This window comes from Teleopsis dalmanni, chromosome 2 (genome assembly GCF_002237135.1).
Source record: "Teleopsis dalmanni isolate 2A chromosome 2, ASM223713v2, whole genome shotgun sequence".
NCBI lineage: Eukaryota > Metazoa > Arthropoda > Insecta > Diptera > Diopsidae > Teleopsis > Teleopsis dalmanni.
In genome coordinates, this window is record NC_051847.1 from 31,234,235 (window position 1) to 31,306,323 (window position 72,089).

Consider the following 72,089-nt stretch of genomic DNA (forward strand, 5'->3'; position numbering starts at 1 on the left):
CGCGCTCTGAAATTGTTTTATTCTATGCTACCTCCTAGGCTCTCCACCATTATACACTATGCGTTTGGTAATGTTTGGTGGAATTGGCAGATAATCATTTATGAACTGCTCCGCCACGCAAAACTCTTAACTCGGAACTGTACTGTCAGCAAATGGACCGTCTCAAGAGAGAAATCGTTCCGAGACTGCCAACAACGCCAGGCCATACACATCGATAATCACTTGCCAAAAGATCCGGGACCTTGGTATATTTAGTATATGAGTTTGGAATATTATCTTAAAAGAATTATTCAGTTTGATTGTTTATCGTAAGTTTCAGTTGAATTTAAGTAAAATAATCTTTCTTAATATCGTAAAAATAAAATTTACTTCAATTTTCCAAAATATTTTTTAAAAATAAAAATCCATTTTTTCGTCTCTTAATATTAAATTATTTAAAAGTATTTTAATTAAAAAATTTTTTGCCTACATAACTGCATTTTTCTGGTATTCCAGCCTCTTCTTTGTTATTTTCTTCTTGAGAATGTTGTATGTAAAGCAGTAAACCAAAAAATTGTCTACAATTTTCTAAAAGACCTATTTTTTCGTTTCTATTTTTGCTTTTTTTGACCATGCAATATAGGAAATTAAACCAAAACTCTAATTTTAAAAATTTAAGTACCGAATACATTTGGACTGAACTTTTCTGTGGTGCTGTTGCTTCTCAGTGGAAAAGGCAACAAATAGGAATGCAATTGGACAACTGCCAAGCACATAAATCAGGAAAACTCTTTGTACTGATTTAAGTTGTTCCACAACGACAAGTAATCAGTGGAACATAAGTCTGGGACAAAAAAATATTTACTATGTGCCAGGACATATATATAAATATATATACAAGTACATAATATATTTACGTACATACATACGTACAGTCTCATGAATACATAATATGAGGAAAAACATGCAGTAAACTAATATGCAAAGATGTTTTGAAAGTAAATCGTGACTATAAAGTGATGTAAGTATGACCTATAAATCTTGTAAACCGTAAATTTATGTATGGAACTATACTCATATATCAACAATTGATTGATTTGGAAAATGGGAGTACAAATGATTATGGGAGTACAATATGTTATTTTTGATTTAACTGACTGACAAATATATTTTCGAATGTTACTTGCAGTAACATTAACATAATCATTCTTAGAATATTGTGTATTCAATCCAGTATATATACGATATTATATCTTCACAATTCCGTTTCGCTTTTTAAAGAAACACGCCCTAGTTTTTTATTCTTTTGTGAAGTGGACGAGTTTTGCAAAGTTCATTAGGCGTATTTAATATTATTTTCATTTTATAATTCTTCTTTGCTTTAAACACAGCTTTAGTGGATGTATGGTATATTACTGACCAAATTGTAAATGTGTTAGAATTTTGGTGATTCAACTGGAATATTTTCTAGTTAGATATGAATCAGATTTATCTCCAGCAATATAATAGTTCTGCTATATAACGAAAAGATTGCAGAATAAAAATGTTGAAGAATTTAGTTCATAGCTGAATGCTTGGGATATGTATAATAACAGTTATAAATATCATTACCTCAGCAAGTAACTTTTTAATCGTTTGTAAAACCATATAAATTTGAATCAACCTCAGCAACTACCTCAAGGATTAAACTGCCTGAACTTTTGTAGTCGGTAATCTCAAATAAAGTATGAGAGCGTCATATAGAATGAAGTGATTGGTTTTAATTTGCGCGATGGGTTAATGAGTCGATTAGTTAGGAACTTGTCACCACGTCACTGCATCCTTTGAGGATTATTGTGACATACCCACTTTAGTTCCATAGACGAGTAGCAGTTAAGAACGCGATTGTGTCCTTTGGAGAGATGTTGCCTAATTCCGTTATAAGTGGATAGACAGAGGATAAGTACCAAAGTGTGAGTCTAGCAAGACTATCATAGTGACACAAAATGTGTTCTGCTGTTTCCTCTTCTTCGCAACAAAGTATGCAGCTATCATCTTTAATAATATCTAGGTTTGATAGATGATTTTTAACTCAGCAGTGCCTAGTGAGAAACCCTGTGACAAATCGGATGCCTAATATCGATATCAGCTATGACTTATACCGATATAAGTGTGCAGTTTTCTTCTATGATTAGAGCAGGAAACCTCCTTTATATATATACAATATGAGTCAAATGTCCCTTGTGAACTATGAATTCCATGGAAAATGTTTTTTCATCCCATTGTGGCCATTTAATTAAACCTTTAAATGTTAATATTGCTATGAATTATCTTAATACCTTCATATACGTATTATTAAGTTTTAATTTCTACTTTAAATCGAATTTCTTCTTCTAAACTTCACTCTTCCTTTCTATCTCATTTACATAAAGTTAAAAAAAATATGTTTTTCTTAAATAAAAAAAAAAACAATAAATATTAATCGCTTTAACTACGCGAAAAAATTTGCAATACTCATTAAGCTAATAAAAGCTTAGTATGCGAAACGGGCAAAGAACGGAAAAACGGGAAAAATGAGAGAAAAAAGTACAACATTAAATATACCAGCAACATTAAGAGGAAACGGAAGTTAACGTTGATTAATATTGCGTAGCGACAAATACCAAAAAATGCCGGAAGTCAGAACAAAATAGTAAAAGTTAAAAATATATGTAAAGGAAATTAAAATGCAGAACAGAACAACAAAAAAAAAACCAATTACAGTAACGAAAAGGGAATAAAAAAGAAGTGAAAAAAAGACAAAACAAAATAGATATAAAAAGTGTAAGAAATTTAAATAAACAAACGAGGGAAAAACGGTGAAAAAGTAATGCGAAATTAATGTAAAAATTATGCGCGCTGTTATGGTTCACTTTTATGCTCTACTGTTTCACCTTTTAAATATTTAATTGTTAATTTTTTTTTCAAGATTATTTTTTTTTTCTTCATCTACAAATTCATTGCGTAAATAATGCAACATAGCTTTCGCAATAACCACTTGGGCAGCGCCCGTGTTGGCTCCATGGAGTGGCTTCGATGTTGTGACACCACCTTCCCATTTTACACAATTTTTTTTCTTCATTTTTGTGCAATTTATTTTATTTCTTTTTTTTTTAATTTGGAATGAAAAAAAAACAATTATTGAGCTGCAAACAAAATGGTAATTTTGTTAACCAGCAAGAACAGCAACATTTATGGGCGCATAACACACGACAATACTCGATGTAGTCAATATTTAAACAAATATAAGCAGTGTGTTGCATACCACCACATCAATAACAACAACAATAACAACAACATCAACAAAAAAATATATAACAACAACAATATATACAACAGAATTACCTACAAAACCAGTGGTGGGACTCCCTAATGTGCAATTGCAAAATATACTCGTACGTATGAAGGCTGTGTGTGCAAATGTTTAAGAAGCGTAGCTTCAGTTACTGCCCCCGTACCCAGTTGCACATTTGCAGAGTAATTAAGTGCGCCGGCTATAAGTAATGTAATTGCATTTTTTTCGTTGCATTTGCTTAACGCGTGAAAAGTCATTTTAAAACCAAATTTTATTAATTCATGCAAATGAGCAGAGTTGAGTAACAAAATAAACTGGATAGAGCCAGTTTGTGAATTTTAAGTGATTCCAGTCAATCCAGGAAATGAGCTACAATTTGGTATAACATTTCCAAACTTCATGAATAGACATGAGTTGCATTTTTCCATAGCTGTAGTAAAAATATTTACAAAAACTAGATGATTTAATTTTTTAACAACAGAAGAATATTAGTCCTAGAACTCTAAACATATCTGATTTATCTAATATTAAACAGTTCTCAATGAAAAATATTATGGCTTTCATTCCTAGGGATTTGATCTTTATCCCTTTGTTTTTGACCTTCATTCCTAGGGATTTCATCTTATTTCTAATTGCTTCTCTTATAAGGAAAGGAATGTAGGTGCAAAAGAAAGTGAAGTACTTTATGTCGATTTAATATTAATTTTTAAAATGAATCGACAACATCGATTCGAGTACTCGATATGTAATTATTCGAACATGCAAAAAAAAAAAACGAACTCGAAAAAGTTGGATTAACGGTGTCAGTACATTCACCAGAAAAGTTCCAAATTGAGTAGATATACTCCAAAAAAATTTTTTTTTTGACATTTCACTAAATTAAATAAAATAAAAATCTCCACTTTAATAATATAAAATAAATATCTATACGCACATATCAAAATATACCACACCCTTCAACTACTCTCCCTCTGGAAATGCTTGGAAATATACATGTCAAGGTATATCCATCCAGGATACGCTACCGAACTGAATTAGAAATGACTTGCGTACCAATATTTGGAATATGGTCGTAAGAAATAGAGAAAAATTAAGGAGGATTGTTTAGCAGATCTGCTTATTTACCAGATTGTCAAATTTTTTTATTTCTTATCAATTCAATTATTTGAAATCTAAAAATATATTAATCATTCTCTTTATGTTCCTCTCTAGCATAAATAATACCTTTAAGACATATGGATTTTTAAAACTGATGTACGGTAAAATATAAATATATTTTATATATAATATAATTTAATAAGGTTCTATAAAATGATTGACATAATTTGATCATTTATTACACATCGGTAAGTAAACTAACAATGTTTTTATTTTTAAATTAATTATGAGACTGAAATATTAATTAATTAACCAAGCCTTGGAGCTCCGCTTTTTTCACACGTAAACTACATGTCAAAATTAATTTCAGTTTGTGAATAACTTAAACGCCTACTGTAGTGAACTTCATTAAAATGGAAAATAATTAAAATAACAAATATTAAAAAAAAAAACTGCCTTAAATCTCTACAAAATTGTGAGTGGGCAATAATTTTTCCCAAGCAAACAACTGATTACAGTTTGGCAAACAGTTGTAAGCATTTGCATCGCGTCACTTGTGGTGCAGCAAATGTGCGAGGCGAATAAGCCGCCAAGCGAAGCAACCAGTCCGCAACTAGTCGTCGCTTGCATTTTAATGCACGAGCATTAGGCGGTGATTTATGGACTTGAATAATAGCGCACACATATTTCAAATGCACTGAAGAATTGGCGTCGGCGGAAGCATTATAGTTTCTAATTTGCGTGCAGCCCTCGGGAAGGGTGAATAAAGTTAAATTCACCAAGGTTTTTCGTACATTGAATGCAGTAAAAAACATTAAGCGGACAACTAATACTGAAGTGGAACTTAATAAATTGTAATTTTCAGAACAGGCGGTATTAGATAAAGAAAAGACAATAGACTTAAACTAAAAGTGCTAAGTAAATATCCATAAAATTTATAAATACATAATATGTAACTATGTTATTATATACAGACAAAATAAAATTGACGTCGCTTTAGTAAAATTGAAGTACCCTTTCAATAGAGTTAATCAGATGATTCTAATAAAAGACGGTCAGATGAAACATATGTATAATGGAGGAGATATATTAAAATAAAATTTGGTCTGTATATAAGGACTGATAACCAAATATTAGAAGGTAGGTCCTTTCAAAGTCCTTTTTGTCACAGAAACATAGGAAACTATATTTTTATAGTATATATATATATATATATATACATAGTATATTATGTTAATTGGTTGTTTAGTCGTAGTGGCAGAGCAGTAGATATGTTTTTCTATATATGTATTTCTACATGCTTTAACCAGCTTTGATTTTGTGATGAAGAGTTGAAGAACTTTAATTGTCACTTGGCTGTCAGCAAAAACGGCAGCACTATATTCGTCCTTAATGTGATTTTTAATTAGCCTACAGGCCTGAAAACTCATGTCCTTTATATTTAGCCTAAGAGAGTGCTTTATTTCTGAAATAACGCGAAAATTCTTGCTCCTACCCCGTAGTCTATAATTGACTTTAAAGTAAAATTATAAATGTTATTCTTTAATCAATTTAATTTTCTAGCTGACGGCTTTCGTGAATGAGACTTCTTAAAAATTTATATCTTAAACAATTTTTGTTTGCAGAGATCCTACCATAAGTGCAATTAAACGACTGCAGGATGCAGATCTACTGGATACAACTGCAAAGAAATGATAGCAGCAAAAGAATACGCTTATAATTACTTATTTATTAATTATAGATAGTACTAGATAATAATATATAGATTAAAATATAGATAATAATAATAATTGGAATACTATTTTCCCCAATATTGTATGAGTTCCAAACACTTCTCTGGCTCTTTGAATAAAAACTTTATCTCTAAGCTTGTTCAAGGAAGTTTGGCATTATTAAGTGACTATAATGTCTGAATATAAAAACACTGCAGAAGTATTATTATTCACAATATATAAAAATTTCTAAATATCTCAGTTTTTGTAAGAACTATATATAAATTTAATTTATCACCCAGTGATTTGGTACGTTTAGTCCTAGCTCTTAAAGTTTGCTTACAATTTTTAATTCTTAACCATGCTTAATAAAGATATCAATCAAACTATCTTAAATTGAAAATATAAAAAATTAATTACATTTTCATTAAATTATTTACTAAGCATAAATCGGATAATTAATTGATGCAAGTCTAAAGCCATTAAAATTTAATACGATCAACTAAAAAATTTAATTACTCACCGAAACGAAGCGAAATAATTGCAAAGTAAAAAAAATCGCAATTTTTCAAAGTTAATTAATTTTTGCTGATTATGTTTTATAATAAATGAAATCGAATTTTTTAACAAATTATCTTTAAATCAAATTAAGTTAAATAAAATAAATAATTAAATTGAAACAGAAAAATACCACAAAAACAAAACAACCAACTTTCAAATTTGCGACCTTCAATTGCCATAAAAAATTAAAGGCAATTGTGGCAACAACCAGAAATATTGCAGCAACGGCAAAATTGCAGCAATTCGCAAAACAATTCAGCAACAGTAAACAAAATAAAGTTGCCAAAATCAACTGAAGTAACAAAATTTGCAATAACAGCAAAAAGTTAGCTAAAAATGTAATATGAGATAAAAAGATACAAGTCTTAGCAATAGCAACAACACCGCCAAGCATCAAAAAATAGACAATAACAAATAAATAACAACAAAATATGGCAACACTAACAAAATGGCAAGAAGAACAAAACTGACAGCAACAACAATAACAACAACAACAATAGCAATAAAGACAAAATTTGTAATCTAAAGCCAAAATGCAATGAGGTCTAAGTCAGCAACAGCGAGAGATTTCCGAGATTTCAAAGTTGCCCATTTGCAGCATTTAGCGAGTTCCAAATAAATATTGCCAACATAAAACAAAAACAAAGTAAAAAAATAAATAACTAAAAATCGAGAATTCCAACAACAATGACAACTACAAACTACAACAATGTTGCCAGTTGATAGCATCAGAAAAAAATAACTGCAGCTGTGCAACATCACAGTCATTATGTTGCCAGAAGAATTAAACACTTTTCAATTGCTTATTATACCCTACATAATGAGCAATATCAAAAAATTGGTACTTTAAGTTTGTGAGATACGTTTTTTAATATGTTATTAGTAACCCCGAACTGATTCTTTTTTGAGTACGGAATGTCCTAAATCAATAGAATTAATTAATTAAAATAAAAATGAGAAAGAATGGAATGATAACGAAAAATTATCATTTATTAAGATTAGATTATGTTGGAGTAACAGACTTGTGCCCAAAGCCTACTTGAGCTCAAAAAAAGCCCGTCGTAGTACCACAGGATTAGTGTTTGTTCATATAAAGACGTGTTGCTCAGCGTACGAGCAACATCAAAGGCATGGTTGTTGCGTAGAAAACACGGTTGCTTTCCTACGCAAAAATGAGACCCCGAAGATTTTATATTATTTTCAAGGTAATGACACTAAGACATGGTTTACAGATTCCTCCTCATCCGCAGAGCCAGAACAACGACAAAAGTCATTATAGGATAAATGAAACCCAGTTTCATAGCATGTCCTCCTATTAAGCCGTGACCCGTCAAGACTGATACCGTAGGTATGAGCAGGATATGCCTTAGTTTAAGTAGCTGATTGGTACGTTTTTTATACAGTTTAAAGTTGAGACAGACTCGTCTGCCCAGTTTTGCTTGGCTATGCTCAGATAGTTTAGTTAGGGATGACAGTTACAAATGGGATGCCAATATCTGAGAAGTAAATGTCAGGGAGTGCCTGTCTTAGCACGCTTGTTCACACTACAATTAACCTACGGACAATTATCACTGGATCCACGAACCCTTTTGAGTTGGACACGCCTCAATATAGGAAGCTTGCCATCATCATTAATTAAAGTGTGATTATCTTTTTTTATAAAAATAATAAACTCCATAGAATATAAACTGGGTTATATTGTTGACCCAGTAGTCAGTAAACAGTGGCTATCACACAGTTTCAACGGGTGGTGTACCATAATTTTTAGGAAAGAGAAAGATAGCAATGTGGTCCAAAGCTAAGTCCCTAAAACAACAACACCTATTGCTACTCAAATCCAATGTCTCCGAATTTCTATTAATGATAAAAAACTAATGATATATTCATCTCGAATAATTCAAATTTGCATAGAGTGATGTCAAGGCATAAAAAATATCAGTAGTAGAGGCATATCAAGTCGAACAGGCTGCACATTTTCAACGATTACCTCATTATTGATTAATGTAAAACAAAGTAGATCAGTACAGATAAATAAAAGATTTTTAATATTAAAACGACTGCTTCTCGAGAAGACAAAATTAGGGATAAATTGTTATAAAATTAGTTGGAATGCGATAATAATAATATAATAATAATAATATAATAATAATAATACAATAATAATAATATAATAATAATATAACAATAATAATAATATAAAAATAAAAATATAATAATACCATTATAAGTAAAACAAAGATATTAAAGTATTCAGGAGAGTAAAGGAGTTAGAGGGTAGATCCCTTTCCTAACAATATACTCTACAGATAATACATAGAAAAATACACTGAAAAATTTTTTTTCAAGTACATATATCCAAACCTACTGTCACAATCCTGGCTAAGTTACTACTGAATAGTAAGTTTATTGTTACAATCTTAAATTATAAATTGATATTTTAAGGACTGTTAAATCCTTAATTTCTATTGATACTGGTAAGCACAGATACACGTCGACTCTCAATAACTGTATATTTAAAGTTATTTCATTGCATTTACACCTTAAGCTTGCAGTTTTCTGCTAACTGCGATTACAAGTGACGCCCTAGCAGGCACACTATCACTGGATAGCAATGTTTGCAAGTGGCTACATCGCGAATGACTTAATAGCACCGCTTGCAAAAGTCCATACCGCGGATAACTTGATAGCAAAAATTTGAAGTTGCCACCGAGCTGAGATGCTACCAGTTCATAGTACCGCTTGTAAGTGGCTACATAATTTGAATATTCACTACCAACCACACCATAGAAGACACACATCAGCAATGCACGGTATATTATATTAAATCCCTCAGTAGATTAACGTCGCCTAGTCGGTAACATTGACCTAGATTACTTAGTATACCAGCACGACCTAGTGAGTAACGTTGACATAGATTCTTTAATACACCAACGTGACCTAATAAGTAACGTTGATATAGATATTGCTTAGTATACCAACGTCGCCTAGTGGGTAACGTTGACATAGATTCTTAGTATACCAATGTGGCCTTGTCGGTAAAGTTAACATCAAATTCTGATAATTTTTCTTCTGATTTCAGGAAAACCAAATATAATAAAAGTTGGTTATAATAAATTGCTTTAACCATTAAGTGATCTACAACCTTTATTTCACATCCGATATATTTTAAAATAAATCGCTTTGAAACTGTTAGGTGAGTGTACGCTATAAGTATCGGAATAAAATGTAAGATAAATAAAATGCTAGCCAACAGCACTAAAAAGCCGCACTAAAAATTATTTTACAATAAAAATGTATGTAGGAAATCTGTTAGAGAAATCTAAATACACATAATTTAAAAGACTCGTTTATTTATTTATTAAGTAAATAAATACTAATTTTTAATAAATTAACATTAATTTATTTTAAGTGCCCTCAACACCTTACGTGTCCACGTTAAGTTGACATCTTATAAAATCATTATGTATAATGATTGCCAGTCATGCTGTTACACTTAGAGAAATATGGTCTAACCAGGTACTTTATCTGTTAATTTAGAAAAATGTTAGGTGATGTCGTGAAGAAGATATGAAAACCAACATGTGTTATCGTTGAACCCATATGAAGCGCGAGTAAGAATATTTTGCTCTGAGATCTAATTAAAATCTGGTTAAATCGAACAAATTATTTTTCTGAGTGTATATATGTTCTATCAATTTAAAAGTTTTTTCTTTAATAAAAAAAATAATTGTTAAATTTAAAATCCTACATAATTTAAGTGATTGTTATGTTAGCTCATGTGTCACAAAGTCAAGATTTATATTTTTTAATTTGTCAAATTTAGCATAAATCCTTAGAACATATTTTGCCCCTTAGACTCTATATACGAATTTCTTGGTTGTATTTCTAGTTAAGTGGTTTTTGGGCTATAAGAAAATACCATAACAGAAGTCGAAGTGCGTTCCGAAAAACCGAAATTGAATACAATTTTCAACATTAACAATTCCAGTCTTTGTGAATTCAATATTTCAAGTTAAAATTTCCGCCCTGTTGACAGCTGAAGTGCTAAAACGATTTCAATTTCGCAAACCCTTTCCAAGTATCGAATCGGCGACAGCCAGCCACTATGTCATACCGGCAGAGATATTGTCATAATGCCAAAAGTGGCGAAAACCAACACAGATTGCTGACTGCACGTACTACCCTCGTTCAAAGCACCAGAGCTGAACTGACTGAACTGAACTGAGCTGAGCTGAGGGGGCACTTGTAAATATTTTATGGTTTATGATTTATAATGTCGCAAAGTCAGCATTTATGCGTTATGTGAAAAAATGCAAATAAATATCAGAAACGAAAATAAAATTCCAAATTCAGAAAAATAAAATACGAAAGCACTGAGAGAAAATGGGAAAAAATTAATTTTTTATAATCGTACCAACTGGCATCGATTGGGGGTTTCGGTTGCATAAAAATGCAGGATATTTTAGTACTTTTTTTCCTTTTTATTTCTCGCACTGTTGTATTCGCATTGTAGTTGGAATTTTTCTTTCGCTTTTATGACTTCAATTGCAACAAAATTGAAAAATATCAAAATTAAACATATTTTTATTACACAGATTATTGCTACTATTATGATTTTGCTTATTGCTATTGTTGTTGGTTTTTTTGTTGCTGATGACATTGTTTTTATTGTTGTTGTTTTTGTATTTATTGTCGTCAACATGAGCCGAATATTGTTTCACAGCAGCGCTTATGATATTGTTGACATTTTTAAAGCCATTGAGACTTTATGCTGGAATAAGTGCTATATTTGTTGCCTATTGTCGGTTAGTGAAGCATCCAGAGAAGGAAACCTTTAAGAGTCGCATAAATACGCCACTTGAATTTCACAATTTGCAATTTCATTCAAAACAGTAAATGATTTGCTGAATTATTAAATTAAGCTCATTCGAGTGTGTGAGAATTCTCCCCTTTTTGAGTAACTTCAACTCTAAATTCAATTCAAATTTACATGATTTTCCATTCAATCCAGTCGTGGAATTGCACCCGCATGCACTAATATTCATTCAATTAATTATTCAATATGAACTCGAGATTTATTGGGACGTAAGCATTTGATAAGGGTAAATTTTATATATCTTTCCATGTCTGATTTACTGTTAAACAATAATTTAAGTTTTTAATTTCATCGCTTTTATTCTATTTGAATCCTTACAGTCTCATTTATCTCAGTATTTATATTTGCGGCTTTAGTCAGGAGTTTTGATAGCAACTTACTCCTCTTTTATGGTATACATTAAGACTGAAAAGTTTTCGGAAATTCTCATTTAAAATTCGCGCGCTGTATATTTTTCGATATTTTAAGTTTATGTAGTTTGGCAGCACTGTCCTTAATTACTATGCCAAAAATGAGCTCGATCTGTCAGACAGTTCGTTTACGGCAGCTGTTGAAACCAGTTCACCTCAGTAGTGCGTTGCGAAATGTCTTCGACGGTCGTACGACCGTCCTGGAAGGCTTTGTACCACTCATAAACTTGAGTTTTCGATAAAACTGATTCCCCATAAGCCTTTTGTAGCATTCGCAACGATTCTGCACACGAAATTTCGTTCGAAACACAAAATTTGATGCAAACTCTTTGTTCAATATTTTTTTCCATTGTTTTTTTCGCAACGCCCTACTGAGGTGAACTGGTTTCAACAGCTGCCGTAAACGAACTGTCTGACAGATCGCGCTCATTTTTGGCATAGTAATTAAGGACAGTGCTGCCAAACTACATAAACTTAAAATATCGAAAAATATACAGCGCGCGAATTTTAAATGAGAATTTCCGAAAACTTTTCGGTCTTAATGTATCAATGAAAATGGCTTGATAGGAAATTTTATTTAAGATATTTTCAGTTTAGAAATAAGTAAACCCGCGCTTGTCTATTCAGAGGTTACTTTGTCTCACAACTATAATAAAAAAACTACTGTTTTCTTACCACTTGAAATGAGATTGTGCTAGAGAAGGGTAAAATTTCTTTTAAGTACGACTTGTTTTTCATCTATAGTAATAGCTAGAATTCGCAAAATAGATAGACTAAGTATGTAAACTAATAGATAGATAGATAGATTGATAGACAGATAAATAGACAAGCAAATAGATAGATAATTTAATTATGTAAAGTAGATAGATATAAAAAAGTACATAGTTGAATTCAATCATATTTTCATCTTGATTATGTATATATATTATACAGATGATTTCCATGGTCTCCAACATTTACAATGTTTTGCAAAAAAATTACTTCTTAATGTTATTCACTTATGTACTTTATCAAATTATATTACTTATTAGATTTATAAATTCAAGACGTCTAAAAATAAGGTTTTAGTTATATGTTATATATATAATAAATTATATCGAGAATATAAGCATCAAATAATGTAGCTTATACTTACTACTAATAAATAGATTGAAGATTGGCAACCTGCAAATGATTTGTGTCACAATTATATGATATTTTCACTAAATATGATATAAATAATTTAGTGTCGCTAGTACACTTCAACTAGTCTCACTAAATTATTATTATTAATATTATTAAATTAATATTATAAAGTGAAAGAAAAACATTTTCTTGTATTAGCTAAGCAGTGGTTTCTGACAGTAGTAACTACCTAACATTAGTTGCGGGAACTCCAGTCCATCGAGTCAGAGTAAATATATGTCACTTATTCTCTAAACTTTAATGTAAGACTGCAGTCCTCTTTGTAGGCAAAAAAAATACTAAGCAAGATCGCTTGATGGCTTGAAAAGAATTATTTCGTCATAGTCCCTTTAAATCTAAATCTGATGTTTAACATAGCCTTGAACAGTCTATTTTAATCGAAAATACTGTGCAAGCACAGCAATGGCTCGAAAAATTCTATAGAGACCCTGGTCTGTTCAAATCAACTATTTGTTGTTGATTTGCTGAATTTAAACAGTTGGTTGTTGGTTTACTGTGTAGTTAATTATGGCGCTACAGTTCAAACACATATATTAGAAATATATTTAATTGATTTAAATATTTTTAATCTCCTTTAAAATCAACATGGATATAAAGATAATGTAGAGATTTTTAAGGTTTCAAAAAGATGTCATAAATCAACATATGTCTTTACATTATTGGGAGTTAGCTTGAAGTTATCGGTTTCTAGCACCCACATATAGATCTAAGAGTCTCTAGCGATATCGGTCAAAGACATCGTTAGCAGAGTAGTCGCCTTGTAGGAGATTTGTTAACTATCAATTACGTTGCATCAGTAGAACAATGTTAAACACATTTTTTAATATTCCGAAATATATATTGATTTTGTTAGCAAGCTATGAATCATATGGACTCCAATTAATTTTGTTCAAATTTTTATTTTTCAGTATTAAAAGTAATAATTTGATTACTTATCTTTTTTATTGAATTATTCATTATAATAAACTCAAATATAAAGCATTTTATGCAAATTATGAACTTCAACTTTAATATAAAAAAAATGCAACTCTAATGAAAGGCGTTTCTGAGCATCTTAAATTGGTGTAATTTATTGAGGCTAATTAAAGGTTAGTGGCAGTGGAAAGGGAGTGGAACTGGGACTGTTCATAAACAATAGAAGGTAGGTACGTACATAAAATATCAAGGACAAATAAATTTTTGCAATAGAAAAATAAAACATTAATTTAAATTCATTAACCACAAAAACTCAACTGAATTGAAACTTATAAGGAAATCAACATAATCCATAAGAAACATAAAAACTACTTCCAAATATTAGTGCAAACTTCATCTATTTTGCAAAAATAAAATGAGTTTTTGTTGCAGCAAAAAAGAAAAAAAAAACAACCAGATTTTGCAAATTAACCTTTGCAAATTAGAAAAAAAATTAGAAAAAAAACTTCAAGTAAACAATAAAAATCATAAACCGAGTTGATTTGAAGAAAAAACTCAAGATATAGCGATCGTGGATACAATGGCAACCTTGAAGTTTGCAAAAATTTAATGCACCATTGTTGAAATCATTAAATACTCGTACGGAAAAAATTTTGCAAAATTTTAAAAAATAAAAAATACTAAATGATTTCTGATGTTTTCTACTTCATTTTATGTTTTAGCAGTGGCTCCATGCAAAAAATTTAATAATGACTGCAAAATTGCAAAACTAGCAAAAAAATAGTAAAATAAAATAGCACAAAAAAATCAAAATAAAAAAAAAATTAAGTTTGCAAATTTTTTTTTTTGCAAATTGAAACAAAAAAAAAATTAACAACAACAGCAACAGCTTTGTAGATATGAGTACATGTAGATACATTTTTATTAACTTGCAGATACAAGGTTACAAATGCGATACGGCAACCAGCAGCGCCACTTAGGTTGCAATTACGAAATCATTATTTATGTTTAGATTTAGATTTTTTTTCTACATTTGGTTTTTTTTTTCTTTAATTATATAAGTTAAATAAATTTTTTATTTCTGCTAATGAGTTCCCGGTCAACAATGTTGTGGTGGATATGCGCCAGAAGTGCAACAGATACTATATCGTCTTTTTAAATACTAGTTCTTTAAATTTATTTTTATGGTCGATTTTTTTTAAACGTTAAAGTTTTGTTATTAAAAAATTTATTAACAGCTTTTTTATTACAAAACTTAAAACAGAAAATTCTGCAACAGTTGCCGGCTCCTATGCTCTGGCAGTTGGGAGTGTACAGCAGTGGCTGTAACCGCAACAGCTTCACCAAACTTCCATTGGAATCAGCTACCCGCAATGCTCGCAAGCAGCACTTAAATGCTTGGTATATATATTGCACTACAGTTTTTGAGTGGTCAATTAGTTGCTTTATTGCTTTTGCAATACTTTCATTATTTGAGAATGGTGATATGCCGACGTACTACATTTAATGGCAAGAACATCATTTATTATAGTACCACTTACATTACAACAACCCAGTTTTATATAGAATATTATAGAGCAAAAATTATCTTAACAAGAATTTACTAACTTATGTTAAATTTCTACAAATGACATGGCACTTGTAAATGTTAAGAAAATATCGCAATAACCATTTTCTGATCTGGACAGTAAGATACAGTAATTATGTCTACAAATGACATACCACTTCGAAATGTTAAGAAAATATCACAACAACCATTTTCTAACCTGGAAAGTAAGATACAGTTATTATGTCCTCAAATATTGAACATGTCCACACTTGTAAATGTTAAGAAAATATGAAAATGACCCATAGTCTGACCAGAAAAGTAAGATATAGTAACAATGAATTTCTGAGGATCAAGCTCTGATTAAATCTGCAAAGTATTTATGGACAAAATTATATATGGAGTAGACAGTAACGCCCGAGATAAGATAAAAATAATGCACTACTCAGGTGAAGCGTTCGTCTGCATTGCATAGTATAAGAATAAGAATATTTTCAGATACTATGACTATTTGCTCCCTACTTTTGCATAACAACAAGTTGATCTTCATTGCGATCATCTATCACAGCATTCTCTTTAACAAACATATTACTCAGTTGAAAAAATACTGCCAGAGTTTAATAAATCAGCAAAAACTATAAGGAATATTTGCTTATATTTTTCGCATAATAACGAGATGATATCCATTGCGATCAATTACCCATCAGCAAACAAATTGATATCTTTATGAAGCATTTAAAATAAGATTGCTGGATTTTTTCTTAATATAACACGGCGAAATTACATGCAGATACCTGCACATCATTAAATCTTCCCACCTTGTATTAAATTACACAATACAGGAAGATTTTAACAACCGTTAAATGGCAAGATGTCAAAAATAACATATATTCAGATCCTTCAGATGTTCCTAATGATTACTTCAAGTACCCCAACCTGGCCATCTGGTTTACTTTGCAATAGCCAAAAGTGGTCCTTTGGCCAGGAATCTAGGAATATAAAAATGTTAAATTGCATTGACTTTACATTCAAAAATATGTAGCAGCCAATGACCGTCATGGATGTTAATTGGACCAAACTCAAAAGGACTTTAGAGTAGATTTATTGATTGATAGTACTTATGTTTTCCAATTTAATAAATTACCCATATCCCGCCAAGCTATACTTCTCCTAATAGCAATCATTTTCATATAATAAACAGTTCAATGATCATGAAGCATATAATATATAAATTAATCACACCCTTTCAAAGAACTCTACTGCTTACAACAGTACCTATTTTTCAGTTTTCGGTATATATGGTTTAACTCTCCCCTAACGACGACCCACCCGACAGCCGAGTGTGTCCAGATAGAAAATCCATATCAAATATACTATCGAAAATTGAGAATGGAAGTGATATGGTCAGTGTTTCACAGAGTAGGACTAAAGAGATATAGAATGGCCGTAATCACTAGCCTCCTACTGTAAAGTACCTTTGAGTCTAAGAGCAGGAGATACAGCCAAGGCGGCCAAGGACGTCTGTAATAGCCAACTTAGTAAGTAACTAAGTAACCTGTTGAATATTTGTTATTGACTCGCCTAATAAACAAGCTCATATTATCACACTAATATTGCCATACTATGAAATGAATATTCTTTAAATTATATATATGACATAGTTAGATTATTTTTTTAACGAAGTTTTTAATTTATCAAATAAAATTGATAATTGAGAATTATGAATTATTTTTAGTTTTAGTTTTATAGCTGCATTGGCGCTGTCCAGAAATGCAGGCAGTTCAAATAATACCAAACTAAAAAGAATTAAGCTACAAAAAAAAAAAAATAAACAACTTAACAACTCTACATAAGATACTTAAAATGGAAGCTTAGAAAATATTTTAGAAAAACATGTTATAAAAATCGTGGGTAGTTTTATCAACAATGTAATTTAAGAGCTTATAGGTATTGCGTTGAGTGATTTTATGTGCTTCGCTAATCATTAAATAAAAATTTTAATAAATATTCATAAAAATGGTAATAAAGTTTTATTAAATTGCATTAAATTCACTGCTTGTCGTCATTATGTCACAATTTAGATACTACTTGATTTATTGAAAGAAATTGTGGGAGCCCACGGATTGTTAAACCAGTATTATATATTACTTATTTATTCTCTATTCATGCAATTCATGAAAGATCATCATGCTACAGTTAATTATTAGATAAGAATTAAAGAGAGGGAGAAAGAAAGGGAAAGAGAGAAAAATAAGGGATCTTATTCTTTCCTTGTTCTTTCTCTCTAGTGACTAACCTCTAGTGACTAAAGCCATTATTATATTGAAAGGGGATTGAAAGAGGGAAAGAGAGAAAAGGATGAAAAGGAAGTAAGAGGGGGAGAGGTGGGAAGAAGTAATAGTTGGGGTAAACATAGAAAATCCCTCCTTCTCTATCCACTCCATCCCTCCTCTAGTAGGAGAGAGAAGTAGAAGGAAAAAGAGAAAGAGAGTGAGGAGTAAGTAAAAATAAATATAAAATATAACTACAACTTTTTCATATTTCACTATAACTTTTTGTATTTCTATATATTTCACTATATGAAAACAAAATATTTTAAATTTTTCGCAATAATCATCTTTAAAAAACATTGAAAAAAATAGCCACTAAATTCTCTTTAAAGTCTGTTTACAACTTAAACAATCGGAAACGGAAGTAAAAGCTTATAACAATAACAATAAACATTAAAAAATACTGACAAAAGCAACAGGACGAAAACGTAGTGAGCAATAACAAAAAATATCTAATAGGCAACTTAAACAAATATTAATGGGGGAAAAAAATAAAAATGCCGAAAACAGGGTCTATAGAAGTTTTAAGATATTTGGACGTTCAAATATAATAATAATAATTAATACTGACTGAAACTCTAGAAATGAATCGGATTTTATACGCTAAATATGTGAAGGATTAGATGAAGGATTACTACTCATTATGATCTTTAATTATGGGAGAATTGTTATCTTTCAAATTAAGAATACAGTTCTAGTTTATAAGGAAGAAAATTTTAAAGAAAAAATTATGAGAAATGGGAAAAGGAAATAAAAATAATACAAAGGAGACAAAATGTGGTACCGAAGGAAGTTTAGATAGACTTAGATGAGTGATTAATAAACAAAATTCATAGGCATGGAAAAAAGGTTTGAAAAACATAGATGAGAGATTAACGAAAAAACGTCAGAGCTAAGCAGAACAATAGAAAAAATTTGTGAAGGAAAATGGAGGCAACAAAATAATCGAAAAAAGAAGGCGTAGAAATAGTTGTCAATTTTAAATCTGATCACAACGCTATCAACATGACTGGTGACTACAAATTTGGAAACCTTGAAGGCATTACATCCCAATAAAACTTTTTCTTTCTAGTGCACTATTGTATAATCAATTCCTGCGATTGCAATTCGTCAAAAATATATATGTCTTTAAGTAGTTCTAACACATAAAAGAAATTGTTTTAGTTCAGTTTACATATCATGTTAACACACCTAGAGAAATATTAAAAAGTAGTGTTAAGAAGTATTTAAAACAAAAACACACGTATGCTTAAAACTGTGGGTAGCCTTCCAAAGATGTTTGTATTAATATATATTATTATCAACAGTTCCTGAATAGCTGTAGTTCTATTATAAGGAAGTGTGCAGTTCTCACTAATGGTATTATACTCTTATATTATATACATATGTATATATAAAATTGTATTCTTAAATGTTAATCTTCTCATATGTTCGAAATCATTTTCTTCCCTCACTTCAGTCTAGAATTCAATAATATTTACTATTATAACAGGATTTACGAAGGAAATTTTAACAAATACATACTTTGTTGCTTTTAATATCCTTCACCCTAATATTTTTTCAACAAAAACTATTTTCCAATGAAAATAAATAATTCACAACAAATGGCACTGTTAAATCCTTATTCGTCACACCCTGTGTAAACAAATCGCCATCAACAAAGGTAAATACTTTCACAATGGACAGTTTTCTAAGCATTTTCAGAACGAAATAGTGAAGAAGAAAACAGAGAGAAAAAAAAAATAAAAATTAGACAAAAAAAAATTATTAAAAGCGAAAAAAAATAATGGCACCCTAGGGTACATGCAGTGCTGCTCCCGGGCAATCAAATAGTAAAAGGATAAGGATAAATAGGTAAGCTAATAAATAGAGAACAGAATACTGAGTCAGCCAACAAAATAGGGTTTCTTCGACTACAACAACAAAAGCGACAGTTCAAAGGCAATTAAGATTAGGAATGCAACAACAAAATTAAAGTCTGAACTCAATAAATACGAAAGATAAATATTTAGAAAAAAAAAAGGAAATAAAAATATGCTACAGCAGTTAAGCCTGATTAAATACCTTTGATAAACGAAACCACAAACAAAAATTTAAGACATACCATCAATCAAAGAACGGAGCCTTATTTAAGAAACGGACTTAAGATTTTCCTGAAGAGTGCAACACCATTGGAAGTTTAAGGTGCAGCACTCTTGGATAATGTTAATTCGATAATTTGCAAAACGTTGTAGTAAGTCTGAATGAAGACAATTATACAGGGTGTACTTAAACAATTAGCATAAATTTGTGTAGAGTTTTAGTTTGAAATTAAAAGTGCAGATAATAGATTACTAACTAATGATACAACAGTAAGATTTGTTAAGAACTTCCGTATATATACATAATATATACCTGCACACATATGTCTGATGTTAGATATAAAACATCATATGATGTCATATGCCTCATTAAGCATAAAATGCTAATAAATATCTTAGCACACGAATATAAACGTCTGTTAATGGTACCATATAACCTGTAGCTGCTTTCAGTAAAACATGAAGATTGAGTACTGAAATTCAGTGGCAAGAAAGATGGAATAGGTGAATAAAAGCTCAACGAATCTTTAAAATTAATGATCAGATAAACACATGGTTTAATGGAAACATGGGTAATTGCATAATGGATTTACTCCATTTTTAAGTAGACAAGTATGCATCGTCAATATTTGTTAAAGTGAAGATCCATACTCCAAAATGAACGCGAAACACATTTTATTTTACTATTCTCGCTTTTAGGTGGAAAAAGCGGATATTAAGCTTATCTTCAGATTGTTAATAAATAATGAGCTCCAGTAAAACGAATTTGTGATATTCTCAAAAAATGGAGCGCAATTAACAGATATTCTACTTAAGTAATGATTGAATTAAGAAAAATAAAGCTTACAATTAAAACGATGACAAAGGATACTGTTAACAAGCTGACAGATCGAGATTCCATTTTTACGATGACTACCCTGACGAAATACCTAATATGGCGAATACATAGCCTGCCATATTGGGTGGATATTAGGAAGATACTCGTACATGGAGTACGTAATGATACCGGCCATACGAAGGTAATGTAGTGGGTTAAAATCTATCGTAGGCTTTCGTTGATGTACTTTTTTAATAATAAAAAAGACTTAAGAAAACATGTGTAGCTCTTTCGAGTCATCTACTCAGTTTTCATTAATATTTATCTCTTTTACAATTTTCCACAAGTCTTCATTTATCTGAAAAATTACTAGAGTGATGTGTAGTCCATATGCTTAAGTTGCTCAATATTTTATGTAAAGCCCATTGCTATATATAGCTACTATAATTATCTGATCGCCTATATTTACTTATAGAGATTTCAAGCATAAGAACTCGTATGAACTCGTAGTCTATAATCAGAGCTTACTGAAACAGACCTCCGTTTCATTCTCCATTTCAATTTTTTAGTCCTGCTTTCCTAGGTCAATTATGTGGGCATCACTATAATAATATGACTCCACATATTTCTTTACTAGATACAAATCCTTCAGTAGTGTCGAGCTTCTAAAATAATAATTTTTTCTACATTTCCTTTTTCCTTTGATGTCTCCAATTTAAAAAGATAACAGATAACGCAAACCTGAATTGTCGCCACCTGTCAATTGAAGAGCGCGAGCATAGTAAATAAGAAATAAAAAACATAAATTGTAAATAGAAAAAAAAAACATTTCAATGCTTCAAGAATAACAATAACAAAAAATGTTGAAAAAATATAATTGAAAAAAAAAACAACAAAAAACATACTCAACAGCAGTTTATCAACCTCAGTTATTTACTCTACAAACAAAAGCTAAGTATGTGTGAATTCATAAGTAGGGGAAAAGGAAAAACTAGAAGGCCAGATAAGAGAAAATGTATGTTACCCCACTGCACTTGTTCCTTTACAAGAACAATAACAAAACGCATATGTAGCAATAGGCGACAACTGAAGTTAAATTACGGTTCTTGTTCTTCTTTTTCTTCTTAGTGTTGTTCTATTCTAAGCTATGTGCGGCATTTTAACAAAATATAAGGTAAATTATTTGAGCAAAACAAATAAGAGAGCGAAATTGATGCGCTTTCAACGCACAGACAAGCATTGCATTTATGTGTTTACATTAATGCAATCACCCAGTGAAAAAATAATGTGGTGATATGTGGTGTCTAGATTTGATAAATATGGTTTAAATATAAACCAAGGATTTTATATATCTTAAAGATCTGGGCTTTATTTGTTTCCTTATATCAAACAAACTATACAACTTAGGACCCATATATTTTTTAAATCAAGAATCTAACATATCTTAAAGGTTTTAACTTCATATTTTTGTTTATACCGAGAATGAAATATATCTAAATCGTCTTTACTTCATATATACCCTTTTAGCAACAATCTTTTATATCTTAAGGGTCTTGACTTCATATATTTTTTAACCCAAAAATTTAATATATCTTCAAAGGTTTGACGTTGTATATTTTCTTATACTGACAATCTTATATACTACATCTTAAAGGTTGTGACTTTTTATATTTTCTTTTATCAAGAATTTAATATAATTTAAAGCTGTTGATTTTATGCATTTTCTTACACCGAGAGTCTTATATGCCTTAAAGATCACGACTTTATACATTTCTTTACATCGAGAATCTTGAACAAAATATTTAAGATCTTGATTTTATACATCTTCTTATAATGAGAATCTTTTTTATCTTAAATGTCTTGATTTTATATATTTCCTTATAACGAGTGTCTTATACATCTTATAGGTCATGACTTTATGTGTTTCCGCATTACGTAAAAATGATATATATTAGAGGTTTTGACTTTATATATTTTTTTTACCGAGAATCTTATATATCTAAATAGTCTTAACTTCATATATATCTTTATGGTGAAAATTATATATTTTAGAGATTTTGACTTTATATATTTTTTATGTCAAAAATTTAATATATTGAAAGGTCGTGACTATATATATTTTTTTTTCACATAGAATCGAATATATCGTAAACATCTCGACCTAAAATATTTCCTCATACCAAGAATCTAACAATCTTAAAGTATAAAAAAATTAAAACATCATGTTATAAATTTTCGATATAACTTTTTACTTTTTATTTCGCTTATTTTGTACTATTTTTTTGACTTCTTTTCCTCAGAACGATTTACTTTAACTACTGATAATAGAAACCTTACATGGCATCACTTAAACAATATGTAATTCATTTAAATAATTTATTATTTTTCACTGGGTAAGCATATTTATTTTTTAACATCTGAGTGTAAACGTATTTAAGTATGTTTTGCTTATTAAAGTCAATAAAGATTATGAAGGAAAAGCAATTTGATTGCATTAATGCAACACACAAATCTACGTACGAGCGAGTACTCAGGGGACACACACGAATTCACAGCTCAGCTCAGCACAGCACAGCACTTTGCTTTGCTACTGATTACTGCTTAAATAGTTTTTGTTATTGCTTTTTTGTTGTTAAATTTTGTCATATTGTTGTTGTTATTATGTGTTTGCTTTAGTGCCATGCCTGTTACTTCATGCCGATTGCTGTATGTCATAATTCTTTCATAGCTGCCTGCCTCACTGCTGCTGTCAACCATGTTTAATGGTGGACAATTGAACAATTCATATTTATGTGTCTGTGTATGTATGTATGCGTTTTCGATTAGGTTTCGTGTGCATTTCGTACACATTTCAACGTCACTTGCTGGTTTTTATCGTTATCAGCAATTATCGGACAAACCCGGCATGCGATTATGATGGCACAATAATTTCCTATGCTCATTGCCGATAAGATTTGACTTTATTTATTTAATTTATTAAAATTGATATAATGAGTGTAGTTTCGTTAGTGTTAATAATTTTTTTCAATCATTACCGGATAAGCAGAATATGAGTAATAGTGTGCTACTGCGTTTAATAGTGTGTAGAGAAGTTGCAAATGTCAGAACTTAATATCATTAAAGACAGAGATGGGAATTATATATGCATACTTAAGCAAACTAAAACGATGACAATAGCCAAATGTTCTTAACCACTTAGTCACTATAAGTATACCTATAAGTGCACTTGGTATAGAAGCCATAACGAAAATAGATTATCCTTTGGCAAAATCTATACCATACTATACCCGATATAAAACTATGTATTATTGTTATGGAGTTTAGAAATTGATGATGTTACCAAAATATATATTTTAAGTAACATATCTAGATTTATAGAACTGTTAAATGGTTAAATTGAGATAATAAAATAGCTGTAGTGTGACATCTGCGAAAGTTCCATTTATACAGTTATGTATTGTCCTTCACAGCCATAATGTGAGAGTAATATACCCATATTTAATTTACTATGATCTCTCTAATACAGGAAAAGTAACATTAGGGATCCATATAATAAACCTATTCTTTACTAGACGCTGTTCACCTCCGCAGGAGAGTGTTTAAAACATTCCCGATGTAAGTAGTTTCAAAAATTAGGGATTAATACATTACCAAAATTCGTTGTGATACCTTTGGTGGACACATCTTTTCTACCACATAGTAAGCCATTTGGCTTCCATTAAGGTTTTATAGTTACAGTTTTATTAGATTGACTGTTGAGACTGCCCAATAAATCAAACTGGAATGCCTCAATATATTATAATTTTGTCTGAAGTAGGTTATATGCACATCGTGACAGTTTTTGTAGACGCTTCGCTTAAAGGCACATAATTTAGATGCGTTTGTACCTATCGAATTATGATCTTTAAGTATGAAACTCAACTATTCCTCATTAAATATTGATATGTCCGTCATTTTTGGTTAAAGTTAATGTAACCAGATTACTCTATTTGCTAATTATTTTCAACTTTCTTAGTTCTTTTCAATTTTTCAAGACTTTTAATGAAGAACACTAAAATACCTACCTCAGACAATATGAAAAAAATAGTATTGTGTCAGGTCTTCAGACGTATTATTAAACTGTGGTTCCTGAAAGAGCTTTTCGTTCGGACGAGGAAAGATTTTAAGGCGGTTGAAATTCCCTACTAACAAGGCTTTCGAGCTTTTCTGCCATTCAAAAAAAAAAAGTATTGTATCTGGTTAGCTCATTCTACCTCTCTTATTCTAGCTAAACACAATAGGAAAACAGTTGTACAATTTTTCTAGATATACCTAAATGTCAATGAGACATAATTGAGATGAGTATTACTTCTTTCATTAATCTCATTTAGAGATGAGCGATATAATTCTACCGAACGGAACCTCATCTATATGTTTGTAAGGATCATCAAAATCAACCAAAAAAGTGTGATATTCCATATTATTTATATAAATAATCTGAAATTTTATCATTACGTCTCTAATTTACTATTGATTCGTTTCCTTATGATACTAAGCATTTCTCCTCCAGTGCTATTATAATAACTTCCTTGTTATTGATCAATCACTATATTTTATAGATTTACGATTTTATTTGCTTTTAATCTTAAGTTGACTATTTGTATTTATATCGAATTTTCCTATTAGTAGTTAACTTTTAACAAACATGCCCGCGGCTTCATTCGCGTGAACCTAAACAAATACGAAATGTAAAAATACGTGTGTTATTGTTTAATATTTTACGTATCCTGAAGATAAAACGAAATAGTGGGTCTTGGTGTTTACACAAAATGTGATAGCATGAATCATTAAATAAATTTTTCAATTTTTATTGTATTTTTATTTATTTTTATTGGTTTAGTAGTGTTAATGAAAAAATACCTGTACATTAAATTGAAAAAAATTTTGTTTAATTTTATAATTGAAATTTATTATCTTCATAATAATATTTCCTACTCTAATGAGAACTTTTAAAGTATCTATAAATGTTATAAAAGTTTATAGAGTTTAAATGATAGTAATATACAAAGTCACGAAAAGGGTGTCACGGTCACTGCATCAATGGACTAGTGCCATTCAGTGTTATGACGTGGAAAACGTTTAACACTCGAATGGCCAACACATTATATTGATGAATCTAAAATTTTGTCATGATGGAATAAGATGCCGAATCTATGTTCACATTGAAAGTTAAATTGACAGTGTTTAATGGCAACAAGCTTACGAGTTAAGCCAAGCACAACGAAAACTTTACTTCATCTATAGTTTATGGATGAGCTTTTCAATTTTCCATTTTTATTAATCTTCTTGTTCCACTGCACCTGCATGACTTTGCAGTAGCATTTATACTCATGCTACCGGCACGAGGTGCATTTGACGACTGCACATGAACTCTGATCTTTCATAAATGAAAACAATAAACTGGCAATAAAAACCATTTGAATATGTGAAGGAAGATTGCAAAGACTTTTCATGCAAAACGCAGTATGGTTCTGTACACGATTAAAATGTTAGTTCGCATACATAAATGTGGAAACATGTGGTATTACAAGACTAGTACTTCCATGATGCGATGTAAGTGGACACGACTGCGATAGTATGAGAAGATACTTTAAGCACTAGCAGAAAATACAGAGAAGTTCTTTACGAGACCGACAGAAAATTTTGATTAATATTAACAAATTATAAACATTGCATCAATCTTAATAATGAAATCTTTATAGAAGCGATTAACGACATATAGAAAAATTATGCAATCCATTTTGAATTTTAACTATTAGTTGTTAACATCTTTCAATATATGTTTATATATCTTGATCTTACCCACATCAAGATCTTTAAATATATATATTTAATATAGAATAGTATGTAACTCACATAATTCCGTAGGAATGGAACCGTAGTCTATTTGACAAAAAGTGCATAGATTATTGTTTAAGATACATGCAGTGTTAGACCTTATGCTCTTTACATTAGATTAATTTAAAAATAATCTAAATTGTGTGTTTAATAGTCAGATTCTAAAACTTATTTAAACAAAATAGAAGTTTTTCAAAAAATTTAAAGCATAGTGTGGTCAGAGATACTAAATAGGTGCATTAGATAAGTTTTTAAAGAGTTTTATTCAGGTTCAAACTTTATTAAAAGTTCAAAATGTTTTCAAACTTTTAGAGTACTTTTTTTATTATCTTTAAATTGATGTAGGTGACTAAAATCCAGTAGCCACCATTCGATACTTTTTGGAGTATTAATAGTAGTGAGTGATTAAAACCCATAAATAACTTAAATATAATGATTGTATTCATTACTCTCAATTGATGTGGAGTTGCATATTTTAACCGAGTGCTGTGCTCCAAAGAACAACGGAGATATTAGATGAGCCTCGCTTACCGTCCAATAAGAAAATTATATTTAAACGTATTGCTTCAATTGGTATCGGTAGAATTGCTAAACATTTCTTTGGGAACGCCTATCACTGCATTACTCTGTTATATATATTAGGGGCATAGTAGTGTTGAGGCTTACTACCAGGTAATCACGTTAAAAACTATGGACTCTGTGAGTCACAAGCCATGTGTGTGGCCTGTGTAATTGATCTATGTGTGTTAGATTGAAATCATTGCGGTGTTTCTTCATAAAACTCACTAGCTGTGTTACAAAACTGTATTTCATATATCGAGACTAGTGTTATTATTACTTTGGATAAGAGTATTTTGTTGCAGTCCCAGCAACCAGTAATTTCTAATTCTAAATATAATAAATTAATAACCCAAATATTTTCGTATTTTATTAATATTTTGTTTTAATTTAAACACTTTACTAGTATATTAAGAAATATTTAAATATTATTAAACTAAAAGTTATAATAACAATAATTATAATAATTATAATGTAATCATTACATAGATCATTTATTGTAGCTGTCATACCAATTAAATACAAATTACAATATTAGTAAATTAATGTTTTCAACAACTTATGAACCTTGTGCTACAAATACAATTAAAACAATTGTTACAATAACAACAATTAAATTCATGAAACCATTAAAGGTGACCGAACTATTGTCTGTGTATTTGTGTATATTATACAATAGGACAATATAAGCTACTTAGTATGACCCCCTTTTTCGGTCTGATATGCCTGGTACAATGCTCCACACATTTTATAGTAGCATAAAATTACATGGGCATTAATTTTGCATATGAAAAGTCATTATGATAGAGCCATATTACGGCAACAACAGCAACAGCAACAACAAAAACAGCTACTACGACTATTAATACAGCAACAACAGTGTATAGTACAGTACAGTGTCTATTACTCGTAGAAGTTCGTTGAATGTGCACGAACGCAAGATGCATACCCGAGCCAACACTTTGCACAATTACACTTGTGCATGTATTTCCCAGTAACGAAATGGAATCTATAGTACTCGTATAGGGGACTTAGGGGAGATTCTCTCACGAAAATTGCGGACGGACAAATGATTGCATGGACAGACATAAACAAGTGTTCGAGTGGCAAGTTCTGCTGAAGTGAGGTCAATGACAAGAATCAGTATTAGGCTGATATGTCTGTCCACGCTCTTTGTATGTATGTTCGTACGTGGAAACAATTTTTTTTTTTGGTTTTTCGTTTTTTTTTGTTTTTGTTTTATACGTCCCTTTAAAGAACTTAAATTAAGCACGTTTGTTATGAATTTGTACGTGTGTGCCAATGTTTATTTGTGTGCTACAGAGATAACAAGTTGATGCCTTATTGTTTTTGTTATTATATCTGTGTTGTTTTTGTTTTATTTTTTTGTTTTTATTTTTTTGTGTTTAAGAGTAGTGAAACCTGCAGTGGCCGGGCATGCACACAACGTGCTGCATTTCGTATTGGAATATTATGAAACAGACTTTGGATTGGATTCATTTAAATAGGCATCCATAGGGATCCCCTGCCTGTGTCTGCATTAATTTGCTTGTTTGCTTCCCTGTTTGCCTGCTTGCCTGGCTGCTTGCTTTACTTGGTTGGTTGGTTGGTTGGTTGGTTAGATGGATGGATACTCTGCTGGTTGGTTGGTGAACTGTTGGGTTTTGTGGATGCCTGTCTGTTTGCCGCAATCGATGAGTAAATAATGACCAACGCAAAGCAGTGTAATGTAGCGACGCACTGCAATGCCACAAGGCTATGCGTGCCAAGCGAGGGCGGGGGCGTAGGCGATGCATTCAAACTGTATCAATGTGCCCACAGGTTTATTATGGTTATCGTGCTGTTGTAGGCATGTTCTGGTAGGTATGAGTATTACGAGAACTGCGGCTTAGCATGCAATCGAGCAATGTGAACTTCACTCGTCTGTCCGCACATTTGTCTGTCCAACGATTTTATTGTCTGCCATTCTCTCACTTTCATTGGCGTTTATTGTTATTTGTGCTTCCTTTTTTTTGTTTTTATTTTCTGTTTTTATTATAATTGCTGTAATGTGTGTGAGTTTTTTATTTTTCACTTTCATGTTTGAATGTTGCATGTTTATTATTTTTATCCAGTAATTACGCATTTTAGCTCTTTAATATTTGATTTAAATGTTCTCATAAGCCTTCCTGATGTACTCATAAAGTGCGGACTAATTGAAAATTAATTTTTCATAAAAGAAACAAATAAAAGAGAGACCAAACATTTTGACTTTACATTGCATTCCAGAACAAATTAACTGTTTTATTTGTTTAGCAAAATAGGAAGAGTGGGGAACGTTCGAATGGGGGAAACTTTAATATAATTAAATATAACACTATAATCAACTGACTACTTAAACGAGTAATTGTTCACGTAGCTCTTTTAGAGATGTATCAAAATTATAGAAAATAAAAATTCGATGCATCAGGTATACGAAAAAAGTCATTTAACTGACATGAAGATTAGAGATATAATGAAATGAAATCACGAAATGCGTCACTTGCGTTTGAATCTGTCATTGGTTAGACCTGGGCAGTTGTAGCACATTTGCACAGTTGTCTTTTCCTTTAAGAGCGGTGAACATGATGAAAGTGATGTACATGATTTTCGATACGAAACCGATAGGCCTATGTTGTTGTTGGCCTTTAGTCCAGTGAGGACAAATATTAATCTAAAAAACTTAATTCTTTTCCTCAAGAACAAGTCAGAAGTTTTAAGCTAAGAGTATTTAGGCAATGTAGCTTTAGACCTTGCTACAGTAATTACATGTGGCCAAATACTGCAAGCCAGTCTATATGATAATCGATAGAAAAATTATATTAACTAGTTTCTTATTGGCCATTAGTTCAGTGATGACAAATATAACTCTAGAGACCTTGGTTTTGTGCCTCAACAGATATTAAAATTTTAAATATAGAATATGTAGGCAATGTTGCCCATGACCTGGCTATTGTAGTTACATGTGTCCAATTTCTGTTAAAAAAGGAAAAATAATTGATTGGGAAAGCTATTGAGAAACCACCAAGATAGCATCCATATCAGTTTAATTGTCGCAATAACAGGGAATAATACGAATATTATTGAACAAGCTATGAAATTGAGAAGATTTTCTCTTGTGATGATGAAAATAAGACAATATTCATATTCATATATAATATCTTTTTCATATATACATATAATGGATGCATTTTCTTGCTACATTGAGGAAGAGTTATAGAGACTAAAACTCGCACAAATTCTTTATAATTAGGAAAAGAGAAATTGAAGACTATTGGGGAGACACGACGATGTCTTCAATAATTGTTTAATTGTCTATTAGAATGGGTTTATGAAATTGTTATTCTAATATATTTCTTCCTGAAATCGTGAATGTGTTTCATTGATATATTGAAGGGAAGCTGCAAAAAGGATGGGGCTTACAATAAACTAAAGACATAACTTTAGGTATAATTTTCTGGTAGGTTTAGAATTCAGTAACTTCATTCAAATTATTTTTTTTATATATTTATGACTTGTATAATATTAATATAATATTAAAATAACTATCAATCTAATATCAATACCTGCTCTCAAAGAATCGGCTAATATAAAACGGAGTAATTCATCTCAAAACGGTGAAAATGTCCTTAAAAATGCTAAATATATTCTCTTGAAATATTACAGTGCAGTTTGTAGATACGACAGGATTAATTAATCTCAAATAAAAAGATAAGTTTGGGGATATATTTTCAGAATTCTCAAATAAGTTATTTTTGGGTATTTAAAATATTTCTTTATAATATTCTAAACGTTATAAAAAAAAAACTTTATAATTAAAGATAAATAGCTCACCAAAACTAAATTGGAGACCTGAACGTACAACAACTACTTCCTTATAATATATCTTGCATATGAGTAATACAATTTTATTATAGTAGATAATTAACTGTAAACCCTAACTCTGCCATTAAATTTAAATATATTACACAAAAATTAATTATATTCAAAAAGAAAAAAAAGCCTAATAGATTTATTTAATTTGCTCGTAAAAGTAATAAAAATCGTATCTAAAATAATATTTAACTCATCGTTATGTTAATGGGAAGACCACACCTCAGCTACTTATAAAACGGTGACTTTGTGGATTTTGTATTTGGACTGAGTCTAATTAAGTTAAATGTTAAACTACTATTTTTCCAAGCGTCTAGACAGGCTACTAGCAACAAATCTACTTATAATTAACACCAAAAAATGGAAGAAAACATTGGAGAAGTGAACACTTCGGTGAGCAGTGTTTGATCTACTCATGGTAATTAGGTAGCTTAAGTTACTTGTTGAATTGGCAATTCTCACCATTGACTAAATTTAAATTGCAGAAAAATAAAAAAAAAATGTAAAAGTGTAAACCGAGGCAGATGAAATTTAAACGCCAACAATAGCAACTGCTGCCACACCAAGCAACACCATTCAACGAACCAAGTAACTTGAAGCGAAACTGCACAAAAGTATCTCACTAACGTGTATTTATTCACTTACCCATAAAAACATGTAAGCACTGCAATTATGGGTTTGTGCAGATGTGTCTGGAATCGCTTCGAATATGTTTGCAACAAATTAGCCCGGATTAGCGCTCATTAGGAAGTTGTGCATTCCCACAAACCAACCATTCATGCTTTTGGTGCATCAATGGCGTTAAAATCGTTTAGAGAAGGTGTGAAATGGCTTACCTGGAAAGAAAGGAAACCAGATTAAAATTATTTTACAGAAAATGCATTACACAAAATATTATATTACAAACTAATGAATGTAAAATCTTAAAATTATTGTAGTGTACAAAAGAAAAGATAACATTTCTACAAATATTGTTACAAAAATTACAACTTCCTAGCAATATTTTACCTCACATGCAGAGGAAAGGAAGAAAGGTTCAACTATTTCAATATATCTTTTCTGTGAATAGATATGGAAGTAATAGATTTTTCTCACAAACACACTTTATTCTTAAAGAATTCTGTGTTATTCGATTTATATATATTCTGATACACTTGTATACTTAAGACTTGAGAGACAATTAGGTAATTATAGAGATCTCTTGCATATTCCACTAATCGGCAGATAAGTAAGAATATGAGATTGTATTGTTATATTAAACCATGACCACTCACAATGAATTGTGTACGGCATTAAGTATTATAATACATGGCGATTATTATATTACATGATTTGCCACATCATTACAAGATGCCACGGAGATCTCAGATCCATATCAGTGAATTATTTGATGTTTAAATATTCCACAATTTCTCAAAACAATTGAGTAGCTCAGTATGTTTTTCTCTCGAATTTCATAGAATTCATAAAATTAAGACAGGCTCGGAAAATTCTTATACAATACATCGTGAACAGTAGAAAAATGGGTTTACAGTAGGTCTCTAAGCCCTGTAGTATCGAACCTACTTTATGAAATTTTATTGGCTCATCCGTAAGGGTACACATTACCAGAAGTCTTTTCCGTTTAAGCATTTGTACAGATCATTGCAACAACACACGTGTGACTAACTCCTCATTCTCTTCGCAGAATCTACTATTTGCCTCCATATATATACCCAGTTTGAAAAGTGAAAGAAACGTATGTATAAGTATGTCAAAATTATTAAAACTTCCCGATTATGCATATGGAGTCGTTATTCTTTAACTAAATAAATAGCATTTTCCATTCAGAAAGTGGCTGAATATCCACGTATCCCGAATATCCATTTTTATAAACCTACGAAGAATCTGAAATCGAATCATTTGAACAAGAATCGATCTCTTTGCTCTTTACCTATCAATGGAGATGGCTTTGTTGAATAATAGCAACCGTTTACTGTAACAAAAGAGATTTATCTAAATACAACTTTCGATCGAGATTTTTTGGAAATGGTAATTACAATGGATTATATAGTCAGTCGTATTTTACTTATCTTTTGTTTTTATGTTAAATATTATTGCAATTTTTAATTTATAGTTACTTTTATTGTTGTTTTTAAACTAGGAAGCCAAACTTCATAAATAATTACTCTTGTAATATAAGACGACAAGTACTAGCAGCTAAAATATTGTGCATAGACATACTGCATGTCAGTAAATCTATGAAGAGGCCATAAATCCTAGTAGTGGTTGTACAGACGACATTAGCCAGATATACAAATGCAATACCACAAACACTTATGTACGAAGCTCAAAACTTAAGAAAAACAATTTTAAAGAAAACCATTTCAAAGATTTCTATTTGAATGACTGATATTCCAAAGGGCAAATAAACAATGTTGAGTCGAGCCACATTGCGTAGTGGATGCAGGGAACGAAGTTTGGTAGTGCGAAATAAATATAAAACAAAATACGTAGACCGCATAAATGCACCCTGGGGGATAGAATAGTCGTACTTTGAAGTCGTTAAAGTATGGCCATGATTTCGTGGTTGCTTCTTGGCGTTCATAGCCTAAGACGGTCACAAAGACTATTTATCACACGGTAGAATGCAGCATTTGTACAAAAACACATCGAAAGGTTATTTAAAGGCGGATTTTAACTTTGTAATTAACCATAATTCACTATGTCTGGCTGGATGAACTATTGGCATTGGCAGCAGGGTATGTATATACGAGTATTACTTCTAATGCTATGGCGCGATAAAAAGTCACTATAACCTGTAAGGAAAAGTACTAGATTTGGAAATTTGTTATGAATTTCTGCTCAAAGGCTGCAACCACAAACAAATAATTTAATGAATGGTTTCCATTTAAATGAACCATTAAATTGTGTTCACTATTTAGTGTTTTTGACTAGTCGAAAGCAAACAATTCTGTGATTTATTTGTAGTTTTTCAATCTTCACGTAAATAAAGTAAAGAGTCAGCAAATGACTTCCTGTGCAAATCTCAAGGCTTGGTTAATTTGTGCCAACATACTGGGAGGCAGCGGTTGGAGCATGGAGTTTGTGAAGATATAATTTGCAACTGTGAGCATTACTATTTTAACAACGAACCCAACAAATTAATTAGTTTAATCAGTCAAAGAGTTTTAATGAAAATATATTAAACTAAAACCTAATTAATTGTTGATGCCTTACAGGACTTAAGTTGTCTGCTCCATAACAACTTTTCAAAATAATTAAATATAAATAAATGTACAATGAGCAAGATTAATTAATAGGCTATTATATTTAAAAGTAGTTACTATTTCAATGTCATCATATTCAGGATTGATAAATGGACTGCTTCCGTATGTATTTAAAAATAGTGGCATAGTACAGCACTATTTATTTCCGAATTTATGCTTAGTTATTTTTTGGTTTCTTAAATTAACCACTGGTAGGTGAAGTGTTTAACTATATTTTCTAATTTTTAGCAAATAATATATATAAGATTAGGAGCGGCAAAATAATATCTTATATTAATCATTATGCAATGTCTTTAATCATAATGCATATCACAAGCTGATTCCTGTGCAAATTAATGGTTAGAAATATACCTAAGATGTAAAAAAATGTTCATTAGTGATTTAAATAAACAATTTTCTGTATTTATTAGTGTAAAAAGTGTCATTGCATATATTGACTTCTTACCAAATTGAACTTTAGACAATTCTTTAGTCCTCAAACTATGCAGTCAATATAACTGCTGTAATATCTCAACCTTATTCCAATTCTCTTATACATGATACGTCTGCAAGCTCAGACTAAAATCCATTCACTTTAACGATTAGTTGTAAAAATTGAATAATAAGTTCTTAAGTCAGTGAAGCTGCAAAGATAAGCAAGACATTTGAGTGCACAACCCGGAAGAGACAAAGACAAGGTGGCACTGATGGTAATAACTTAGAATGGAAAAACTGTGCACACTAACAACTCGTGGAGTGTGCAAGTTGCAATAAAAACGCACCAAAGCAGACAGAAATACACAAGTGAGTAAAGGAAATAGTGCCAGTGATGAGCACTTCGATAGAGTGCAGTGGCACGCCACTATATTCTGCACGTTGTGTGCCTGCTGTCAACATCGTCACATCGTTGCAACAAACGCTGATGCAGCAACACGCATATGTCCACCAAACAGCACAGACTCAACCAAGCCAATCTAGTCTTGACAGTTTCAAGCAACGCAGTCGACAACATGCAACCCAACAAAAGAACAGGCAATCAGACGAGCACTGATAGCGCCGCTGCACAGATACTTATCACAATCATGAAAAACTTTTTTATTACAACCAATAATAATATGTACATAAGTACATATAGAAATACATATTTATACTATATATACTTATATATTCATAGATACTTTAATGTAAGTATCTGCAGGAACACAATATTTTAGTAGATACGAGTATTCTTGCTTGTGCGTGCAATGTACTCGTAGATACTTCATGTAAATGTAGTTTAACGCTTTTTTTCTCAGTTTTTGCTCTTGGAAGTTATTATTCTGGTAACGTGCTGCTATTATTATGGTTATTGTTTTTGTTTTCATTTTTTATTATATTTTTGTTGTTGTTCCTTCTGTTATTGGATTTTATATCTTCATGAGTTTTACATTTTCAGCAAATATAATACTGGATTCAGCATGCGTAGTGTTTATGTGCCAACACTGTTGGTTGCTTGAACCTTCGTATATTTTACAGGAAGTATCGGGCAACACACTTTTGGGATATGAAACAACTAATAACACAGTCCACTCGACGCAGTCAACGATATTAGTTGGAACGGCAATAAATAGAACATGAATTTTAATGTTCACAAATTCGAGCCTTACAATCCTAAGCAATGAAAATTCTGAATTATTTCCTGTTTTTATTATACATAATAAACTAATATTTATTATTCTTTTATTAACACATAATCATATAAATTTATTAAAAATATAATGGTGATAACTTTTTAATTGAAATACTTATAAAATTACATAGAATTTATTGTATGTAGTAAGACATATTTTTATGTACTATGTCTCCAATGACGATGATTGAATACGTACCAATCACTGATTTTTGGGTCTACAATACCGACAATAATGGCATACTTTCGATCCATTGATTACCAATGTTTGAAAAACTTAACATTATTATCAGCTTAATATAATAAGCCAGGAAAAAAACTTAAAAGATCTTGTAGAAAGGTAACACAGAGTTCAGTTACTTACTCTTTTAACTTCAGAAATAGTTCTGTGGTCATTTTTAGATCATATTTAAGGTGCAATAAAACTTATATTAATTCAGGACAGTAAATTAACTACTACTCTCCTGACTTAAACACGAGCAATATCTCGTAAATCAAACCCCTGTTTATGCTCAAGTTGTCTAAAATTCTGTTTAATATATGTGTAACTTTACTGACACAAAAGCATATAGCCTGTATTTGTGGTAAGCTAAGATTTTGAAGTGATTTTGGCTGACATCCAGAATTAGCTCCCACTCAATTCCTTTACCAATTCGTATACTACCTCATTTCCGACAAAACTACAATATGAAGGTATTCTGTATAAAATCACTCAATTTCTATAAGGAAATTTTTCCAAAACATTTACTGTTTGTCGGAGTCGATCGTAAAGCTTTAATGGATTATCTGACATAAGGATTATGTCTACCTGGTAAAACATGTGTAATTTAAATATTATTGTCGTAGATTTTAGTTTAGATAACTAAAGTCATTGTTCCAAGTTTAACACACATTTAAATCTCTGTGTGTTAATATTGTTTATTTCATATAACAACAGTTATATCGTTCCACTTATCGTTCTAAGCTATAGTTAAAATGGATTTATCAATTGAGTTGGAAATCTTTTTCTTTTTCCTCTCCGTTTACTTTTACCTCTGGATTCAATACTTTTAAGATTCCCAATTATTTCGCTATATGTCCAAAATTATGTGTATATGTGATTCTGTGCTCCTAGGTGAAGCTTAGAGTTCTTTTTAGGAACTCTTTTATGTAAATATATAACGACTTTCTTTCAATAATAATTTGCATCTTTCATTTTACATTTTACTGTTCTCCAAAGCATGGCTAGCATATTGTGTAGCCTTCGAAGTTGAAGATTTCATCGTAGTACCTGTCAAGCAATATCGCCTATATGTCTATGTCTATTAAGAATGCACCTACTCCAGTACCATTTGCTTTTTTAAATTAGTTTTTTTCGTCTAGTTTGCCTTGTCGGAGCCAGCAGATCTTTATTGGATATCTTTGGGGTTTAAACATTTTCGTAGACATTGGTAATAAAGTAATAAAGGTAATAAAGTCAGCGTTTTTGGCTGGACTACAGTGGTAAACTTCCATTTTTTAATTTCATGAAATTGGACTTCCATTTCATTTGTATTTAATATCCAAACTTTTGTAGAGATGAATATTTGAAAACAGTTCCATATTTTTTTAATTAAATGAAACCACTTTTAGTCATATTAACATAATTCTGACATCTTCCTAGGCTACGCTTTAATTTGTTATAGTGATTCCGTTGTATGTTAAAAATTGCACACATTTTAGCTTCCCGGGTTCTGATTGAATGGAAGGTAAACCATATACTCACTGCTCATGAACTTGAGTTTTCTCTTTCATAAGTAATATAGGCTCTTGCCCGCTAACGCCTCATCCGGAGCTAACGTTCCATACCTTGACTTTTTTCGCTCTTTTTCTTTGTGTGCACTCCTTTCTTATCTAAACAGTTTTTAATATAGAATTATTGCTTCTTAAAGTCGAACTATGACGACATTTTTATTTCGTTTGTTTCATTTCTTAAGCTCTTATATATAAATCTCACACCATGGTCTTCCATACTGTACTCAAAACTCTACAACGCAACCACCATTTTCTCATCTTCTCTTCATGTTCTTAATGCTTTCTAGCTCGTCCATGGTTAATAGACTTCCCGGGGACATATATTCATATAAATTATTACTAAAGTGCAAGTCGAAAGACAAGACCTTTTTTGTGAAGCAGTAAGACAACACACAAATAAATAATAAAAAATGTTTTTATTGTCACCGCATATAATAGTTATATTTTATTGCATTTATTATTTAGAATTTTATTTAATATAATAAATTACATGTGTAAATATATAAATAATTATGTTGTATGTATATGGTTTGTATGTAGCATTACTGTTAACCTACGTGCTGCATTCTATCCTATATCAATTTGCTAGTGCACATATGTTAAGTGCAACTTTAGCAGACAATGCACTTTGCGGGACTCAGCTATATTGCAGCAAGTATAATGCAATATGCATATTATTGTATATTAGAATGGAATACACATTAACATTAACGACAGAAGACAGCAGAACAATCAAGCAACTGAACCATGACAACTTAATGCCAGCACAGTGTATCCTACATAAATTGCATTACAAGAGACTGCAAGCTACCAGATAGCAATCCCGGAGAAAAAAGAAATTAATTACATAAACGCATGTGCATTTATTTAAACTCAAATTAACTTTCAAGAGAAATAGAATAAAATTTAACACAAAAAAGAAAAGAATATTTTACAAAAAATCCAGAAAACAATAAAGAGTTGCACCTTCTTCCAGATTGACAATAGCTGCGGGCCGTTCTTCATAGCCGTAAAAATACTTGCATGTTCAGTGAATTACACAATAAATACTTTCCAAGGCAAAAGCGTGTAATTATTTTCATAGAAGGGGAGTGCAACAAATCTAAACGAATGCATCGGAATTTAATTAAAATCTATCGAAACTTGTCCAACTTAATCGAATCAAATTAAGTCGAGTTTCTTGCTTGTGTTCATCTATCAGTTTTATTGAACCTAATTCAATCTCTGTTTATTAATCTAATCTAATCGAGTCGTTTGAATCTTAAATAATTAATGATACTCTTACACAGCTTACACTGCCAACTACTGTCAGTAATTTCATGTAGTAATACCTGTACTTTAACTCAAATTAATGAATTCGAAGTTATTGTACATTAAAGGAAATAAATAATCTACAATATGATGTGAGGTAGTCACAATTTTAATATGGTAGCTAGTCTATTGATTATGTTGTAAGAAACGATAAAAAAAATGCACCAAATTCTTATTTAGTCTGAGATAATGAGTTTATTCCAAGCGCACCAGTTAATTATAGCTAATTGGCATACCTATTTATTCTATTTATGTGTAATTTGCTGCCTTGAATTAATTGGATTGAGTTTAATATATACTATCGAGATTTGATTGTGCTTTGGATGATCTTGTTTAATATATACCATTGAGCTTTTACTGTGGATAGTTCCAAGTGCCTTCAATTATAAACTTTATTCAATGCTAATATATGAGTTAGTTAAAGTGTGCTCTAAGTTTAATTCAAAGTTTACTTCAAGTAAATAGTACGAAGTTTAGTTTTCGAAAGGTTCGAACAGTAATGAAGAAACAAAAACAAAAATTTTTGTTAATTTATTAAAATTTGGCTGGCCATATAACGCTGTTTCGAGCACCAAGTACTCATCATCAGTGGTCTTAGGAAATATTCTAGTTTATATTCAATTAATTTACAGTCCGTATATAATTTAGTAAACTGCAAGTGCCAGGTTTAGAGCTCGTGCCTTTCAAATTAGAAGCGACGACTAATCTTTTTTTTCCATAAGTAGTATTCCAATTTAAAAAACATTGTTTAAAAAATTGTTATAAAATTTTTAAATAATCAAAGAACCTTATAGATAGAATTATATATTTAAACCAAATAACTAAAAATATTTGGTGATGTAAAAAGTATCTGTGGTTCTTTGGTACTTTTTTGAACAAATATTTTCTTTAATGAAAATCATTTTTGATTAATTATCCATTGGCCATTATTATTTAATTATTTGGTTAGCTTTATAATTTCTTCGGTGTAGAAATTCTGTGGTGCATCGGTGAAAACAAGTGATTTTTAGCGGCTCTTCGGTCGACCCATATTTTACCATTGACAGAATTTTGCTGAGATCGAAACAAATAGTAGTCAGACCATGTAAGGTTCGGACTATACTGTAGATGACTCAAACTAGGTTCCAATCAATTTCATCAGTTTGTTTCAAGTCACCAGAGGTTTGTGTGATCAGACATTTTCATAACGCACAATAACTTATTACCTGTTGACCAATTCTAAATAATTTAATGGCATCTTGAAATACTAAAACCACATTTTAATTATTAGGAATAACTTTAGTTAGTAATATAAACAATTTTTCACTTCAAGCATACGAGTGATGTAGGGGGCCGCTAATAATACATATAAGTATGGTATAAGATAATTGACTGCAATATCAATAAAAAATTCTAATATCCAGTCATTTATTTTTATATTCATTAATTTTTAAATAGTTTCAAATTATTGCAAATAAAATCGAATGGATTTTTTCTCGGTGCAATTTATTTTCATTATCCAAAAAAAAAAATCAAAGGTTTTTGCAATTTTGTTGCTGTAATGAAGCAATCGGATTAGCACCTTCAGTGTTGTTTAAATTTTGGAATGTGAACCATTAAAAATTCAGCATATTCAGCTGCAAAATGCAATAAACTTTTCTCTAATTGCTGCTTTATTTTTTCCGAATTTTTACAAAATATTTGTCAGTACTAATTTATTTATAATTTAAATTTTTTTGTTTTTTAGCTTTTTTTCTTTAAATTCTGTTATTTATTTATTTATGTTTCTCTGTTCATTTAGAAACTTTAGGCTTAAATGTACATATGGCAAATTTACGGCGTCAGGCCAGAGTTGCGTGTTGAAATAGAGTCGCCATAAATATTTTTTATTGCTGACACAAATTTATGCAACAATTTTTTTTACAACAAGCAATGCAACACAACACAACACATTTTACATTGCTGAGTGTAAATTTTATTGCAATTTGCAACAGCAAACAGCACACAACAACAACAACAAGAACGACAACGACGACGGCAATGGCAATTGCTGCTAAAACAATTGCAACAGCATTTTTCTGTGTACACTGCATAGCGAGAAGCAAATCTTGCATAAAATACCTAGCAAAAAAATTTAGCAAATCACAGAAGTTGAAATGCGATACTGGGCACTGATTTCTAACAACTTTCGAAATTAAGTGCGAAAATTAATTTCGAAAAATTTACATAGAAACATATATTATATTTCCTCACTAATATCTAAAATATAAATAGTTTATTAAACATTCTAAATAACTTTAATATTCCTGCTCATTAAAATTCCAATATCAAAAAAGAGAATAAAAAAATTTTTTAAATAAATAAAATAAAATTTCAAAAATGTCTTGAGATACAAAATTTTTTAAATAAAATCTCAGATAAGTAAATACCAAAATTAAGTAACAAAATAGTCGAAGAACCTCATTAAAAAAGCATACAACGACGACGTATCTCGCTAAAGTTAATGCACTGCAACAATCTTGAGAAAAGTAAATCTTGATCGCGAAAGAACACTGACCTAATGTAATGAGTGGATGTGCCAAGATCAGACTTCCAAATAAGATAGCAGCAACTCAACTCAAGCAAAAAGGCGACAAAAATTACTAAATAAAAATTATATACAAAACATTTAAAACAAAAAAAAAAAAATAAAATAAAACTGGGTAAAATTCTTTAGGAAAAAATAACCTCGTCTGAAATTAAATTTACTACTACAGTCGTCAGGACCATATGATGCAGCAGGCATTTCCTGCACAAACGACGAGTGCCAAGATATGCCAAAAGCAACAGCACGCAGTAGAAGATACACACACTCTAGAGTTCTACGTCGTGCACTGAAACTGGTTCCAAAATAAAAGGTAAAATTTAATCAAAAAAAAATCAAAAAAAAAATTAAATAAATATAAAAAGAATAAAAAAAAATCTGCCAAAAAGTGTATCTCTTGTCCAATGCACATTCACAAGATGCCATTCACATTCATTGCACATGAAGTTTTAATACAATATGACTAAGGAAAAGAAAAGTGCAACGGCAGTATTTAAAGTGCCAACAACAACGACAACAACAACAACAAGAATAGCAACAATGAGAACAACAAAAGACAGAGTTGAACAACATTTGCTGCATGCAAAAAATGTGTAACTACAGCAGCTGATTTTGTGTTGCAACACTCGTCAAATTGAAAGGTTGCAATGATGAGTTAATGATGCTACTGCCAGTGCCCCTCCTTGATGGCGGCTGATGCCATCGCCGGAATCTTCATCTTTGTTCCTGAGCATTTAAGCAAATGCACATGCGCGGCACCCTAACCAAAACACACGGCACACATGCTGCATATTATGTTGCTCTCGCACCGAAGCAACGCAGCAAACACGTATGTTTTAACGCTTGGGAGGTTACAAGTCAATATTGAACATATATCTATATATATTTGATATAAGGATTACAAAAATATAATATACATACATATGAATACTTGTATATTGTCTGATTGGTGAGTGAAAAAATAATATATCGGAGGTTTAATTTATATAATTAGTTATCGTATCCAACACATTAATATATAAAAAATCAAGATTTCATATTAAAATTAAATGTGAGCATATTAAGATCATATAAATTATTGTTCCTTCAAATTATAAGAACAGACAATAAATATCTACTGAGTTTCATTTAAACATCAGATAAAAGTTATGTGACAACTAATGTTAAAGTTATAGAGTTGTTAGATACTTCAATTATGCATAGAAGCCACTGCGTATTCACTGCAGACTTTATTGATTCACTATAGTTTACTATACACTGATAGATACATCTAATAATGTACTAATTTTTTTTTTTATCGCAAAATTATTATTATTAAGTTTGACAATATGTAATCTTTAGGTCTAAAGCGAAAAAACACATGCCGTCATACATAGTATAAATAGGGATCAAATGGATAGACATATTTCGGCCCCACATGTACACATAAGAATGGGTAAAGAAAATGACCAAGTTATTAGTCATCGTAAAGTCTGACAAAATAAAAATTAAATTATCCAAATTAGTAATTTTCTAAATAAGTCAAAATATAGAAATCAAAAGTTTTCTACTCCTACAACTTTGTGTTTTAACTATACCCAACTCGATACTCCTATTAAAAGGATTCACCTCAATTAGTCAGCACAAGCTGTGGGCCGTGACTCCGGTGGTATCCGTCACTCTGGTCGGGTACCGTAAATGCAACTCATTAACTAACTCCAAATAGTTCAAATACTCCAAATATACTCCAAATAGTATCGAGTGATTGCTACTGGATGCGAGCAGCCTCTCACGACAGAATACGTTATATCGAGCATTACTATTGAAATGTATTTGTTAAGAAACAATTTTGATATTTTTATCTAATATATCCAGGTGACCGTTGCCTAATCGAGCCTTTAATTTTAATCTGCAGCGGAAGGCTTACTGTGCCAATTCTTAGCCTGAATAAAAAGAAGGAATAGAAACTGCTTGAAATAACTTGGGCTCTAAAGAACAATCTAGAGTACTTGTTCGAAACAACAATCAAAGGTATAGCTTTCTTTGACTAAATTTGATAGAAACATTGAATACAAGTTTCTTGAAAAAGATTGTTATAATTTTAAGTCTCTACACATTTGATTCAAATCAATAACAACAATGATAGATTTCTTTGTTTAAAATCGAAAATTGAAAACAAACTGTTTTAGATGGTTTGAGCTACTGCCTAGGGTGGCTACAATAATCCATACAATCTTTTCAAATTAACAACAGAAAAGTGATAGATTTCTCAATCTAAATATATCTGCACAAAAATTAAAGTCATAACTAGGAATGTTTCTGTTAATTGTCAGGAAATGATTTCAGTACTTCTGTTAAGCTCTTCTCAAACCAAATCAAAATTTACTAAGACTTAGAACGAAAATATATGATTAGGTTTGTCATTAGCCTCAAACTGTCCGGGTGTGTTTAGGAGGTTATCTCTAGGAATATCGTAATAGATCTCATGGATCATAGTGCACCTTTGCCCTTTATTATTAGTAATTATTACTAATGAAAGACTTTCTCTTCCTCTTCTTAGTACTTCCTCTCTGTTGAAATCATACAGCCTTAACTTGTGCTAATTCATACTGCGGTTTGTAGCATGCTTTGAGTGTTTATAGACGATAGGAGTTTTCAAATTCGATTCTTGAAGAATTTGATCTTTCTTCGGATAAAATGTGATCATTTAAAGCATGTTTAAACTTATGGGTATATTTTTTGTAACCTTTTAAATATATATTTATAAACTAACTAGTGTGTTTAAGAGGTTCAATAAAATTTTTTTAATTATACTTTTTATTTTTTTCGCCATAAAAAATTCCACTTTTTTTTAATAAATATTCATTCAATAAACTATAAAGATAAATGTTCAAAACTCAAAACTTTATTATGTCTAAACTTAATAAATTATTTTAATCGAATATCTTTCTTAGACAATCTTTCCTTCTTTAATAAAATCAGAACCACATAACATGCCACATTCTCTTTTCAAATATTTTACTAACTACAAGATATAAAATCGTTTTATGTGCAATAAATTCTCATGAGCCTACTAATCAATGCACATTTGTATCTACAACATTTTTGATGTGATTAGCTTGAAATTCGATAACCCGTTTGCTATAAAAACCAACTTCATTATTTTAATGTCATTTTATTTTGTTTAACTAATAAAATCGATCTATTCGTCTTATTTGCAGTCAAGCCAACTCAACTTAAATTGATTGACTTTTACAAGTATGTAAACGTGAAGTACAGCGATCGTTGTATTAGATTGTACTGAAAAGTATCTCAAACTGTGAAATGGATTTTATGTGAAAGATATAAGCTGCTTAAGTGTCAACAGTAAATTTTAATTCCGTTTGTGAAGTGTCTGTAAATCTGGTGCCGCATTGCAACGCTGGCACTTGTTCGCGATTAACGATTATGTCTCATTTAAATGGTTTGTTTATAACGAGTACCAGTACACAACTGCCGCAACGAATACAACAGCGAGTAAGGTAATAATATAACGAGTAATTAAAATATTTACTATTTCTTATTTGATTTTAACAATTTTATGGTGGACCTGCAATTCGAAATGTCACTTGTAAGTGTCGAAGTCAAAACCAAAGCCACGACGTTAACTTGGTAAATAAGTAATAAGAAATATATAATGAAACTATATATAGATATACTACATATACTTGTAACAATCTACGTTATGCATATTTTATAAATTTAATTTATTATATTTAAAAAAGAGAAACTTTAAATAGTCAGGTTGATATATAGTGTCTAGGTAGAAAAAGTAAATAATATATTAATATTAATCAACATAAAATTAAAAATAATTAGTTAAAACTAACGGTGATTACTTATTTTTTTAAGAATATTTTCTAAGATCATTGATGAGGAGTAATTGGCAATACTCGAAACATGGTCAGCCAGATTTCAATAAATTAATTAAAATTTTTGTTGTTGTTTTCTCCATTACTGTTCGAACCCATTCTAATTTTTTTTTTATTTTTTTGTGAAAAATGAAGGGAACTATATAGTGAGAATAATAAAAACATATCACCAAGAATTGATTAGTAAACTGAAGAAATTAGATTCTAAAATCACTTTAAGTAAAATTTAAAATAAATAAAATAATTTATAAAATAAACAAAAAATATTACAAATTTAATAATGTAGAGAAATTTTTTACCTAACTTTGCATCTGTGATTTTTCTAATTACTTCGGCACATATGCAGAATTAGATGTTTTTCTTGGTCTGGCTTATAACTGACAGACATTGCGGTATACAAGCTCGAATGCACACAGCCAGCCTGTAATGTCATTTATCTTAGCACAACTGTTACTAATCCCGACGGCTATCTTTCTGCATATTTTAAGATTTTAAATGATTTATTTTTATTTGCAAACACAATAATGTTGCTTGTCTTCATGGTCAAAGGTTAATGAGTGTCCGTTATTTATGGCTACAAAGATATGTACTTTTCTGCTGGCTATATAGTTGCATATGGCATATTTGCTTGGACTTAAAATTTTTAATAGGTTTTAACAGTTCTTTACTTTAACATTAAAATCTGAAATAAAATGAATTTAATTATACTAACAAACATTTTACTGACATTGTAGTGTCAATAGCTAGAATGGAATTTATGTTCAACCACTGGCTAAAATGAAGTTTTCAATATGAAAGAAGATAAACTACGAGTATCGAATACGCAAATTTTTTAGTAATAAAAAGACTCTGCGTAGAGCTACCTAAAATATTTTATAGTAGAGAACCTAAGCTGATGATAACAAGAAGTAACCGGAGCAATAGAATAACTTAGTATTGTTATATAGATTAAGATATTGTAAACCCAATAAAACTAACTCTTAGGATTGAATAGAGAAAATGTCCACTGCAGTGTGGAAACTTCATTCTGTAAGTGGAAAGAGCTGAAATCAAGAGACTTATTAACGAGAAGTGTAGGTTTATCTAAACCGGATTAATATATTGTAAACGCATTTAATAATTACACATAATTTTTTAATTTAGTCGATTTCCTTATAACAACTCTGGCTTTAATTTTAATTGTCTTCATTCATCAAAATACTATTTTAATTAAGTGTACTTGAAAACATTCCCGTGGATAACCGGTTGGAATATTCCCGAGGTAAGGCATACCAGTCGTGAAAGGCGACTAAATTCACAGTTCCATTCGACACAGTTTGGAATGTAAATGGTAGTGAGTGAGTTTTCACTTGCGGCACCCAACCGAAGTTGTAAATCTGGTACCACGGGGATCTGGTACCAATGCACACAGTTTCAGCTGACCCGACCATTTGAGGTTGGTATAGTCGTGCTGGATAAATTTAAAACTCAATCGAGGGGATAGAGTGACTGTATTTATTTAGTTCCATTCGAAGTGAAATTGCATTTTCCAACTGGATGCAGTGACCCAGAAAGCAGTAGAGGTACCGGGCGTAATAACAGTACACCTTCAAATTCCAATAGTGCGTTTGTCGGCGCATTATCATGATATGTTGAAAACACCCTGATATTTTGCCTTCACGGCAGGTAAACACGTGTATCAGTCTGGACTCTGTACTTGAAAATTAACAGTTTTATTAAAAATATTAATATTTTCCAAATTATTTTTTTGAAAAAAAAGTACAACCTTTTCCAGCTTAGCATATGCAATTATATATTATAGTTATAATCTCAGCTTTAAGGTTATTTTCTTAATATTTATAAGGTAAAATATTTGTAATTTATCTACTTGCACATGCATGTATTTATCTGCTCATAACTTTGGATGTAAGTCACATAAACAACTGCAATTCAGACTGACGTTGTATTCTACTACTTCTGGAAATTGTATTTATTAACAGTTAGTGGCATTAGCTCTGCAGAAAACCATGATGAATATTCTCTTAGCACAACACTAGCGATACTAACGATGTGGAAAACAACAGCAACGAGTAACGAGCAACAGCAACATTGCTGTATTTATTGCAATTGCGCCTCTTTTACTGGAGTGTGCAAATAAAAAAAAAAAAACAATTTTGATCACATGCAAGCGCATAGTTAATATACATATTCATCGCATTCTGACATACCTATATATTATAGACAAATGGGTATGTTTTAGGCGAGGATTTCAACTTTTTTTCTCTACTAAGTTTGTAAACATTTTTAAACGCATTCAACATGTCATGAATGAGAAATTAGCTGCAATGCAACATCATCAGCAGAAGCCAACAACAACGAAAACAACAACAATGACGTCTGCGGCAACAGGAACACTTGAAGTTACAACACTAAACTGAAACGCTATCAACAGCAACGCGGCAACAACAACGGCAACAACAACAGCAACAACTGCCATCAACATAGAAGTAACTCATAGATACATTGTATTTAAGTTGCATTAAATTTTCACATATCTGGGTACGTGCAACAACAGTAGAAACATTGCATGAAGCTTTTGGTATGGATTTTATGTGCCACATAAGATATCCGCAACTCGTATCATCACACATATATGCACATGACACTACGTCCGTTTGTCCGTCTGTCTGTCTGTCTCTCCGTCTGTCTGTCTATTCGCCTGTTGACTTTGCATAACTTCACTGTACATATTTTTATTAATTTTTATTTTTTAGTTTATAAATTTTATGCGAAAATATGCTAGTAGTTTTGTTAGAAAATTTTTGCTTTTTTTGCCATATTTTAATGAAAATTAATTAAGTTAATTGAAGTTAATTTAATTATTCAGTTGTGAATAAATTGAAATGAAATTGTTAGCATTGCCTACATTATCGTCGTAGACAATAGACAATTTTAGACCATAAATGGTAAATAAATTTTTTTTAAATAAATTGTAGACAGTGTCTTTGAAAGGCGATTGCTAATGAAACGATCAAATGTCAATGTAACGAGAGGCAGACTTCGGTGCGTATGAGTTACATAGAAGTCGGCAAATAATGAATATTTCATGTCAATAAATTACAAATCTTAGTTAAAAGCATTTTAAAGATACAAATATGTACATAAAAAATGATAAAACTTTAATATAAATTTATATATAAAATGAAAGTGTGGCTATTTTTATTGTACTTCCTTTATTGAGTAGCTTTTGAAGCAAATGACGCGGAATTGTCCTTCCGTATGAGAACAACAGTTATTAGATAAAGCATTAAGTCTAACAGAATTAAAGGAGTAGTACTTAGAGCAGTAATTTGTACCATTTTTACTTCGTGACCCTTCAAATAGTAAAAATATATATATTTAACATATTGTAAAATTTCTACCCCGCACCCTAGAGAAATCTAACAATGTGCTTTACTTTATTTATTTATTGCAAATCATAATATATTTTTTGTAATTTTTTCTCATTAAAGTAACTGAAATTATAAAAAATTATTAATAATTAAATAAAATTATTTAATTAAATTATTAATATTTTTTTAACTCATAATAAATTAATTTTTCTCATATATTAATATCATTAGTTTTTCGCAATTTCGCTTTAATATTATCTCAACCTGTGTGAGGTCTACTTATACAATAGGTTCAACCCTTATACACAAAGACGATACCCTAGGAAACCAATAATATACAGTTCAGTTCTGTTTGAAATACCTCTGTGGGAAAATTTATCTCAGTCAGGTCCCCATACTGTAATACCACACAATAGAATTGATCTTATAATGATAAAGTACAGCCAAAAGTTGAACACTGCTATAAAGTTATTAAAGATTATAAGCCTCAATTTATTTCAATTATTTTCTGACATTAAAAAAAGCAAAGTTTTAATCTTTAATTGGAGATAATCAAGTCGTTCAGTATTCAATAGCCTCCTTAACGAACAAGTTAACCTTTTTAAGTCAAAATGATCATCCTTGCTAAACAAAGCTGACGTTAAACGTAATACTATCACTGAATTCGAGATAGTAGCCCCTAAAATTGGCTAGCTAATGGCAGAAGTCTACTCTATTAAAGTAGCACTCTAACATGCAATTGCCTTAAAAAGATATTTCACAGCCTACGCTGATAACCTGTTGCCGCTACAAAACAATTCCCCACCTATACTGTAGTAGTACGATCAACTCGAAATCAAGGTCTCACTCTCGATTGAATACAAAAAGCTAAGAATAAAGTGCATCTCTAGACATAAGTACTAAACACTAGAATGAAACGGCAAATCTAGCAACGCAATATCTTATATACTATCCTTCATCATCACCTTTTCAACTTCCGGTAATATAGATTTTCGTAGCATGGAACACGTTAATATCAAAAAAATGAAAAAGCAAGATTATTAGACCTTTTAACATCATTATTGTTTCTTCAATTCGAATGACACAAATCTAAACTTTCCTCATACATCCCTAAAAACTTAAATCGCGGTGTTGTCACGTCGAAGAATCGGAGACATTCTCATGTGCCGCAAACAATTACTTTCAAGAAGGGCTCAAAAACTGTACGGCTTCTGTCGTAATCACAGAAGCGTCTATATATGCTTGATTTTTGTCACAACTTTTCCAATCAAAGACAAGGTCTTTCACATACATAAATTAACTTATGTCAGTGGAAACAACAAAATCTTAATTTTATTAACATAAGTACTTTCAGCTGCAGTGGAAGCGAGATATTATGAAAGGTCTTGAGCTTAATCTGTGATTTTGTGGTTATCTTAGCTTTTATTTATCTAAATTCCACAGTATACAAATATTCTGAAATAAATTAATAATGAACATAAAGTATTTAAAATTACAATTTTTATAAGTAAACAATTACACACTTGTCATGCATATTACATGACTTTTGAAATAAATTAAGATAAACTGATAAAGCGACTTAAACATGAAATAAAAATATTCAATAAATTTTAAGACTCTAAAATTTTTTTTAGTGACCATAAATAAATTCTCTAACCAAATTGATATGTCACTGAATTAATTAATTCGAAATAATTTTCAAACTGAAATAGCAATCAGAAAAACAACAACAACCACCACAACCCAAACAATCTCAATACAACATGTAGAACATTAATTACTAGAATCTAGAATATAAAAACAGCTGACAGAAGTGTTGCGGGCGGTGCGATTTGAAGCGGCTCGATCCGGTATGGCACGTACACTTGTCAATGTTGATGTGGGAATAATTTCACATACGCGATACTCAAGCTACTCATAGATAGATTTTAGTATTAAAATATCTATAAGTAAACGAATCCACATGAAATCTGTTTGAAATGGGTAGCCAGCACGTCTATCGCTTCTACTGGCTGTTGCCTTAACGGCTGAGTTCATTGTAATGAATTAATTTATAATAAAAACGCAATAAAAAATATTTTCTCTTAACAGCACAAAAAAAAAAAACAAAAAAAAAATTATCAAGAGAAAAACGAAACACACATGTTGCATACAAAATTAATAAAAATAATAAAGAAAATTATATGTAAATAAAAAATTTTATATTTATTTAAAAATATATATATTTCATTTGTTTAAAACAAAAGATATTTTTATTATAATACGAGTAAATGCGATAATGGAATGCAGTGAGAAAAATCTTTATTGCTGATAAGTATTTCTTGACATTGTACGACGTCAAATATAAAGTCAGTTTGTAGTGACCAAAAAAATAATAATAAAATAAAAACCAGATAAATAAAACAATATATTTAAAATTCTTATATCCACTGACGACACATCTACTTCGAAGAGAATTGGACTAGTTATGACGACATCCTTAACTTTAAAAATTCAATTTTTTTATGAATTTTAAATATATAGCTTTATGTTATCTCCACACACAGATGTATAAGACAAGTTTCAGTAGCAGAATTTACTCTTCGATTCATCCACATTCAACCTTCTTCTTATATCTCTATTTCAATTATAAAAATATATAAGAATGATATATCTACTGTTTAGTTAACTTCTCTTCTTGTGATGAAAAGTCTATTTGACACTGTAGCAAGTACCGGAACTGGTTGATACTTTTAATTCCTAAACTGATACCTTTGATACTTCCATTTGAACCCGATAGTTAATGGGGTTTGAGAATGATTTGAGAATGAATAATATATTTGAACTCTATTGCTATAAAATTGAAACTGTAACGAAAACGTCGAAAAATTTGTAGGTTTACAGTACATCGAACACAGAAATGGTTTGCTCGATATCGTTCTGAAAGTTTGTGTAAAGATGTACCCCGCTTTAGTTAGCAGGTAACGCCATAAAATTTTATAACTGAAGAAGCAAGACCGACATGCAAATTGTCAGGTCTTGCCAGATAACAAAGGTACTCAAAATCAAACACATACCAGCTGGGAATTATTCAAAAAGAGCAGGATGTATATAGACACTCAATTTTTAGGTATCGTATAAATTAAAACAAAGGAATTTGGTTAACCAAACTTCCATTCCATCAGTGAAACGCTATTGAAGTGTAACGAATTCGAAACGAAATTAAAGTAAATCATTATGGGCTATTATCTCGTATCATAAAATACGAGAATATCCAACGTTAACGATCGTGAACAAATGCTGGTGATCCTCCACAAACGATTTCTAAACCTATATTGAAGGCAAACAAGGGTTATGTTGAGTATTTAGTGGTATTAAGAAAGAGAAATGTACATTATGCGCTACTTAACCCTAGTGCAATGGATAATTTGGTCATCTACTAGTTACAAGTCGACCGTTTGTAATTATATGTCTTCGTGACAATGCCAAACTACACGCATTTTTAATGCCTCGGAACAAATTGAGGGAACTTGGTTGGGACCAAGTTGGTTTATGCATTCACTGTATAAACCGAGCCTTGCACCATCTGACTGCCATTTTTGCACCGTCGATAAAACTCAAAAAGGCTTGTTCTATTAAAGTTCTGATCGACTTTCTCCATCTACTAACAAAAAGACTTGTCCTCCTCTTGTCCTCTAAGGACTAATTCTATCTGCTAATAAACTGCCTTGCCTTGTTATTTATGTGCCAAGTTAAAGCGACATATCGTATCTGCTAGCCCATTAATCCAAAAAATGTTATTGATTAATTATTTCAAAATTCTTCAAAAATCTTCAACTTTTTAAGCTAAGCAGCGGGCAGAGCTGCTATACTAAAATCATTTATTTCACAAAATAGAAAGAAATTTCCCCTTATCGCATCCCCTCAAGGTGAATAACATTTTAAGTGTACGCGCGCGAATGTCGTACAAATTTTTAATTTATTTTATAATATATTTATATATATATTTTTTTCTTTTTTTTTGAAACACAAAATAAAATATGTTTTGCTTTGTTTCTACATGTTTTTCTTTATTTCTTTTATTTCCATATTTACGAGATTTTTTTTAAATTTATTACTTCGCCGTTGTTTTATTTGTTAAATAATTAAAATTGTTGACAAAATGCCGGAAGATTTGAACAAGCAAACGTTCCTCTAAAGACCAAATGACTCGAGATGCATATTTTGTAGCCGCGAGGTGAGGTGAAAATGTGTGTGAACAAATGTGGGGGGCAAGATTCGTATTGACACAGAGAAGAATTGCCTTTTAATGCGTGATATTGAACTTGGTATTGAATATGCACCGTGTAAATGTGAATATGATGCGCTGATTTGAGTGTGAGTGAACGTGAGTGTGACTATGACTGAGACTGAGACGGTGACTGTCTTTGAACCCAGAATGATGAACAACAATGAGAATACACAAGTAAACAAATAAAATGCAATTATTTAAAAATTTATTAAAAGAATTTTATAAAATATATTAAATTATTTACAATTTTTTTTGTGCAGAGAAGGTTGCGGTTCAAAACAAGGTCTTCGTGGTGAATTAAAAAAAAAAAATAATAAAATCAAGAATAATATGTAGGTCACAAAAATATATTTATTTTTAATGGATTTATTGAAATGCAGCTTTAAAAATATTATTTTAATAAATTTTTTTAATTTTGTTTGTGAAAATATTGCAGTATTATAACAATTAAGAAAAAGAGAATATTACCCAACTGGATATATTCATGACTATATTCATGGATTTAAAAAAGTTTAGTATGATTGATATTATTTTTAAATCATCATTTTAAGATACATATTACTTAACATCAATTTATGAATAATTTCTTTAATCCTTTACTACATGTCTTGTAAAAATACCCAAGAATGGAGATCCAAGCGACTGCAATAACTTCAGAGGTATAAGCTTATTACCGATTTCGAGCAAAATTTTCACAGCAATTATATAAAGAGGAAACCAGCAAGACTTCCGTAAGAATATATCATACGTTGATCTGATACATACTATTTACGTTATCTTCGAATAGAAAATAACAGTCATTCGAACAGTCAAATGGATTTAGGAGATACCATCTAAGTGACCTTCCTAAATTTCAAAAAAGCCTTCGACATCTTAATCCGACTACACATTTAGGCAGCACTCTCTAAAAGGGAAATGCCAGAAAAGATTATAATCCTTGTGAATGAGCCTTACAAGAATGTTAAGTTTCGCGTGATCCACCAAAACCAGCTCTCTGAATCTTTCGACTAAAAGACAGGTGTACGACAAGTTTGTACTGAGAATTTATATAGCGAGGCAAGCTTTCACATGGAATCCAGAAAGTAGCAGAAGACCTGGTGTACTAACGAAAAAGTGGAGAAGAACGGCCAAAAGTGATCTAGCTGTAGCACAATATAGATGGAACGACATTATAGAGAAGCGCCAAATAGAGTCAGATTTAAAAGAAATATTGAGGTCCTAAGTCTCATTGAAGGAAGTGGACAATAGTAGTACTACTTATCTACTACCCACTACTTCTAGATTATTTTCTTATAATCGCAATGTAAACGTTTTACGTATCCAGTAACTCAACTATAGTGAAATATATTCAGTACAATAGTTGGTATCTTTATAAGACAGAAATTGTTATATGTACATTTATGTTCTATCATTCTAAGAAAAAGAAACTGTACATATTTTAATTTAAGAGATTATAGCTAAATATTTAATTTAAATATATAATAATTAACAAATTTTAAAAAAAAAATTTATATACTTAGTCTTAATTGGTCAAAAAATCTTTCTTAACGAGCTGCGCAACACTAATAATAATTCGAGATCATTAAGACGATTATTAAAAAATAATATGTAAAGATGAAAACAAAAACTTAATTATTTAAAATCAACTTTACACTTCATAGAATTAATTTTCTTTATTTAAATTTAATTTGATTAGTATAATTTATTAATTTGAATTTTTTTTTCATACAATAATTTATCTTTTTTATGCCAAGACTACCTCAATACAAGATTTGTTATCTTTATGGGAAAGAATATATAAAAAAAATATTTCGCATATTTTATAAACATTTATTAACGTTTTTTATTGGTATTATTTTTACATCCCGATACTTTTCAATACAAAAATCTTCAAATTTATTTTGATTTGCTTTTAAAAATAATATTTGCATTTTTTGGGAATAAATTTTAATTTTATCGGTTTACAGATGTCTGATTTTATATACAAGTAGAAAGCATAAGTTCATTAACACGTCAAAATGGGTTTTTGTTGACAGAAATAATAAATAGCATATGGGAATGGATGAGGTTCGCAAATATTTGGAACTATTTTAACTAAATTATGAAAATCCGTATACATTATCAGCAAAATTCTTGATGTTGTGGTAGAGATCTATTTAAATCTATATCATATACTAAATGATGTCAATTTGATGACCAGGTGATATTTTTTTTTTGGTTGAATCTATAAATAAACGGAATTGGTAACACTATAATGACACACTTCTTTTAAATTTTAGTATATTCGCCTAAATAGTTTAAAATAAAACATTGATTAAGTATATGAAATAAGTAGTTAAGAACGAAGTTCTATAAGTGAAGTCCTCTACAGTTTTTCTACTTATAAAACTTCATAACAATCTTTTATACATTACGGACGCCTATAAACGTTCATTAACAAAAAGACTTCTCCTTGTAGGGTTAATTTCAACTTCAAAGCATATTTCTTTATTATTTTGAATAATACACTATATTTTGTTCCTTTTCATGGACTTCATTCTTATTACTCATAGGAAAGATAACTACCTTAGCGAAGTGTTTAGTTTGTAGAACTCAGATACACATTTTATAGTTCTCAATTTATAACCCCAATTTTTAGAGCTACTTTTTCGTAGTAAGTCCACTTTTTAAGAAATTATAAGATTTCTAATCACATATATCTAAACCGTTATTAGAGAGTTAAATTTATAGTCAATGGCAAGAAATTAAGTCTCAATGAAGTATAAATTGGCTACTGGCAAAAATATATGTCGCTCAAAAAGTCAATTGAAGCCTGGAGACTATACTTTCTGAGTTACCCATGACGTTATATATCTTGGCATGATCAGTTATAAAAAAATACGAAACAGGCCCGAAAATCTTCCGAAAAGTTCCTACTATCAATAAATCATGGATTTAAAAAACAACTGAAACGAACAGCTCCTTTTAGCTACTGTCAGAAATGTAATTATATATACTGACAACTAGCGACTATACTCTGTTGAAGCTATCAATAACAATATATATTTTCATATAGCCAATAACAATTGCCTAAAAATAAGTCGAAAAATTACTGCTGTACTCATACTGCAATTGATTCAAAAACCAACTGATCGGAAGAGAACAAATTTAATATACCATAGAGTATTTATCCTGTATATGCTTCTATAGGTATATTTAAAAAACATGGACGTTCATAAAGCAGCACAGAAAATATTTGGGAGAAAAGTTTCGGTCGATTTCCGTACTGCTACGAACTAGCGACGACTAGCGCATTCGAATGGGTTAATAGCTTCAAGTGGTTTAAACGATATCAACATTTTTCAACAAATTAACTTCCAGCAACTATATTTATGTAGTTATTTCTTAGAATGGAAAACCATAGTTCAGTAAAAAAGTTGCTTGAAGCAGCAATTGGAAAAATAACATATATATGGAAAGATGAATATCGTTCCTATTTTAGAGTATTCAATTCGAATCAGCGACAATAGCACCTGATGACTGTGACATGGATAAGGAGCATATCCGGAGCAAAGGAGTGAAGCCAGACAACGGATAGTTAGAAATATCTAACAAATATGGTTATGATTTCTTAATATGCAAGCATTGTTCCTGAGAAATGTGATATCCAATGTGATGTTAATTATTAATTGAAATCTCAAATTGAGAACATGTGGACTTCTGTATTTTAATACAATGAAGTAAAGTAAGTGACTGACTGCATTGATTACTGGACATGGAAACTTCAAGTATCACCTAAAAAAAAAAAACTCTTGTTGAGGAAGATATTTACTGACTCTGTCTAGAAGAAAAGGAGACAGCGGTGGTTATATTGACAGCATTGTGACCAGCACTGTGTTGGGACTTTATTGGGTTGGTGATGACTTGACAGCTAAATGAACTGCTTGCAATAACAAGAGATGTAGTTATGCGAACGGAAGCTACTTTAGCTTTAACTCAATAACGACATGCGAGAATCGTAGGACGAAAAAGAACTCAAGTCGTTTCAAGGTCTATTTCGGCTAATCCTTCATTTCAGTGGGGCCACTTAATGGACGGTGCGCTGTCCCAACATCCAACAATATAATATAAAAAATAAATGACACGTTGACACTTCACGTGTAATGTGATAATACAAAGACAATGAAAGTTAGGTTGGTCCTAATTTCGTTTGATTAAGGATCTGTTTTTTACTTTACTCTAAGAAAATATTTGGATCTGACTTATATGCGCTACGCATTCCATTTATAACAACTACTTTTTTACTACTTTTTGTTATACGACTACTGATGTAGGTATTTATTTATTTGACTTGTACTCTCTTATAAAAGAACTAAGGAAAAAAGCTCTGGTTTGCTTTATCAGATTTCTTATTAAAATAATCTGAACTATTAACTTATTTAGAAAAAATAACATGACATGTTTGATTTTTTTTTTGTTTTCATCTTACACTTAGTAACTCAAAAAGAATTCTATAATTTTTTTCATTTTAAATTTACATACTCTTTAAAGACATAATTTTGAGTGCTGTTAAATATGTATCTCAACACGCTATCACCAAATAAAAAATCATCTAAATCAAGTGGCGAACAGGAAGTGAATACTAAATGTGCGAATCTTCAGTAATTTTATGCGTTAATGTTGTAACTGGTTTGCGTATCTACTGAAGTGTTTAATGATACCGAATCAGCTTAGCATTCTTACCTACTACAGCGTATAGTATCGTATGGTACACAATAATACTAAACTAAATATACACATTAGATACTTTATCTAGTATCTAAAGTTGCGGTTATTTGTGGCAACTTCTTATAGTCAGTCATTCGCTCGCTCACATAAGCCGCAGGGTATTTCCATAACTTGTTTGCTCGCCCATGTAACGCTACCTAATGATGGTTCTTCGCTTCGAATTACTTTTAAAATGTTTGGAAAAGCTGTAAACCTGTGAGGCAATCATAAATTACATCTAATTTTTTCTTTATGGATACACATTATTACATTTTTACAAGGCATGCATTAGACTCGAGTCTATTATGCTCACATATGTATATATAAATTTCTATGTAAATGAGTGGTTTGTAAAAAAGGGGGAAACGTCGTTAGGAAATATCAAAATAACTTTAGGTCATATGGCCGGCCAACAGTACAGTAAATGGATATTTGTCTCGGCATTTGTGAGATAATTTTTTTCATTTAAACTTTTTAAATATTTTCAAGTCAAAGCAACAAAAAACAAACACAACCTCATATAAATTTTACGACATGTGAGTGCGGAGCTATTGAAAGGGGGTAAGATATCAGTTACTTTGCTGAAATGATAGAGGAAAAGCCATAAAATATAAGAAGCAGCAAAAATTAGCAACAGGTTTCTTAGTCACTTGTGTATGGCACTAGATTAAGTGGCTGATAAGTTCCACTTGAAGTGGATTCAGAGAAATAATATCGCTTCTTTCCAGGAATTCATAATCAACGGAAGTGGAAGAAAGCAATTTTCACATGTTTCTCATGCAAACATAAATTAGTTGTAAATTATGAATGTTATAAAAACATATTTCATTTAAATTAATAAGAAAGGAGTTCTGGTGCAACTTGTCAGCGAAAATTGTGCGTTTAGTGTTGAGGTGGTCTTGAGCATTAATTAGTCCAATGATGTGTTTATGATCATGCCAAAGGAAGTCTCTGATTATGGATTGAACATATGCCGTTTATTAGATATCCAGCCATAACATTATGGCAACTATTAAGTTAATACTGTTAATGGTACTTTAAATATATACTGTTTATATTGACGGTAAATAGACATCCGGTCTCCACATTGAAGCAAGTGCTTTAAAATTATAATATGTAATCAGTATGAAAATTAAGTATACAAAGTAGCTGACAATATTAATATAAATATATTAGGTGACATGCGTATCAACATAAAAATAATTGCAAAATCTAAAATCCATTATTTTTCCAATAGACGGTTGTAGTTATCTATATCCCGCTTTGTATAGGTCCGATCGGGTTAAGGTAGATGACGTTAGTAAGATGAGATTTCGTAGTAAAATACTTTTGACAGTTTGGTAATTGGTTGATTCAGTTTTGTTTGAATGCGTTTTAAAGATTGACACTAGCAAAAAGAAAATACGCCATATTGAACAATTTTTTTTATTGATAAAGGCGAAAATGCTTCTATCAGGCCAGGCGAGTGAAAATGTGAATAATACTTATGGTACTCATATTGTATCAACCAATCAATCAACAATTTCGTCGATTCCGTTTCGGTAATTTAGTTGTCAAAGATGCACTACGCATTGGTGGTAATTTAGTGGATATAAGAAGAAACTCGATGTATGGGCTTTGAATCGCAACAAAATCGACCAATTTCTGTAGCGATTAGTGACTGGTGATGAAAAGTAGGTAACGTCATTTACGACACGGTGAAGTCAGGGTTGAGACCAAAAGGTTTTGCTGTGTTTTTGGTAGCATTGGCGGGGAATCATCTACTATGAGCGGCTTCCCCCACGACAAAACTCTTAACTCGAAGCTATACTGTCAACAATTTTACCGTCTGAAGAAAACAATCGCTCAGAAATGGCTAGCTTTGGGCAATAGGAAAGGAACCGTGTTCCATCTGGACAACAGCAGGCCACACGCGTCAAAAATGACTCGCTGAAAGCTCCGGGAGCTTGGTAAGGAAGTTCAAATGTATGCCCAGACCTAACGCCAACTGATTACCATCTGTCCCTGTCCATGGCGAACGATTTTTCTAGTGAAAAATTCGCTTCAAGAGAAGCTTGTGAAAATCAACTGTCTCAATTTTTTATCAATAGGGACGAGACTTTCTATAAGAAAGACATAATGAAATTACCTTTAAAATGGCAACAAGTCATCTAACAAAACGATCAGAATCTGATCATTGTAACTACTTTAAATAAGTCCTTAATATCATGCAAAAATAATGGATTTCTTTTTACTACACCTATTATATGCAACCGGTAGCCTTGTACTTATTAATAGGACATTAACTCTTAGCTCTTTTAAGGTCACTTAGAATAACGATTGACAACAAGGACAGTACATATGTTAAATATTTCTAAAATTAGATAAAATTATATCCATTTAAGTTCCTACACAATTACTGACATATAAAGTTTAAAAAGTAGTCATGTCCATGTTCTGGTGATACTCGTCTTTAACGTTCAATCTTTGCTTATAAATCCGTTTTAAAGAAGAGCGAAACATATAAGCTTTAACAAGAAAAAGAAGGCGGTCAACCCTAAAATGGACCCAAACCATTGTGGACAGTAAATAAACTTAAATTAAGTGATAACTGTCAAGATCAACAAAAAAAAATTAAAAAACAATTAAACACTTGTTATGTCACTATCCTGCTCTCTCCAGATCAAGGGTTACCTCCTTGAAAGATTTCTAGTTTGAACAATTGATACATTTAACAAAAAAGTTTTTAAGGCTTCAATTGCAAAAAAAAATTTCTATTGGAAAGACAGAACATTATTGCACTAATAAAGTAACTTAAAGCTGCATTTTAGTGCTTTATAAAACTAATATTTAAACAAAAAAGAATATATATGATTAGAATTTTCTAAAATAGAGCGTGTGAATTGATTTATGTTTAATTTGTATAAAAATAGGATTTTGGAATTGAAAATGCTATTTCCAAATATTGAAGAAAAGGAATAAAGTTCTCAATAATTGTTTTAATTTCTGATTTGAATTTTGCATTACAAGGTTTTTGACATATAGTTATATGGACTGTTTTCTATGCTCTAGATATAATGAAATAATAGACAAAATTTTGATTTGAAACTGGTTCCAAACCAACCATGACATCATTGAGACAATAAATTTTAACCGTATTAACTATGATATGAATCAAGAATTATCTTATGATTGGCAAATCGTTGGTAAATCAAACAAAGTCGCTCAAATTTTAAAAGTATTGATAAAAAGTAAAGAAACGATTGTGATCAAGAGAATAAAAAAGATATTGGTATTGCAATACCGTTGCCGATTTAAACCTAATACTACCTACTAAATTGATTCTTTAAAATCTTTATTGATACAAGAAATGAAGTAGCCGTTAATCCTTCATTTAACATTACGTTATACCACACATGTATTTAGTGATCCAAAGCTAATAATATAGTTTAGAAGTTTTAATATATCTGAATGATATTGTACTGATATAATATTATAGTATTATTAGTATAGTACTAATTGAAATATTATTTCTTACGTTATTTTAAATATTCTTTAACTGTGGTAAAAAGTGCGGGCTATGCAAAACATATCCATAATGTTTTTAGAGATAAAATCTGAGAGTACTTTAAATATGCAAAATAAATCCAAAAAAAAATATATATATATTATAAAAAATATTATAAATTATTTATAAAAATAAAAATTGAAATCAAAACAAAAATGTTTTAAATTTTGATATTTAAATTTTAACTTATTTAGTGCCCAACATGGTATGTTAATAGAAGGGTTCGAACAGTAATGAAGAATCAACAACAAAATTTTGATTAATTTATTGAAATTTGGCTAAACATACAACACGGTTTGATGTTAATATGTAAATCAAGAGACGCTAGGACATCAATTGGCTAGGACATACTTTACGGAATCACTACAATGAAATATGTCATGCCACACTAGAGTGGAACCGCCAAGGAACTAGGAGAAGGGGTCGACCAAAAACGGCCTGGAGGTGAACCATATACACTGGAACTGATAAAACCTTCAAAGAACTGCAGCATTTAGCTAAAGACAGAGACAAATGGAGATTCTTTGTAAATCGTCTATGTTCCTGAAGGAACATGGCTTACATATATATACAACGCTGTTTCTAGTACTCATTATCAGTGATATTAGAAAATATGTGAATATTTTCTTTAATTAGTTTATAGTGTGTATATAATTTGTTGGACTGAAGTGGCAGGCTATATGATATAATATATATATATTGTATATTCACAATATTGTATATTCAAATATTGTATATATATTAAATTCTGTTATTTAAATTTTAACTAGTATATTGCCGAATACTTAAAACCCAATATGATATAGGAATATTGTCTATTTTTTATTTAACTTATTCTAATTTTTTCTTTCTAAATATTAATATATTTTTATGAATTTTTATAGATCTAACACAGATTCTTTTTTTCTGAATTTTATATTGAGTATCCCACAAAAGCCTATTTTCTTTTGGTACTCAGTGCGGCTCTATAATATCTTTAGTTAAGCTTACCTAAAATATCATAAACAACTAAAATAAAGATTGAGCTAAGTTTTAGACTTCAATAGAATTATTACTTTATTTTCATTTCTATATTCACAAAGCTGAACATGAAACTGTCAACGGTTCAAATAATTCAGACAGATTATGCATCTTAGCACTTAAATCTTAACTATCTACTGCACTCAGTCTGACAATCTTGATTTTATTGAAAGCGAAACCCTTTCATGTACCTCCTAAGATTCTAAGAAGTTGTCAACGTGTTGATGTAAATCCTCCATGAAGTAACTTAATTATTTAAAAACACGCAAAATCTTTAGTTCGCAACAATGTACTAGAGCGACTAACATAAGTTACTGAGTCGAAACTAAGAAAAAGAAAATCAAATAACAATCAGAAAAAGTTTTGGTAAAAATTTTAAACTAAAAATAAAATAAGAAATTGTTTTTAAGTAGATTTATGTGTGTCTAGTCTGAAGTTTCCAAACAAGTTTAACAGAAGCAACAGAAATCATAGCGCACTGAATCAGCTCAAATCTCATGGAAACAATAGATACATGAATATCATGAATACGATATGCTGCAACATGTATATATGTATCTAAACGATATATACATATTTAAACATGTATGTATTTAGTGTTGTTTTAGTAATAGTGAAAGAATATAATTCTATATGTAGCGCTGAGCTACGAGAGCACATGTGTTGAAACTTGTACGTGCCTAAGATACAGGTAGAAAGATACAAAAGTTACACTTTTAAAAATACCGACCGCAGCATGTTTTGTACTGGCAATGGAAATGTTGATAAAATTTAAAATACAAGAACAAAAATATATACATAAATATTATTATACCATATGAAAAAGTATACAGATACACATGTAGACAGTTTTATGTTTGTTGGTAGTTGGTTGTTGGTAGTTGCGTATCTACAAACCGCACGCCACTTTTATACTAAACTACATACGAGCGGAAAAAAATTGAGTAAAAATATATTATATGCTTTCAACTTTTAAGCCATGACATTGGAAAGTTCAAAAACTTCTGCAGCAACAAATTCAACAAATTCAACAAATAAGAGTAAACATCACTGGACAGAAACAGTTGATTCCTGGAATTTCACACTTTTCGGTTTAGATACTTTTAGTCTTATTTATATTCAATCTGTTCACTTTTGGTAAACTAAAACCAGATTGAAGGATTAAACCATAAAAGTATCTGAATTCAAAAACACAAGCTTCAATGCTTAAACTCATGCTGTGGAGTTGCAAATATAAGTCACAGACCGTATTATGATTGGTGTTAATGGCGAAAGATAAAAATTTAGAAGAATAACAATTTTTTAAGCTAATTTTACAGTAACCTTTTTTTTTCGTAAAATTGGTAATTACATGGAACGAACTTAACTTTATAAATTCAGGGAAGACTGCATGAAGTTATTTACTGGGAGAATTGCAAAGCGTATTTAATATAAATGCAATGGAAACTTGAATAAATTGCAGCTTTCTTTAGCCCTATGCTATCTAATCCTTGACATATGTTGTACGACTATATAATAAAATTAAATAATCATATATAGTTTTCAGTAATAATTTATTTCTTTTTGAATAGCACCCAATATAAAAATATAACAATATAAGTGAAAGGTTATGAATGAAGCATTCCAAGTCGCAGATGTAACAACAGCACTTTTTAAACTTATAAATGATGGTTTATTCAATTTTAAAGCCCTGGCGTAATCGACATAGATGTGTGTAGTGGGTAAAAATTTTCTTTCAAACAGTACTTAAAATATGTGTAAAGACATTATATTATTAATTTAACAACCAGCCAAAAGTTCCTTTTAGATAAAAGCAATATGCTGTTCTGTGTAGAATTTTAATAAATATATTATTAAATGTACTTCAAATATTTTAACAGCTCAAATTACTCAACTTTTACAGTATCTTTTGGTTATTCTTGTGGCTAAAAAAAACCGCAAATAATACACAAAAACATTTCAAAATTCTTGCATATAAAATTCATTTTTAGGCAAAGAGTTTCTTCCAAATTTCAGGCACCGAAATTCATCTTAACCGGTCACATTTATTGTGAATTTTCTTACATTCAGATTCGTTACTGAAATGTATCTGAAATCCTACCACAATTCAACTGTAAATAAACCTTTTTTGTGGCAATGACCACTGCCACTGCCACTACTGCTGCTGCTGCTGTATCTGTATCTGAGTAAATTCTGAAAAGAAGCAAGAGTTTTTCCCTGTTTTCGAACTTTTTTGTCGAGTTACGAATGTGCATGATTGAGCAGCTTTTGTCTGTCATTTATGAGATTTGATTTAGGAGATTTGTTGTTGTTTATTTCTGAAAAAATTATTATTTCATTAAGGTTACTACATTAACTTGCGTGCACTACATTGACTGATACCCTTAACCAACAGCTGACGCACAGGACTTGTAAAAAAACTACACATCCATTCAGAGTTCAGTTGAAATTTCAAGAAAACCCAACTAAAGGTATCATATAATGTATATGTATACTGTATATAATACACATACATACATTTAAATAAAAAAGAACTATGTTACAGTTCAAACTGTTACAGAACTTGTAAACTCGTCATTTGTATCTTCATCTGCGTGCGTATTCGTATCTGTATCTTTGGACAGGCAAATTGCATAACTGCAGTTAAGAGTCACTGTCGGCGATTTTCTTCTCGGCTTTTGATCTTTTGCATTTTATTTTATTTTATGTTTCAATAAAAAAAAATATATAACATATAGATATATGAGATATTACTCACATTTGTATTTTACAACGTAATAAAAAAAAATTTACATATCTTTGATATTTGTTGCTTGAATGTAGCAATTAATTTTTTGCTTAATTTTTATTGCTACAACTTCATTTGCGTTCTTTTTAAAATTCATTATTAAAACCTTAAAGACCGGAGAGTTCAGAACTGCAAACAGTCGCATTTATTTGTACTGAAAGCAATTTTATTACTCAAACATTTTTAAAGTTGACCGCAATAGGCCAATAATTGAAGTTTAATTAATAGACTTACATGTGAGATTAAAAATTTTGCAAATATTTAAAGAGCCACTCATTTATTTATTTACCTGAAAGAAAAAAGAAAAACATTAATTAATTATTTTCAATAAAATTGTGGGAAAGCAATCAAAAAGAATGGATTGTTATATACAATACTTTAAAGACTACAACTTATAAGAATATATTTGAAACAGTATAACAGTTTTACTATCATAGGAAAGACAGGATCTAAACAGCAAATATGGAGTGGAAAGATAAAACAGAAATCCTAATAACAATCGAAAATACCTTCTGAACAAATTAACAGAATAGCTCAGAAATTTACTTAAAACTTGGTGCGCCATTAAACCACACTTTCTGGCTGATGACTCTCAAAGTACTTTAATTGTTCAACAGTAGATAGTGACTTAATAGTGTGCAATAATACAGAAATGGATAAAAAATTGTAAAAAAAAAGTAATACAGAAATGTAGTTATTAGACTTCATGTTTGACATTTCTAGCTACTATAACCAACTATTTCAGTTTGATCGGCTCCCTACGGAATAGGGGTTACAATCTTCCTGAGATAAGGGATATCTTTCATAAGAGATGACTAAAATTCAGCAGGTACCACTTGATACTGTTTGGAGTTTAAGTGGTAGTGATTGAGTTTCGTTTGCGGAACCAGACTTGAGGTATAAATCTGTTAACACGATGGTCAGGGTTCATAGCTTTGGCTATCCTGATCAATTCAAATTGACCCCTTAAAGGTAGTGTTATGATGGCACTCTCTTTGGGTTTAAACCTAAATTTACTTCGATAAAATAACAGTATTTATGGCTTTCATTCTATGTGGAGTAGAATTTTCGAACCAAACGTTATGACTCAAAGAATATCGGATGTGTTAGATAGGCCTCACACCCTCTCAAGAACTATTTTCAAACGAATAACATCAATTGGTAGCGACGGAAATTCTTATAATTCTAATGGTAATGCTCACAGGCATACTATATTAATACGTGTGTTAAGACCACGATTGTGTTAAACCTTCAAAGCAAGTAATGTTTTGTTCGACCGTTGGGTATAATTATGATAAATTCAGAGAAAAGGACTGATTTAAATAAAGAGTTAACCTCAAAAAGTCCTTATCTAATTAGTTTAGAGAAAATCTGATAACAAAAAACAGATTATACTGTATAGATGGAACAAATAATTCAAAGAACTGCTTAACTTCAAGAAGATGGATCTTAAATTATATACTATAATTCTTTACTGTGGCACAATACATAGCAGTACCTTGTTGTACAGCACCTTGAACATTAATCAGAACGACGCAAAACAAAGGCATTCCAATACCAATAATAGGAAGTAAAAATAATTTATAAATCAAGTTATATGGAAAATACATTTTAAGTCAAAATGATTCGGTGTATTTTGTGCTTTTAACTATGACTAGTAAATAAAATATAACTTCAGTAAAAACTCGAATTTTGTACTAAACAAATGGTAGATTTCTAATATCGAAAATAGAATAGAACAGCTAGAAGGCAGATCACAAAATAAAGATTTATCAGCATCTTAACAGAGAACATAAGAATAAGTCACCTACATAGAATATCTAAGCAATGACTTACAGAGAAAAAACACCAGCGACTGATATAAACTAAAAACTCAGCAGGAATATGGGGTTATCTTTTATAGCTTCTCCAAGAACTGTCACATCAAGTAAGAAGATAAATTAAAAAGCATAGAAACAACCAATCCACGTATTTCATATTTTTAACTCGCATATATGCCAAAGTAAAAGTTAAAGTACCAAAATTATTTAAAATATGTATAGTATGAGTAATACCTAAAACTGCACTCTACTGCCATCTAGCGATTCAGATATAAAGCAACACAATAAACTTATAATTTTTCAAGTGTAAATCATTGCGTGGGTTGTACCAAAAATAAAATTAGAAAAAGTCTGAAGTGTTTTTATTATATTGTTTGCTTCTCGTTTGTCATAACACAAAAAAGAAATGTGATGCACACAGTAAGAATAATAAAGTAAAAGAAATATAACCCCTCATAAAAAAAAATAAAATGGGTGTGTCCAATAATTCACTGCCTATTAAATAACCAAAGGCTGTACCTTATAATATTTTCCATTTTTATAAAAACTAAAAGAAAAAACATAACTGAAATATTTCGTATATAAATATACAATATATACTCGTCTACAAAAATGTGTTTGTATATTAATGCATATGTATGTAGTATAGAAAATACTTGGAATTCAGACCCATTGTGTTTTTCTCCTTTGCCACTTCACTTTCGCTTATTGTTAAAAAGAACATAGACTTAAGTGCATATATAAATACACTACACAGTGTTCTGAAGGGCACAAGTGAAAGAGTTCCCTAAGTTAACAAAAACAAAAGAAAAAATTCTAATAAAGAAATGTGTTCTACCGCCGGTAGAAATGGTTTATCAGAGAGATAAGCTGAGATAAATGAGATTTCAGATTTAGTTTCAAAAGGTTGTAACTAGAGAAAGTAATGACTAATTTAGGTTTAAGCTATAAGTATGTTATACGACTTTATCTCTAATAAGCGACTTTTTAAATTCATCTAATTTTAGCTCTTTTAAGATAAGTTTTAATCACTTTATCTTTAATAAGAGAGTTTTGTATATATACATAATTTTATCTAGTAAATATAATTTTATCTCCCTTAAGATAAAATCTGCACTTAATTGTCAATAAATCATCGTGATACCAAATGATATCACTGAATTATATCAAATCCATATAATTAATAACACGTGAGTTAATATTATTAGAACTAATTAAAGTACTCAGTATTATTCAGTTTAACGGGAAACCCCGTTCTGACTGTAATCTATTCATTTTCAAAACAGTTACTAAAAGACATGCATCATCTAATTGTATCAATTGTAATCCATTTATTTTCAAAAAAGCTATCAAACGATGTGTGTCATCTAATTGTATCAATTATTATCAGATAACTATCTAAGCTTATATTGTCTTTTCAAATGAAAGTTTAATTACTGGATCTAAATTGATATTCCGGTTAACAAGTTTTTATGTATATATAATTAACGATATATAATTAGAGCAGAGACGTACTAGAAAATAATTTGAGTCACATTCTGCGTCTCTGATACATCTAGCATCTATAACTAACGACATATACCAGTATCTTGCATCAACGGGAGAATGATAAATACCAGTGCATTTACATACAGAAGTCTTTTATTGGAGACTGGAGACTGTGTATTAAAAGCGAAGCTGTTAATAACTCATTTTTTTGAGAACGTTAAGTTCTTTAAATCTAAGATCATGTCATTTCAATATCGCTTCATATAGAGAGAACATTTCAGCCACATTCTGTATGAAAGTTTTATACACTACTGTGTCGTTACTAAGATTTCATGGACTTTAAAAGTAACTAATACAAAAAAGTTCTTCTTCCATTCCATTCTTCCAATATTAAAGATTCTTCTCTTAAATTTTTTTTAATTATATACTACCCATTTTACTGTTATATAAAATAATGACCAGAGTCTTTAAAAAAAAGAACATCAAATTCCTTTGTTTTTTTTCTTTACAGTCAGCCCGTCTTTATCAACAATCTTTGAGTAATTCTTCACTTCCCCTTTCATCATACTCACAACTTCATTTAGTAGGTTTTTCACTTTTTCTTCTTTTCTTATTCTACACAGATCAACCCATTTCATGTAGTCTAAGCCCATTCCTAACTCATCGCTACAGTCAACATTTTTTAAGGCTGTTGTGTAAGTTAACGAGCATTGCAATAGGTCGCGTGACTTTTTGACTCCACCCCTTACCATGTACAAAGGTGTTTTACCGACGGCTTTCGTGCCTTTCTTCAAAAATTTTATTATTTTATTCTTTCATACCAAAACACATTTTTATGTATAAAATTTGTTACTTAAAGTTTTGGGGCAACTTTAAGGACGTGCCTAATATTCACTTCCGGTTGCAAATAGAATATGTGCGTGTCATAAAAGTATTATTTACAGACATTGTTGTTGTTGGTATTGTTGTTGTCATTGTGTATGTAATTTTATTATTACATCAAGTATAACCTCAAAAACTCAATGTTTTATTTCTGAATTTCTTTTTAAATTGGCTTTATGTGTTTTGTGTAATTTTTAATGCTTATCAGATAAGGATTTACATAATGACTACGTTCCCACATTAAATTTAACTATTTAGTTATTGAGATATATTATACACATCACTGCGTGGTACAAAACAATTTAGGGTTTTATTATTGTAATAGAGCAGGTTATACTTCCGGAAAATGATGATCACAAAATTTTAAAGCTAGAGATTTATAGAAAATTTGTAAGTTTAAAAATATACTTTATTAATTAAATATTTTTTTTTTTAATAAAAAAGAAATATTCAAGACTTGTGTCTTAATTATAATCACTAATTTTAATTAAAACACTAATTTTAAATACATTACATACCATAAAGAACTCAAAATGCTGGCATATTCCCTCATCCTTTAATAATTTTGAACGATTCTTCATATACATTTTCAATCTGCCAAACAATCTTCAACAATCTTTGATCTGCCACCGAGTATATTGATTTAAAGACTATCTGGATATCCGATTATATATCTAATGTAGTAAACAACCCGCGCCCCCACACCTTGTTTAGTTAGGTACTCGTAACATAAGTCTTAGAAAACATATTTATTTGCTTATTTTTAAGTTTCTAATTTGTTTTTCACCTCTATTAATTATATTGTTTAAAGCATATTCTTGTCTATTTTTCTTTCTCTGCCTCTCTCTCTCTCTCTGTCTGATAACTCTTCTGTAGAATTTTTCTCAACAATTATTAACCGAACGTCCTTACCGTTTAATATTTTTCAATATTTTTTTTGTTTTCTTTTTATAATGAGTTTTACCTTTTTGTCAAAACTTGTTAGCATTATTACATTTGCATATACGGGTTCAAATAGTAGAATCTGCGAAGTGAATAACAAGTCAGCCGCACATTTGCTGTTAAACTGTCCTGTGCTAATGCACAAACGGAATAGACTCCTGGAAATGTATACAATTACGGCAGAGGCAATAAAACTTTGTAAAGTAGGTTCTATACTACTTTTTATTAACGCAACAAGGTTTAAACACCTACTCTAAACACAGAAGGGGGTACAATAGACCCGATAATCGCAACACCACAGGCCTTAACAATAATAATATATCTGTCTTATGTCTATTTCTATATCTCTCTTCTTTTATATTCAATTCTATCTCTAACTTGTACCAATAAATTATATTTTTTTAATATTGCAAGTCTTTTATAGAAATATTTACGAATAAGTCTCTTTAGAGAAATTTATACCTTAATATTCGGTTTTTTATACTAATCTAAATTAATATTATTATAGATTAATTAGTATGCTTAGCCAATGCTACCATGGACCCTTTAATAACATATACGTGCGATATATTTTCGGATCCATAGTATTACTTAAATAATGGTAATAATATTATCACTTAAATCAAGGGTTATTTATTGCTCAGCAACCCTAAAAAGACCTTAAAAAATAATTATACTAGATTATAAATTACAATTACAAGCACAAAGCCAAAGTTTATTATGTTATTGTTGTTGTTTTTGCTGTTAACGTTTAAGTGATAGTTTATCAAAAATTTTTGATCGTTAATTGTCACTTTGGTGGGAATGTGTGTATTTACATTGTGTAACAGGGGTGATTATATTATATATTTACATATATGGATATATGTATGAGTTGTGTGAGTGTTTCTCAAGGAACTGAAGGGTTTCCATCATTTTTGACACATGTTTGATAACATGTTGAAACTTGCGTGATTGCTGACTTGTTATTTCAATTTCTCCTTTCTTTCTCTTTAAAGAAGTGTCAAAACAATTCTCATTATAGGTTTTTAGTGCTTCCGTTTTTTGAAGGATGGTCCTTGAAATTGCTCAGTCATTTAAAATAATTTCAAAGTAATTTTCGAAAAATTAAGTAATAAAGCAAAGTAAAAAAAAATTATTTTTTGTTAAGTATATATTGTTAAATTACAGAACTATTTGTAATTATTCAAAATTAATCAAATATTTTTCTAAATGAGTAACCTACCTAAAAGAATACATTTTGTGAGGTTATGAGAAGTACTTGTCTAAATACATTGCTATATTTAGATCTCAACACGCTTATCTTGACAAAAAAAAATGCGTATCCACAGTTTATATCCAATTAATTATTGAACTAAAGGTACGTTGGAAGGAATATATCGTAAAATAAAGACCACACATCGTGAGAGAAAGTACTCTTTGTTCAAAACAGCGCACTTTATTATAAGTCGGTAATGACGATGGTTTCAATTCACGTTCCAAATCAAACATTCCAAAAAAAAAAATTTGTTTTTAATTTCTAGTTCTGGAGACGTAAAGAATGTATATAATCAGTGTATAAAAAAATTGATAATAGCTCTATAATTTATAAGAGTATTATATGAATGTAATA